Source organism: Cibotium barometz, chromosome 15, assembly GCF_041138505.1.
Source record: "Cibotium barometz isolate CiBa-2024 chromosome 15, ASM4113850v1, whole genome shotgun sequence".
Classification (NCBI taxonomy): domain Eukaryota; kingdom Viridiplantae; phylum Streptophyta; class Polypodiopsida; order Cyatheales; family Cibotiaceae; genus Cibotium; species Cibotium barometz.
The window spans coordinates 41,284,995-41,357,083 of NC_141060.1; the positions used below are offsets into that span (position 1 = coordinate 41,284,995).

General features: G+C 37.4%; 1 pseudogene across 1 annotated transcript; it reads right to left on the reverse strand.

Annotated features, from left to right (window-relative positions):
* Positions 1-27,010: 27,010 nt before the first annotated feature.
* Positions 27,011-28,968, reverse strand: LOC147631311 (3-ketoacyl-CoA synthase 11 pseudogene; annotated as a pseudogene). Its single transcript, XR_015267561.1, has one exon. The product of XR_015267561.1 is annotated as a 3-ketoacyl-CoA synthase 11 pseudogene (transcript).
* Positions 28,969-72,089: the final 43,121 nt, after the last annotated feature.

Here is a 72,089-nt window from a genome sequence, read left to right on the forward strand (position 1 = left end):
ACGGATATCCAGATAAGAGACTAATCCCTCAGTTCTTCGAAAACCGAACCCGGAAAGCTTCCCTCGCCCGAAAAGCACGGGCTATTCCTACAAGATATTTTTACTCTAACGTAGTCAAGGTCATCACTAACCAAAATGATCCGACCGAACCTGTAAGTCACTTGGTCAGATCAAGGAAGAAACTTGCACTTGGATCATAGAGAGCAACGCTTTTTTCCTCATCGAGAGGCAGAGTTGTTGATTCTTTTCCATAGAACAAGACTATCCAGGATTTACTTCATCTATCGTACCATAACAGAATTGACTCTCATTTTAGGGATCCATCAGTCCAGCCTAACCCCATCCAATCCTGTGGGTTAGCCAACCGCCCACCCTTGTAGTGATGGGATCTAATTGGGAATTTGGTTAGGTTTTTGTCCCGGTGGGTACCAAGGAAAGGAGTTCCTAGGCCCCCTAGCCGGCGCTTCATGCGAACTTCAAGATAGTCACACCACTTACCCACCTAATATGAACTTTTTTGTTTCACAGATTCAACTAACTTTAAAACAATCTTTTAACAAAATCATAGTATCACTGATCATAATCCTCCAAAATATCCGGTTGAATTCTAATTTCCAATCACTCCTTCATCGGTGTATCTATGGCATCATTGGCCAACCAGGACGCTCACCACCTGTCCACTTAGGGGCCTTTTCAATAGTTCCTAGCTCATAGTACTCGACAATATATTCACTTAAAAAAATCCAGATAGAATCTCCGTTGAAGATTAGCAAGATCAACCAACAGATCCATATAAAAGAGCCATGGACTCATCCGTTGAGGACCAGCAAGGTCAATCAACCAGATCCATACCCGAATTCAGAAACAACTCTTACTCCTTGTTCCAGTATCTTCCTCGATGCACATGTGGGTATCTTCGGCTACCTAGAGGCCGAGCACCATATGGTCAGCACCCTCTAGGATCCTTCACACCTAGTGCTTCACTCATAGGCTGCTTTCTTAGTCCCTCATCCACCGTACCAAAAGCTCACCATTTAAATCGAGGCTGGTCAAGACCTCAGCCGACCTTGCTACACGAGACGTCCTCCGTTGACTCTCCGTTAGCTATTGTAACTTTATCAGTTAGGTCTCCCACGACCTCATTCACAAGATGGTCAAAATGCTTCCCCAGCATTCTTGACATAAAACAATCATTTAAAAACAGGTCATAAATACAGTTTCTATAACGAACTCTCGTCTTTCCACATTGTTCCACATTACTTAATCCACATCCAATTCATATGTATTCCCATTCTCATCCAATCACATTATTTTCCATCTCATAAAATCTTTCCTCATTTATCCTCATCACATCTCATCCACTCCCATCTACCCATATCCACATCACATTCATTCACATCTCATCCATTCATATCTACCCCGATTCACATCACATCACATCTCATTCATTCACATCCCGATTCACATCACATTACATCTCATCCATTCACATCTCATTCATTCACATCCCGATTCACATCACATTACATCTCATCCATTCACATCCCATATCATTCATTCACATTCATTTACATCACATCCATCACATCATATTCATTCATATCCATCCCATCACATACATTCTATCCACATTACAGCACATCCACATCATATCTCATTCATACACATCTCATCTCATTCATCCACATCCATCCAATCATTTACATGTACGATTACCCACATCTATTCATACATTCATATCTGTCACTTCACATCCACATATATTCACGTCACATCACATCTCTTTACATCTCATCCACATCCACATCACATTCACATCTACATCCCTTTTCATCATATCACATCTCATCCTCAACTACATCACATTCACATCCACATCCCTTTTCATTACATCACATCTCATCCTAATCTACATCACATTCACATCCACTTCCCTTTACATCACATCACATCTTATCCACATTCACATCCATTTACATCACATCCCTTCACTTTACATCACATCACATCGCATCCCTTCACTCCACTTCCACATTCACATCTATTTACATCACATCACATCCTTTCACATATCCACATCCACATTCACATCCATTTGTATCACATCACATCCTTTCACATCCACATCCACATTCATTTATATCACTTCTTTCACATACATATCCACGTCCATTTACATCACATTCTTTCACATGCACATCTACATCCATTTACATCACATTCTTTCACATGCACATCTACATCCATTTACATCATATTATTTCACATGCACATCCACATCCATTTACATCATATTCTTTCACATACACATCCACATCCATTTACTTCCCATCTCATCCTTTCACATATCCTCTCATCTCATCATTCACATCCACATCCATTTACTTTACATCTCATCCTCATTCAGTTTCATCATACCACATCCTATCACATCTCATTCACATCTTATCGCATTCTATTTACATCTTATCACATCCATTCACATCTTATCACATCCCATTTACATTTTATCACATCCATTCACATGCTATTCCCATTTAGTAACTTTTTCTAATTTGATACCGATAATGGGACTTTTTCTAAATTTCTGCCAATTGCTTGGCCTAGATAAAGGTTCTTTTTTTCGACAACTATTTCCTCAAATCAATTATATTCAAAATTCCTCTTTTGAATAAAATAATTCATTGGATTTACAAAAATCAATTTTACCCATATTTTCACTTTTTGATAAATAATCATAAATTGAATTATACTGAAAATTCCTCTTCTTGCCATTTAATTTCTTGGATCTCAAATACCATGGGAATTCCTCTTTTTGCATTTAATTATTTGCATTCCAATGTCATGGGAATTTCTCTTTTATCATCAAATATTTCTCATAAAATAAATTCATCCAAAATACAATACCCATTAATTCAATATGCTAGGAATTTCTCTTTTTCCATTTAAATAATTAAATTACAAAGGTCATGGGAATCCCTCTTTTATCATTTAAATATTTCTCATAGATAAAATAAATTTATCTGAAATTTATCTTTGAATTTAACTAAAATATCCATTAATTCCAATATGCTGGGAATTTCTCTTTTTCCATCTAAATGATTTAATTCCAAATGTCATAGGAATTCCTCTTTTATCATTTAAATATTTCTCATAGATAAAATAAATTTATCTAAAATTCATCTTTGAATATATTTAAAATATCCATTAATTCCAATATGTTAGGAATTTCTCTTTTCTCATTTAAATGATTGAATTCCAAATGTCATAGGAATTCCTCTTTTATCATTTAAATATAATTACCATAATTTTCTCATTTCTTAATTATTTAATTACACATAAACTTAAAAAATAGTTTTCCATTGATTGTGACAAAAACCATTCATTTAGCCTAGGATATTCAATCCTAGAATATGGTAGGAAGTCCTCTTTTCACGTTATGCATAGGAATGAATTATGTATCAATTTTCACAAAAAATTACCATAGCTCCACTGTTATTAATGGCAATTTTTAATTTTTATGAAAAGATTAAGACACAATAAAGTAATTATGATAGTATAACTATCTTTTAGCCTCAAATCCAATTTATGGATTTATCTCATAATATTACCATATTTTTCAAGCATACAAGTATAAGAACCATTTTTTTAAACCTCTAGCTTCACAAGCCTATAGTTTGATTTGTGAATTCATTAGAGAGCTTCATTTGCATTAAAGAACCATTCAATTGAATACTTCTCAAGCTTGAGAGGGGTTGAGAAGTGAGAAACATTTAGAAGATTAAGAAAAAGACCATAAAATCACACTTTACCTCTTGTTTTGCTTGATTCCTTAGTCATTGGAGAGGCCCCAGGCAATCAATTGGTTAGTATGTTGAGGAAGGCTCCAAGGAAGATTGAAGAGAGAGAGAAGCTCCAATATCTCCAAATTGTAGAGGATAATAGAAAATATCATTATTTTAGTATAATACTGGCATGGTATAGTTCATAGATTTTTTTACCAAGGACTAAGGTTGAAGAGAAGCTCCAATCTCTCCAAATTGTATAGGATTTCTAGAGGATAATAGAAAATATCATTATTTTAGTATAATATTGGCATGGTATAGTTCACAGATTTTTTTACGAAGGACTAAGGATCTATTTGTGAGGGAGGTCTCTAAGCAAGTCCAACTAGGTTCTAGAATTGTCCACATTTAGCTTGGCTGACTTTGGACAAGATTTGGACCTAGTTTGGCTCCCTTTTGATTTGATTTGATCCAAGAGAGAGGAGAGATAAAAATATCACAATATTGTTGAGTTAAAAACTCCACCACATGTGTGAAATAAGCACCTCCTTGAAGTGCCCCCTTCTCCTTACCAAGGTGTCAAAAATGTATCATTATACCCTAAATATCTCATGTTTTTAGTAATATTCGTAGTTTTTTACTAATAAACCTTGTTCTCAGTCAACTCTTCATCTTATGTGGGCATTTACTCATTTTTGTGTAAGATCCCCATCCCCACTGCGCAACGGATTCGGGGTGCTAGCAGCGGAAATAGCACATTTTGCGCAGGGCAAGGTCCCACACTCGGGGCCTCGCCCATGGATATCCGGACAGGTGACTAATTCCTTGATTCTTCCAAACCGAACTCGGAAAAACTTCTCTTGCCCGAAAAGCACGGGCGATTCCACCAAGATAACTTTTCCCTAACATAGTCAAAAACCTTAACTAACTGAGCTCATCTGACCGAACCCGTAAGTCCCATAGTCAGATCAGGGAAAAAGACTGTACTTGGATCATAGAGATCAACGCTTTTTTCCTCATTGAGAGGCACAGCCGTTGATTCTTTTCCATAGAACAATTTTTATCTGGGAGTTACTTCATCTATCGAACTAAACAGAAATTGAGTCTCGATTTACGGATCCATCAGTCCAGCCTAACCCCATCCAGTCCCATGGGTTAGCCAACCACCCAACCACTGTAGTGATGGGATCCAATTTAGAATTTGGTTAGGTTTTGTCGTTCAACTTATCGCTTTTCAACCAAAATTCAGGAATCATCATTTTTCAATCAGAATCCAAATCAACTCATCAATTCTCAACTACAATTTTAAAATCATATCAAACACATTCGAATTCATCATCTGGATAGCATTTTTGCTTATAATTTCAAGGTCTTAGATTTACTCGTATATACCTGCCAGTAAAGATCTACAGTTATACCCTCGGTATATACGGGTACTCACGATCCTTGGAACTATAAGGTAATACCATCATGTTTGAATCTCAAGCAAGTCAGGGATTCCCTACAATCGCGTTACTCCCATCTGAAGACCCAATTACAACTTTATGAATCTTCATTTTGAATATCAATTTGTATGAATTTCATCACACAATTACAATCTTTTCACTGGTACTTCATAAATTTTTGACATTTCTAGCTTCACACGGTTGATCCACTTTAGCCAATTCGCTCTGATACCAGCTGAAAGATCCCTTCCCCCTCTGCACTACAAATTTGGGAGTGCTAGTAGCGGAAGTAGCACTTCTTGCACGGGCCAGGGTCCCTCACTCGGGGCCTCGTCCAAGGATATCCAGACACAAGAGACTAATCCCTCAGTTCTTCCAAAACCGAACTGGGAAATAGAACTTTCACTGGGATATGTCCCATTCATCCTCATTATGGCTTTGTTCAACTTATTGCTTTTCAACCAAAATTCAAGAATCATCATTTTTCAATCAGAATCCAAATCAACTCATCAATTCTCAACCAGAATTTTAAAATCATATCAAACACATTTGAATTCATCATCTTGATAGCATTTTTGCTTATAATTTCAAGGTCTTAGATTTACTCGTATATACTGCCAGTAAAGAGCTGCAGTTATACCCTCGGTATATACAGGTAGTCACGGTCCTGGGAACTATAAGGTAAATACCATCATGTCTAAACCTCAAGCAAGTCAAGGATTCCCTACAATTGCAGTACTCCCATGTGAAGACCCAATTACAAATTTATGAATCTTCATTCTGAATATCAATTTGTATGAATTTCATCACACAATTGCAATCTTTTACTGGTACTTCATAAATTTTTGACATTTTTGGCTTCACGGTTGATCCACTTTAGTCAATTCGCTTTGATACCAGCTGAAAGATCCCTGCCCCCTCTGCATAACTAATTTGAGAGTGCTACCAGCAGAAGTAGCACTTCTTGTGCGGGCCAGGGTCCCTCACTCGGGGGGCCTCTCCCACGGATATCCAAACAAGAGACTAATCCCTCGGTTCTTCCAAAATCGAACCCAGAAAAATTCCCTCGCCCAGAAAGCACGGGCGATTCCTCCAAGATATTTTTACTCTAACGTAGTAGAGGTCATCACTAACCGAACTGATCCAACCAAACCTATAAGTCACTTGGTCAGATCAAGGAAGAAACTTGCACTTGGATCATTGAGAGCAACGCTTTTTTCCTCATCAAGAGGCACAGCCGTTGATTCTTTTCCATAGAACAAGACTATCCGGGATTTACTTCATCTATTGTACCATAACAGAATTGAGTCTCATTTTAGGGATCCATCAGTCCACACCCTCCAGTCCCATGGGTTAGCCAACAATCCAACCACTATATTGATGGGATCCAATTGGGAATTTGGTTAGGTTTTTGTCCCGGGTACCAGGGAAAAGAGTTCCTAGGCCCCCTAGTCGCCGCTTCATGCGAACTTCAAGATAGTCACACCACTTACACTCCTAATATGAAATTGCCTGTTTCACAGATTCAATTGACTTTAAAACAATATTTCAATGAAATCATAGTATCAGTGATCATAATCCTCCAAAATATCCGGTTGAATTCTAATTTCCAATCACTCCTTCATAGGTGTACCTATGCATCATTGGCCAACTAGAACGCTTACCACCTGTCCACTCACTGGCCTTTTCAATAGTTCCTAGCTCATAGTACCCGGCAATATATTCACTTATAAAAATCCAGATGGAATCTCCATTGAAGATTAGCAAGATCAACCAACAGATCCATATAAAAGAGCCATGGACTCATCCGTTGAGGACTAGCAAGGTCAATCAACTAGATCCATGCTCGAATTCAGAAAACAACTCTTACTCCTTGTTCCAGTATCTTCCTTGACGCACGTGTGGGTATCTTCGGCGACCCAGAGCCCGAGCACCATATGGTCAGCACCCTCTAGGATCCTTCATAGGTCACCTAGCGCTTCACTCATAGGCCGCTTCGTTAGTCCCTCATCCAGCGTACGGAAAGCTCACCATTTAAATGGAACCGAGGCTGGTCAAGACCTCGGCCGACCTTCCTACGTGACATGTCCTCCATTGACTCTCCATGAGCTGTTGTAACTTTATCAGTTAGGTCTCCACGACCTCATTCACAAGACGGTCAAAATGCTTCCCCAGCATTCTTGACATAAAACAGTCATTTAAAAACAGGTCATAAATACAGTTTCTATAACGAACTCTCGTCTTTCCACATTGTTCCATATCAATCCACATTACTTAATCCACATCCAATTCATATGTATTCTCATTCTCATCCAATCACATCATTTTTCATCTCATCACATCTTTCCTCATCCAATCACATCATTTTCCATCTCATCACATCTTTCCTCATTTATCCTTATCACATCTCATCCACTCGCATCTACCCATCATCACATGTATCACATTCATTCACATCTCATCCATTCATATCTACCCCGATTCACATGACATCACATCTCATTCATTCACATCCCGATTCGCATCACATTACATCTCATCCATTCATATCCCATATCATTCATTCACATCCATCACATTCATTTACATCACATTCATTTACATCACATCCATCACATCACATTCATTCATATCCATCACATTCATTCTCATCGCCATCCCATCACATACATTCTATCCACATTACATCATATCTCATTCATACACATCTCATCTCATTCATCCACATCCATTCAATCATGCACATGTACGATTACCCACATCTATTCATGCATTCACATCTATCACTTCACATCCATATATATTCACGTCACATCACATCTCTTTACATTTCATCCACATCTACATCCCTTTTCATCACATCACATCTCATCCTCATCTACATCACATTCATATCCACATCCCTTTTCATTACATCACATCTCATCCTCATCTACATCACATTCACATCCACTTCCCTTTACAACGCATCACATCTTATCCACATTCACATCCATTTACATCCCTTCACTCCACATCCACATTCACACCTATTTACATCACATCACCTCCTTTCACATCCACATCCACATTCACATCCATTTGTATCACATCACATTCTTTCACATCCACATCCACATTCATTTATATCACTTCTTTCACATACATATCCACGTCCATTTACATAGCATTCTTTCACATGCACATCCACATCCATTTACATCATATTCTTTCACATACACATCCACATCCATTTACTTCCCATCTCATCCTTTCACATATCCTCTCATCTCATCATTCTCATCCACATCCATTTACTTTACATCTCATCCTCATTCATTTTCATCACACCACATCCTATCACATCCCATTCACATCTTATCGCATCCTATTTACATCTTATCACATCCATTCACATCTTATCGCATCCTATTTACATCTTATCACATCCATTCACATCTTATCGCATCCCATTCACATCTTATCACATCCATTCACATGCTATTCCCATTTAGTAACTTTTTCTAATTTGATACCGATAATGGAACTTTTTCTAAATTTTTGCCAATTGCTTGGCCTAGCTAAAGGTTCTTTTTCTCGACGACTATTTCCATATTCCTTCTCAATTCCTCAATTGAATTATATTCAATATTCCTCTTTTGAATAAAAGAATTCATGGGATTTACAAAAATCAATTCTACCCATATTTTCACTTTGATAAATAATCATAAATTGAATTATACTAAAAATTCCTCTTCTTCCCATTTAATTTCTTAGATCTCAAATACCATGAGAATTCCTCTCTTTGAATTTAATTATTTGCATTCCAATGTCATGGAAATTCCTCTTTTATCATCAAATATTTCTCATAAAATAAATTCATCTGAAATAAAATAAATTCGTCTGAAATAAAATACCCATTCATTTAATATGCTAGGAATTTCTCTTTTTCCATTTAAATGATTGAATTCCAAAGGTCATAGGAATTCCTCTTTTATCATTTAAATATTTCTCATAGATAAAATAAATTTATCTAAAATTCATCTTTGAATATAACTAAAATATCCATTAATTCCAATATATTGGGAATTTCTCTTTTTCCATCTAAATGATTGAATTCCAAATGTCATAGAAATTCCTCTTTTATCATTTAAATATTTCTCATCGATTAAAAAAAATCTATCTAAAATTCATCTTTAAATTTAACTAAAATATCGATTAATTCCAACATGTTAGGAATTTCTCTTTTTCCATTTAAATGATTGAATTCCAAATGCCAGAGAAATTTCTCTTTTATCATTTAAATATAATTACCATAATTTTCTCATTTCTTAATTATTCAATTACACATAAACTTAAAAATTAGTTTTCCATTGAATGTGACAAAAACCATTCATTTAGCCTAGGATATTCAATCCTAGAATATAGTAGGAAGTCCTCTTTTCACGTTATGCATAAGAATGAATTATGTATCAATTTTCTTAAAACGTTTGCCATAGCTCCGCTACTATTTTACTGGCAATTTTTAATTTTTATGAAAAGATTAAGACACAGTAAAGTAATTATGATAGTATAACTATCTTTTAGCCTCAAATCCAATTTATGGATTTATCTCATAATATTACCATATTTTTCAAGCATATAAGTATAAAAACCATTTTCTTAAACCTCTAGCTTCACAATCCTAGAGTTTGATTTGTGAATTGAGAATTTCTCCATGAGAAGCACTAATTGAATAGAGAATTGGTCATAGGAATGACCATTCTTTGGGGGAGAGAGAGATAAACATAAAAGCGTTCTAATTTAAGCATAAATGTAAAATTTATGTGATTTATCACTAAAATTCATTAGAGAGCTTCATTTGCATTAAAGAACCATTCAATTGAATACTTCTCAAGCTTGAGAGGGGTTGAGAAGTGAGAAACATTTAGAAGATTAAGGAAAAGACCATAAAATCACACTTTACCTCTTGTTTTGCTTGATTCCTTAGTCATTGGAGAGGCCCCCAGGCAATCAATTGGTTAGTATCTTGAGGAGGCTCCAAGGAAGGTTGAAGAGAGAGAGAAGCTCCAATCTCTCCAAATTGTAGAGGAATTTTAGAGTATAATACTGGCATGGTATAGTTCATAGATTTTTTTACAAAGGAGTAAGGATCTATTTATAGGTGACGAGGTCTCTAACCAAGTCCAACTAGGTTCTAGAATTTTCCACGTTCAGTTTGGCTGAATTTGGACAAGATTTGGACCTAATTTGGCTCCCTTTTGATTTGGTTTGATCCAGGAGAGAGGAGAGTTAAAAATATCACAATATTTTTGAGTTAAAAACTCCACCACATGTGTGAAATAGGCGCCTCCTTGAAGTGTCCCCTTCTCCTACCAAGGTGTTAAAAATGTATCATTATACCCAAAATATCTCATTTTTTTAGTAATATTCATAGTTTTTTACTAATAAACCTTGTACTCAGTCAACTCTTCATCTTATGTGGGCATTTACTCATTTTTGCATATTTTTCTTTTATAAATTGGATTTATCTCCTCCCCACACTTGGATTGATCCTATTGGCCCATAGGAACCTTAATTGGACCATAATCCAAAAATAAATAAAAATCTAGACCCTTAGGCTAAGGTCCTTTATACCTATTTTCAATTAATTTCAATTGCACATTGGAAAGTTCTTTTTGAATTTGTGTTTTAGGGGAAACCTTTTTAGACACTAGGAGGATTTTTATATCCAAAAATATCTCAATTCTTCTGGACTACCTCCCTCTAGACTCTCCAGGTCAAAACAAGGTAAAACGGGATCTTTCTTTTATTTCAGAGTGCGGAATAATTATAAGATCTGAAGGGGAGGTTCTTACACCTGTACACCTCAAAAGCTAGAGGGAGGAATCTTACATCCTATCCCACTTAAAAAACGCGAGATGTCCTCATCTCCCAGCTAGAGGACAACTCTTTCCCTTAAGATCCAATTGATTATGGGGTTCCTTATAGTCTAGTCAACCCCAATGGAATCCTAGGATAAAGATCCCTTCATATAGAACTCATTATCAGATAACAATTCATTCATAATGTATCATTTATATCCTTAACACAATAATGGTCCATTAGACCGAAGATTCCATCTGAACATTCCTCCATGGGAATTTTAGTGATATAAGTTCTCAATTTGTCATCCCTTAACTTGATCCACCGGGTCAAGTGTTAACAGTAGCAATCTGTTAGCACAATCCACTAATCTCATAGGGATTTGCTGAAGTCATAATCATCATTCCAATTATTATCATCATCACTGGGATATGTCCCATTCATTGCGGTGCTCCCATCTGAAGACCCAATTACAAATTTGAATTTCATCACACAATAACAATCTTTTACTGGTACTTCATAAATTTTTGACATTTTTGGCTTCACGGTTGATCCACTTTAGCCAATTCGCTTTGATACCAAAGCTGAAGGATCCCCGCCCCCTCTGCGCAATAAATTCGGGAGTGCTAGTAGCAGCGAAAGTAGCACTTTTCTTCTTGCGCGAGTCAGGGTCCCTCACTCGGGGCCTTGCCCATGGATATCCGGACAAGAGACTAATCCCTCGGTTCTTTTAAAACCCAACCCGGAAAACTTCCCTCGCCCGAAAAGCACGGACGATTTCTCCAGGATATTTTTACTCTAAGATAGTCAAGGTCATCACTAACCAAACTAATCTGACCGAACCTGTAAGTCACTTGGTCAGATCAAGGAAGAAACTTACACTTGGATCATACAGAGCAACGCTTTTTTCCTCATAGAGAGGCACAGCCGTTGATTCTTCTCCATAGTACAAGACTATCCGGGATTTACTTCATCTATCGTACCATAACAAAATCTATCTTCAACAGAGATTCCATATGAATTGGATGTGGATTAAGTAATGTTGGAATCTTTCCACATTGTTCCACATCAATCCACATTACTTAATCCACATCCAATTCATATGTATTCCCATTCTCATCCAATCGCATCATTTTCCCAATCACATCATTTTCCATCTCATCACATCTTTCCTCATTTATCCTTATCACATCTCATCCACTTGCATCTATCCATATCCACATCTCATCACATCACATTCATCACATCACATCACATCTTTCCTTATTTATCCTTATCACATCTCATCCACTCGCATCTACCGATATCCACATCTCATCACATCGCATTCATTCACATCTCATCCATTCATATCTATCCCGATTCACATGACATCACATCTCATTCATTCACATCTCATCCATTCACATCCCATATCATTCAATCACATCCATCACATTCATTTACATCACATCCATCACATCACATTCACTCATATCCATCACATTCATTCTCATCGCCATCCCATCACATACATTCTATCCACATTACGTCACATCCACATCATATCTCATTCATACACATCTAATCTCATTCATCCACGTCCACACAATCATTCACATGTACGATTACCCACATCTATTCATGCATTCACATCTATCACTTCACATCCACATATATTCACGTCACATCACATCTCTTTCATCCACATCCACATCACATTCACATCTACATCTCTTTTCATCACATCACATATCATCCTCATCTACATCACATTCACATCCACATCCCTTTTCATCACATCACATCTTACCCTTTTCATCACATCACATTCACATCCACTTCCCTTTACAACGCATCACATCTTATCCACATTCACATCCATTTACATCACATCACATCCCTTCACTCCACATCCACATTCACATCTATTTACATCACATCACATCCTTTCACATCCACATCCACATTCACATCCATTTGTATCACATCACATTCTTTCACATCCACATCCACATTAATTTATATCACTTCTTTCATACATATCCACGTCCATTTACATCACATTCTTTCACATGCACATCCACATCCATTTACATCATATTCTTTCACATACACATCCACATCCATTTACTTCCCATCTCATCCTTTCACATATCCTCTCATCTCGTCATTCACATCCACATCCATTTACTTTACATCTCATCCTCATTCATTTTCATCACACCATATCCTATCACATCCCATTCACATCTTATCGCATCCTATTTAAATCTTATCACATCCCATTCACATCTTATCGCATCCTATTTAAATCTTATCACATCCATTCACATCTTATTGCATCCCATTTACATATTATCACATCCAATCACATGCTATTCCCATTTAGTAACTTTTTCTAATTTGATACCAATAATGGGACTTTTTCTAAATTTTTACCAATTGTTTGGCCTAGATAAAGGTTCTTTTTCTCGATGATTATTTCCATATTCCTTCTCAATTTCTCAATTGAATTATATCCAATATTCCTCTTTTGAATAAAAGAATTCATGGGATTTACAAAAATCAATTATATCCATATTTTCACTTTTGATAAATAATCATAAATTGAATTATACTAAAAATTCCTCTTCTTCCCGTTTAATTTTTTAAATCTCAAATACCATGGGAATTCCTCTTTTGCATTTAATTATTTGCATTCCAATGTCATGGGAATTCCTCTTTTATCATCAAATATTTCTCATAAAATAAATTCATCTGAAAATAAAACTTCTCTTTTATCATTTAAATATTTCTCATAGATAAAATAAATTTATCTAAAATTTATCTTTAAATTTAACTAAAATATCCATTAATTTCAATATGTTAAGAATTTCTCTTTTCCCATTTAAATGATTGGATTCCAAATATCAAAGGCATTCCTCTTTTATCATTTAAATATAATTACCATAATTTTCTTATTTCTTAATTATTTAATTACACATAAACTTAAAAATTAGTTTTCCATTGAATGTGACAAAAACCATTCATTTAGCCTAGGATATTCAATCCTAGAATATGGTAGGAAGTCCTCTTTTCACGTTATATGCATAAGAATGAATTATGTATCAATTTTCTTAAAAAATTTATCATAGCTCTCCTGCTATTACTGGCAATTTTTAATTTTTATAAAAAGATTAAGACATAGTAAAGTAATTATGATAGTATAACTATCTTTTAGCCTTAAATCTAATTTATGGATTTATCTCATAATATTACCATATTTTTCAAGCATATAAGTATGAAAACCATTTTCTTAGACCTCTAGCTTCACAAGCCTAGAGTTTGATTTATGAATTGAGAATTTCTCCCACTAGTTAAATAGAGAATCAATCATAGGAATGACCATTCTTTGGGGGAGAGTGATAAACATAAAAGCATTCTAATTTAAGCATAAATGTAAAATTTATGTGATTTATCACTAAAATTAATTAGAGAGCTCATTTGCATTAAAGAACCATTTAATTGAATACTTCTCAAGCTTGAGAGGGGTTGAGAAGTGAGAAACATTTAGAAGATTAAGGAAAAGACCATAAAATCACACTTTACCTCTTGTCTTGCTTGATTCTTTAGTCATTCGAGAGGCCCCCAACCAATCAATTGGTTAGTATGTTGAGGAAGGCTCCAAGGAAGGTTGAAGAGATAGAGAAGCTCCAATCTCTCCAAATTGTAGAGGAAGGCTCCAAGGAAGGTTGAAGAGATAGAGAAGCTCCAATCTCTCCAAATTGTAGAGGATTTTTAGAGGATAATAGAAAATATCATTATTTTAGTATAATACTGGCATGGAGTTCACAGGTTTTTTTACAAAGGACTAAGGATCTATTTATAGGTGAGGGAGGTCTCTAACCAAGTCCAACTAGGTTCTAGAATTTTCCAGGCTCAGTTTGACTGAATTTGGACAAGATTTGGACCTAGTTTGGCTCCCTTTTGATTTGGTTATGATCCAGGAGAGAGGAGAGACAAAAGTATCACAATATTTTTGAGTTAAAAACTCCACCACATGTGTGAAATAGGTGCCTCCTTGAAGTGCCCCCTTCTCCTTACCAAGGTGTCAATAATGTATCATTATACCCAAAATATCTCATTTTTTAGTAATATTCATAGTTTTTTACTAATAAACCTTGTACTTAGTCAACTCTTCAACTTATGTGGGCATTTACTCATTTTTAGGTATTTTTCTTTTATAAATTGGATTTATCTCCTCCCCACACTTGGATTGATCCTATTGGCCCTATAGGAACCTTAATTGGACCATAATCCAAAAATTTCTAAAATTCTAGACCCTTAGGCTAAGGTCCTTTATACCTATTTTCAATTAATTCCAATTGCACATTGGAAAGTTCTTTTTGAATTTGTGTTTCAGGGGAAACCATTTTAGATACTAGGAGGATTTTTATATCCAAAAATATCTCAATTCTGGACTACCTCCCTCTAGACATTTTCTCTCTCCGGGCCAAAACAAGGTAAAACAGGATCTTTCTTTTATTTCAGAGAGGGGAATAATTATAAGATCAGAAGGAGAGGTTCTTACACCTATACACCTCAAAAGCTGGAGGGAGGAATCTTACATGGCTGAAGCCGTACGTATGGCGAAGGATTTCGCCAAGGCCTTTGTTGTCAAGGTCAGCACCATCATCTTTCAAAAGATTTCTAGCTCTGGAAGGTGATTCCAACTTTCCACCACCTAAGAGACAACAAGATCAATCACAAGATATGGGAAGTTCCAGAATAGAAGAAAAGTCCTTTTCCTGGAACTCAATCCCCTGGAATTCAACTTCAGAAGTTCCACCCTTGAACAAAGAAGTTAAATACTATAATTGTCAAGGATTTGGACATTGCAGTATGGATTGCCCAACTCCTTTTAGATCAAGGTTTTCAGGAGGGCAAGGAAGTTAGGGACCGAAATTCCAGACTCCAGCTCCTTCCTTCTAGAGTAATCAGGTTCTTTGCCGTCAAAATCAGGGAAATCCCAGAGGAAGACCCTCTAGCCAATCCTCAGCTCTTCAGTGCAAAGTAATGCAAGACCACCTCAGAATAGGGGAAAAAGAGAGATGTTCCTAGATTGACCATCCACTTCCAAGGCAAAAATGCTGGAAGTGAAAGAAGAAGAAGATGATGAAAGAGATTATCCTCCACCTATGAGATGAGGACATCTCGCGTTTTTTAAGTGGGTTTGGTCCCCATCGGAGCATGTTTGGGTGTATGATGGTATGGGGAAGGCCCGGATTTTCCATGGCCTCTTAACCAAGAGACTTGAAAAATCCGCACTGGGTGGTGCTAATTACCAACCCAAACATGCTCCAATCATGACCACACTTTACAAGCATGTGGGGGTGCCCCCCCCCACATGCTTGCAAAGTTTGGTCCCCATCGGCGGAACATGTTTGGGTTCGATGGTATGGGGAAGGCCCGGATTTTCCATGGCCTCTTAAGCACCAAGAAACTTAAAAAATCTGCACTGAGCGCTAATTACTAATCCAAACATACTCCGATGGTGACCAAACTTTGCAAGCATGTGGGGATAGGTCCCCCCCCCACATTCTTGCAAAGTTTGGTCACCATCGGAGCATGTTTGGGTACGATGGTATGGGGAAGGCCTGGATTTTCCATGGCCTCTTAAGCACCAAGAGACTTGAAAAATCTGCATTGGGCGCTAATTACCAATCCAAATATGCTCGGACTATGACCAAACTTTGCAAGCATGTGGGAATGCCCCCCCCCACATGCTTACAAAGTTTGGTCCCAATCGGAGCATGCTTGGGTTGGTAATTATCGCCGAGTGTGGATTTTTCAAGTCTCTTGGTGCTTAAGAGGCCATGGAAAATTTGCAGTGGGTGCCAATTACCAACCCAAACATGCTCCGATCATGACCAAACTTTGCAAGTATGTGGAGGTGGGCCCCTCCCCCCTCCCACATGCTTGCAAAGTTTGGTCCCCATCGGAGCATGTTTGGGTACGATGGTATGGGGAAGGTCCAGATTTTCCATGGCCTCTTAAGCACCAAGAGACTTGAAAAATCCACACTAGGCGCTAATTACCAACCCAAACATGCGCCAATCATGACTAAACTTTGCAAGAATGTGGGAGTGGGGCCCCCCCACATGCTTGCAAAGTTTGGTCCCCATCGGAGCATGTTTGGGTACGATGGTATGGGGAAGGTCTGGATTTTCCATGGCCTCTTAAGCACCAAGAGACTTGAAAAATCCGCACTGGGCGCTAATTACCAACCCAAAAATGCTCCAATCATGACCAAAATTTACAAGCATGTGGGGGTGGGCCCCCCCACATGCTTGCAAAGTTTTCTCCCCATCAGAGCATGTTTGGGTACGTGGTATGGGGAGGGCCTGGATTTTCCATGGCCTCTTAAGCACCAAGAGACTTGAAAAATCCACACTAGGCGCTAATTACCAACCCAAACATGCTCCGATCATGTCGAAACTTCGCAAGCATGTGGGGATGGGACCCCCTTACATGCTTGCAAAGTTTGGTCCCCACATCGGAGCATGTTTGGGTACGATGGTATGGGGAAGGCCCGGATTTTCCATGGCCTCTTAAGCACCAAGAGACTTGAAAAATCCGCACTTGGCGCTAATTACCAACCCAAAAATGCTCTGATCTCATGACCAAACTTTGCAAGTATGTGGAGGTGGGCCCCTCCCCCCTCCCACATGCTTGCAAAGTTTGATCCCCATCGAAGCATGTTTGGGTACGATGGTATGGGAAAGGCGCGGATTTTCCATGGCCTCTTAAGCACCAAGAGTCTTGAAAAATCCACACTAGGCGCTAATTACCAACCCAAACATGCGCCAATCATGACTAAACTTTGCAAGAATGTGGGAGTGGGGCTCCCCCACATGCTTGCAAAGTTTGGTCCCCATCGGAGCATGTTTGGGTACGATGGTATGGGGAAGGCCTGGATTTTCCATGGCCTCTTAAGCACCAAGAGACTTGAAAAATCCGCACTGGGCGCTAATTACCAACCCAAAAATGCTCCAATCATGATCAAAATTTGCAAGCATGTGGGGGTGGGCCCCCCCACATGCTTGCAAAGTTTGGTCCCCATCAAAGCATGTTTGGGTACGTGGTATGGGGAGGGCCTGGATTTTCCATGGCCTCTTAAGCACCAAGAGACTTGAAAAATCCACATTAGGGGCTAATTACCAACCCAAACATGCTTCGATCATGTCGAAACTTTGCAAGCGTGTGGGGATGGGACCCCCTTATATGCTTGCAAAGTTTGGTCCCCACATCGGAGCATGTTTGGGTACGATGATATGGGGAAGACCCGGATTTTCCATGGCCTCTTAAGCACCAAGAGACTTGAAAAATCCGCACTTGGCGCTAATTACCAACCCAAACATGCTCTGATCTCATGACCAAAATTTGCAAGCATGTGGGGGTGGGTCCCCCCCACATGCTTGCAAAGTTTGGTCCCTATCGGAGCATGTTTGGGTACGATGGTATGGGAAAGGAGCGGATTTTCCATGGCCTCTTAAGCACCAAGAGACTTGAAAAATCCACACTGGGCGCTAATTACCAACCCAAACATGCTCCGATCATGACCAAACTTTGCAAGCATGTAGGGGTGGGCCCCCCACATGCTTGCAAAGTTTGGTCCCCATCAAAGCATGTTTGGGTTCGATGGTATGGGGAAGGTCCGGATTTTCCATGGCCTCTTAAGCACCAAGAGACTTGAAAAATCCACACTGGGCACTAATTACTAATCCAAACATGCTTTGATTGTGACCAAACTTTGCAAGAATGTGGGGGTGGGCCCCCCCCACATGCTTGCAAAGTTTGGTCCCCACCATCAGAGCATGTTTGGGTACAATGGCATGTGGATTTTCAACAAACAATATGATAGCCAGTGTTAAAAATTTAAAAAAACCAAGAACATCAACTAAAATGTAATGATAATAATGAAAAAACTCATAATGATATAAACATCAAATAAGTACATTAGAATGTGAGCTAACCCAGCTACTCTAGATTTAGCCACTAATTTAAAAGATCAAGGCATAATGAAATTGAGCTACCCCAGCTAGTCTGAGGTTAGTCACTGCCCATAAATCTAAGTACAATGTAAGTGAGCTGATCCAGCTAGTCTGAGTTTAGTCACTATCAACGGCAACCCAATCAAAATCGTCATCTGTGACTGTTGATCAACGTGCACATCGAGGCTGTTGTGCACATCGAGGAGGCTATGCCGGCTGCGGGGGTCATCGAATATCTGTGGGGAGATCTGCCTCAAAGGCAGGATCATGAGCTGGTGCCGGTATACTCAGGAGCTCACGAGTACGATAAGCTGCTATAGCCCTCTCCCTCTCTCTACGTTGTGCTACTGCAAGACGTCTATGTCTATAATCAGCAATGGTACATGTCTGCCACTCTGCGCGTGTAAGCTCCTCTACTACTGTAAGGACATGCTGCTCTCATGAGAAGCAGCACTACTGCTAACACCATCACCCGAGGTGCCACTAGGACCAGCACCACACCCACACGCTCGTATGCTGTGATCTGGCTCTCATGAAGGACTCTCTGGTATGCATCAAACTCATGTGCACTCCTTTCAATCTTTGGAGGCACCTCACGCTCCTGATCTCTGTCTCGGCGGCGTCGAGTCCCAACAAGTCAGTAGTAGCTGAGGTAAAATCAAGTAGCCCACTAATGCTAATCCAAATCAAGAGAGCAAGGAGAGTGAAAACGACTTCTAACAATGAGGAAAAAAAACTTTTCCAATTTTATAACCTCGAACGAGGTTCGGTGACATCATGCACTTTAGGGTTAGTGAGACAACGGCCAAGATACGCACTTAATTTTAGGGTTGGTGAAGGATCGACGACTGAGATTTGAATTCATTATCTCATTCGAGGTACATGGACGGCTTAGATTTTAAGTCATTACCACAACCGAGGTATGTTTGACGGTCGAGATTCATTTAATACCTCGATCGAGATATTTAAATAGCTGGGATCGCATCTTCAGATGTGCGTGAATGGATGGGTTGAATTTTGTAGATGAACCTCGTTCGAGGTTTTTAAACGGTCTTGATTTCATATCTATACCTCGAACGAGATATGTGGACAGATGAGATTGCATCTCTATACCTCGAATGAGGTATTTCAATGGTCGAGATTTTATTTCAATATCTCGTTCGAGATATGTCGACGGTGGAGATGGGCTAGTTAAATATGATGAATGTATATTTGAGCGGTATGTCTAGGAGGATACACCGTGGCATTGATGTGGATCCGAGTGGCATGAATATCTCAATCGAGATACTGTGGTGGCGGCGGTGACCTGTACTGGTGACATGGATGATGGGAAACCCGGACCTGCTAGCATGGCATTAGTTGGTATCTCGTTGTAAATGAATGATGATGATCCTGTTCAATAGGCTGTGAGAGGACTAACTTGCGAACTTAGTTCTAACATTACTAACAACTCTCTGGAAATCACTTCACTTATAACCTAATTAGATTCTCCACCATGATTCTACACACCGTGATTCATGGCTATGATTTTTGATCCCTAAAATCACGTCACACAACATTTTCCCAAATTCACCTTGAAAGTTGAAAATGACTCCTACAATGCATCATCATGATACACTCTAGACTCTAACATGCCCATAAACTTGTTGAGATATTAAGCTCAACTAGTGTTGTGGTGGACATTGATGACCCACTTGGGTGATGGCTTCACGCTTATGCCACCAGCTGGCATGGTTGGTGAGATTATGGTTAATATGCCGCCAGTGGGGGGACAACAAGTTGTGTGATAGCCACTTTAGAGCACCAGAGTTATAGCATAGTTATAATGCCAGCTCATATAATTGAGTTCACACTATGGACCGACCATTGTATTTTATTATAGGAGACTACTTTCCCTTATAGTATATACTTTTATCTTTTAGTTATATAGTTGTAGAGAAGAGAAGAAGATAAAATAAAACTTAGCCATCCATCTCTCTCTTGTGTTTGCTCTCTCTTGTGTCTTGCTCTCTCTTGTGTATGTGTGTATTTGCTTACTGGGCAAAAGCATGGGAAGCTGGACTACAGTTTCAATTTTTAAGTACTAATTTATACTATATTTGAGTCTCTTTAATAGAGAAACCAAGTGCTTTTCATATATATCGCCTTAAACTACTATAGAACACTTCAATTTTTCTCTTGTGATGTATGGAGATATGATAAAACCTATCAACAAAAACCTATGTCTAGGACGACACAAGTTTTTGTACCACCTTCCCATGCTTCTACCCTAGTACTAGTACTAGTACAAGCAACTTAAGCTCTTCCTCTCCCCCGCATTCTCTTTATGGTATGAGAGCTCCGGATTGTGTAAGAGCTAAGAAGGCAAGCAAGAGGTAAGAACAAAGCAAGCAAGAAAGCGGTGCATGGGAAAGAGAATTATCATCTCTTCCCCACACCCCTTGGGTAGCTTTGAGATAGTACACATCTCTGATTAAGGAGCTATCTTTGCAAAGCGTGGAGATGCTTATGAAATGCACAATACTTTGTACTAGAATTTTACAACCAAAATCGCATTTTGAGCATATTTTGATCTCTGTTTAGTCACTTCTATGAGGTGTTTTGGCAATTTTGGAAAGTTTTAGTTGAGAAATATCTTTGGTTAAAATCTGGTTATTGTAGTGTAGCAGTGCATTTTGGGAGTGCAGATAGTGTTTGCACATGTATTGCTGACCTTTGATGTATTTACATATACTCTAGTCTCATCTGGTGACATACAGGTCACATCTGGTGTATTTACATATGCTCTAGTCACATCTGGTGACATACAGGTCATGTGAAGTACCACAGCCATCACAAAAGATACTGTTGTGTTACAATTGCATGCAAAAATTATCTGTTTATAGGTTTGTGGTTCTTGTAAGAAAACATATCTGACAGACTCAATCAAATTATCAGTGAGAAGCTGGACAAAAATAGCTTCCATGCTTAGAAAAATTGACAGGTTTTATCATATCTCCAATTTCCTAATGGGTAAAGGATTTTAGGACTATGTCAAGGAGACGATGAGATGCCTCCAAAGTTGTCTAAAGAGAATGCCACTCTGGCACATATAAAGGCATTCAAGGACTAGAACCAGGGTGCAAGGAAAGTCATGTATTGGCTTTTAATCAATGTTACAGGCACAATGATAGGACACATACGGGATGCCAACACTCCAATAGTTGCATGGCAAAAAGAGCTACATACTGTGGAGAAGAAAAAAATGTCTATCAATGAGTATGATTTAAAGATCAAGGGAATTTTTGAATCCCTTGGGTCTATCAATGTATCAATGGAAGATAATGATTTAGTGAGCGTATGTCTAAATGGGCTTAGCAAAGAGTACAAGCCATTCAACGGCTCCATTGTAGTCAGAGAGAATGTTTCCAACTTTCGAGACTTAGTGTCTATGTTGATTATAGAAGAAAAGTCTCTTGGTGAGGATTCTTCTTCACAAAGAAAAACACATCAGAATAGGCCTTCTACTCCGATTTAAGTAGAGGTCATGGTCAAGGCCAAGGTGGCTGACATAGAAACAAGAATTATGGACAACAATAGTCCAATGATTCGCAAAGCAACAACAACACAACAATCATACATAGGTGGAAGAGGCCAATCTAGAGGCAGGGGGAGCCAAAAGGGCCGAGGTGGTTGTGGAAAAGAAATCAAAGTGAAAATAGAATATAGTGCTATTATTATGGCAAACTAGGACACATGGCAAAGGACTACTTTAAAAAGCAGAATGAAATTAAAAGTGAAAGGTTATAGCAAGGCAACTATGCATCATAAGAGGGTGGTGAGATGATAGAAGAGAGCAGTTGTTTGTGATGCAGGACATGCTCAGTTCCACAAGGAGATGTGTCGGGATCTAAAGATAATGGTATGTGGATTCTGGCACCTCTAACCACATGACCAGTCATGGTGGTGAGTGGTTTAGAAACATGCAAAAAATGAAAAAACCAAGTTATGTAGAAACGGGCGTTGACACTACACATCCCTTTGCGCATGTTGATAAAGTGACATTGTCTATGCAGGATGGCAAAACTAGGTTATGTAGAAACGGGTAATGATACTACACATCCCTTTGTGCATGTTGATAAAGTGGCATTATCTATGTAGGATGGCAAAATGAAGTACTTGGCAAATGTACTTCATGTTCCAAATATTACAAAGAACCTAGTTTCTATTGGATAGATGGTTGAGCAGGGTCTGCGGGTTTAATCCTCAAGGATGTTTTGTAGAAGACTTCAAAAATCAATGTCGCTTGGTAAATGACATGATGTTTACTTTAAATGTGAACATACCTGAGTTAAATGTAACCATATTTACACATGCAACCATACCTGAGTTAAATGCAACCATATTTACACATGGAACAAGTATCATTGCAGATATTAACATATGGCATAAGAAAATTGGTCATGTGAATATATAGTTGTTGTTGAAGTCTATGCAGGCCCAAAATATTATTGTTGTAGGTTTGCCAAAGTGTAAGGTTGATGGTATGCATAAAGTATGTGAAGCATGCCAACTTGGTAAGTAGGCCAAACATGCTTTCCCACATGAAAATCATGTCAATGCAAGGCCATTAGATATTATACATTCAGATGTATGGGGACTGACCAAGACTGCAACAATTGCACCTCGTAGGTATTATGTTACATTCATTGATAATAACACTAGGAAAGTGTGGGTTTATTTCATGAAGGAAAAAAGTGATGTGTTTGCTCACTTTTAGAGATTTAAAGTCTTGGTCAAGAAGGAAAAAGGCATATAAATAAAATGCCTAAGATTAGATGGTGGGGGAGAGTATTTCTCCAATGAGTTCAATGATTTTTCTTGAGAAAGCAGAGAATCAAGAGACAGTTTACATGTGTAGGTACACTCCACAACAGAATGGGGATTGCAAAAAGAAAAAATAGGCACATTGTAAAAGTGGCATATGCCTTGATGTCTAAAAAGAATATGCCACATTATTTTTGGGTACACATTTCATTTTATGCCTCTAAACTTATGTTCCTGAGATGAAATGAAAACAAAGTTGGATCCAAAGGTAGAGAAATGCATCTTCATTGGTTATGCTTTGGAGCAAAAAGATTATAGATGTTATAACCCTGCCATGCATGAGATGCAAGTAAGCTAAGATGTTGTCTTTGATGAGATGAGTAGCTAGTATGCACCAGCAGTGAAGGCAACAAAAGATGCAGATGTAAGAAGTATTGATCCTACACCACATGTAGAGCAGCAATCACAAGTGCTTAGTGGACCTAGAGAGTCCTCTAGTAGTGGATCTAGTGTTAGTCCATGGTCACGTAGGTTGTGAGAAAAAATGTAGGTACACATGTCACATAAAGGGAAGGAAAAGCTAGATCAACCTTTTGTGCTTGATCTATCAACGTCACTAATATGTGGATGGAGTGACTCTAGTGGCTCTAAGCAGAGCCTTGATAAGGAGCTTGGCATTTTGTTTGTGGTGGTTACTCGTGAACATGGGATTAAGAAGCCTTGTTTTTCTAGGCACAATGGATGATGTTGTCAAAGTTGACAACGCGGAAGCAGTATTGCGTTAGTGAGAAAACGCTAAGGGAGAGAGGATGAGAGAAAACGCAGGCAGAGAAAAGGGAGAGAGAGGGTACACAAACGCTAGAGAGAGGCAGAGAGAGAGAGTATTTGAACCAACACAACAACAATGAATTAGATGAATTTTTACAATGGAGCTAGGGTGCTTATATATCCACAAATGGACTTGGCCGACCTCACTTGAGATGCATGCAAAAAATTTGAACACCCTCTCTGCAGCTCATAGTGGTCATAAGTAGGAATACCAAGTCGATGAAGAAGCTACCATGGACACCCCAGCAGTGGCCAACCACTAGGTACACCTCGGATTAGCAACCCCCAGCTTGTCACCACCAAAAATGCCATCCTGAGTACCAATTGCCTCAAAGAACATTGAACTGTAGACCACACTACGTCCAAGAATCCCCATTCATGAACTGTGAACACATCACGTCCAAAAAACTCCACAAGATAATGAACTTTGGTACACACCCTGTCCATAATCCCGAAAACAACAATGAATGACTACAGCACATCCATAGTGTTTTATATGCCATGTTGGTTCCTTGCCAGATGCCTAGTGCTTTGAATTCCGACACACGGATCCAAACACCCAGAAATTGAACTCCGACACACGGGTCCAAGTCGTCAAAACAGGAGCACAGACTGCCCCTGTGCCACTCACATGCCTCTCTAGCTGAAGCACGTGGTAGCATCCATCCACCAAGCTAGAATGCTGGAGCATGTGCCAGTGTAGTCCTCGCCACACCGGCACAAGCCGTATCATCCCTGGTAGTATCACTGTCACTGTCATGCTCGTCAACTTTACCTTTGCCTTTATCATTCGTCAAGCCCTTGAGCTTTAGCTTTGGATTTGCAATCCCTAGCCAAATGCCCTTGCTTTCCCCACTTATAAAAACGGCTCCTAGACTTCTTATTGGATTTCAATGCAACATGTGCCGATTCTACATCCTTCCGAACTCGAATCTTGCCTTGGGAAATGAGCACTGCTTCCTCCTCAATGAGAAAAGAGCTGAGATCATCAAATTCTAGCTTTTCCTTCGTGACTTGTAAGCATAATGACCTCGAGACCATCTCGTACTCCTCAAGCAACTTCGTAAGAACCAAGGCAACGCACTAGGTACTAGTTAACGCTATTCATAGTCGATAACTGATCATGGATAACCTTTGCCTTCATTAGGATTGACTGCATAGAGGTCCAGGCTTCAAACTTGATGGAAAGCAATTGGCCGAGAAGGGTTACTGCTCGCATTGTTGAGTCTCGATCATCAAACATTCCTGCAAGCTTTGTATGGCAAGGGACATTCCCTTGGTGAGAGATTCTACAATCGCCAACATCACCTTCGCATTGTGAGCATCCCAATCCACAAGAGATTTGAAAACTCCTCTTGAAGACGTGTGAACCGATTGCTATCCCTTCGGGACGTTCCTCCAAGCCATCAACACTGTCCCATATGCCTTTTCTACTACACCATAACCTCATGATCAAGTTCCAATGCGCATAATTGTCGCAATTCAATTGGTCGTCCTTGCTCGAACACAAGACCTTCACCATTCCGATCCACCTCTCCAAAAAAAACGCAACCCAAATCTTGTCCAACTTCACCCTGGAAGTCAGCAACACTTCTCCAACTGAAAAATGCAAATTTGAAGGGGTTCTCCCAATGAAAACGCTGCTAGATCCGATCAACCCCCCTCTTTTAGCAAAAACGCTGGTCCAAGGATGCTTCTCGCGATGAAGACGCAACAAATCAATCGTCGGCTGAGAAATACAGCCAAGATCTGCCTTCTCCTCGCACTCCGGTCCCCTAAGCATTGACATGCCTTGGCTCTGATACCATGTCATAGTTGACAATGCGGAAGCAATATTGCGTTAGTGAGAAAACGCTAAGGGAGAGGATGAGAGAAAACACAGGCAAAGAAAAGGGGGAGAGAGAGAGAGAGAGAGAGAGAGAGAGAGAGAGAGAGGGTACACAATCACTAGAGAGAGGTAAGAGAGAGAAAGAGAATTCAAACCAACACAACAACAATGAATTAGATGGATTTTTACAATGGAGCTAGGGTGCTTATAAATCCTCAAATGGACTTGGCCAACCTCACTTGAGATGCATGCAAAAAATTTTAACAGATGTAGACTCACTAAACCAATTCTTTTGGAGCTAGAAAGTTTTTGTCCAGACACCCAAGGCCATTTTCAATTTTCAAGTTGAAGGACCCACTTGCATGCAGATACAAAACGGCATTCACTGAAACATCCAAAAAAATGAATTGTTCACCAATGACTTTGCAAATTTAGAGAATATTGGTATAACAGTGAAAAGGCATAAAAGAGATACTTAAAATTAATTACCTGGATTGTGTGTCCAGCAAGTTTCATATTACCTTACATCCTTTAATTTAAAGAAACCTTACTATATTATCTTAAACCTAACATAAACCTTACAAACACCAAACATCCATCCATAACTTAAACGAGCAAGACTCAGCTTTAAACTCCATCCAGAAACTTTGAAAATGCTTTCCAGGTAATCATAGGAGGAGCTTTAGCCAGAGGTTCTAGATCTTCTGAAAGTCCGGGGTTTCCACTGGGTAGCTGTCAATCCTGTCTAACCAAGGATTAATTTTGGGCTTCTTAACAGTTCTGAGGGCCTTCCAAACTGCGCTATTGCACTTGAAGCCAGAGCCAAAGGCAATTTGCCAAACCCTGTCTCCTCTTTTCACCCTCTGCTTGGCCTCCAAGTAGGCCAGTTCATACCACATGGAGCTGCTAGAGGTGTTGCCAAACCTGTGGAGAGTCATTCTGGAAGGCTCCAAGTGCTTATCAGACAGTTCTAGATTCTTCTGCAACTCATCCAGCACTTGTCTGCCCCCTGCATGGATGCAGAAGTGCTCAAAGGCCAGCTTGAAATCAGGGATGTATGGCTTCATTTCCTTCATGTTGAGGACCTTCTTGCAGAACAAGGTGGCCAGAAACAGTAATTGCTCAGAGAGAGGAAGCACAAGGGGCCCCAGTGTGGTGATGTTGGTCTTCAGTGCATCACCTGCAACTTCAATAAGGTCAGGAGAGAGTGACAACCCTTTCTGCATGTTTTCGTCTTCCTCCTGGTAGATGGATTTAAAGCTTCGATCGTCAGCACCTTTGTGGGTTCTCACGATGTCAGTCAGCTGATACTTAGCCCTTCTCCTCTCTGATCTTTTGTTAGAGAGCAGCACAGCAGCAGCACCGAGCCTAAACAAGCAGTTTGGCAGAAGCATGGACTTCCTGTTCCCCATGTACCAGCTCATAGTGATGTTCTCAGTGCTCACAACCACGGCGTAAGACCCTCCATGAGCTTGCAGCATATCATTGGCGAGATCAAGAGAAATAATACCAGCACTACACCCCATACCACCTATGTTAAAGCTCAGAATATTCCCCCTCATCTTATAATGGTTGATAATCATGGCAGATAGAGAGGGAGTTGGGTTAAACAAACTGCAGTTAACTACAAGAATGCCCACATCTTTGGGTCTCACTTTAGTCTTCTCAAAGAGCTCATCTAGGGCACCAAACATAACCATTTCAGCCTCAGCTCTGCCTTCTTTCATGCTAGGGCAAGGTGGGTTGGCAAGCACGGACTTGGACATGTAGGTCTCTTCACCTAGCCCTGATCTCTCCATGAATTTCTTCATATAGTCTAAGCTCTGATCATTGAATTTCCCTATGTTCTTAGCATGCTGCAGGAATTCACCTCTGCTTACCTTGAGCTCATCAGACGGCTTGAAGCAGGCGAAGTCCACAAGGTAGACAGGCCTAGGGCAGGACATGAAGTAGAGAGTGGCTATGAAGACAACAGCCCCTGAGCAGGCCACGATGCTAAAGAGGTTGAACTCAAAATGCTCCCAAAGCTGCCACAGGTCTTGCTGGGAGAGGGTACCCACCTCTGCGCTGAAGGCCACAAGCAAGGCAGGGATGGTGAAGAGGTAGATGGCATGGCTGATGAGGTAATGGTAGCCAAGCTTCACATACTTGAGGTTGACAGACTGCAGGAAGTCAGGGAGGCGGCGGCGAACTCTTACAGAGAAGCTCATCGAGCCATTGGGGACGATCTCGGTAGCGAGAAGGGACTCCTCCTTCACCATGGCGGGTGCGGAAGCAGGAGGTGGAAGAAGCTAAGGGGTAACTTGCAAGGTACGTCGAAGCACCTCGATGAGAGCAAGCGTGACTGCGAGCACAGCTTGCTTATGAGCAGCAGGAGGCGCACAGGCACAGCATGGGAGAGAGAGACGGCTGCCACAGGCAATAATAAAGACCAGGTTGGCAACATTAAATGTTAGGAAGCTGTAAACAGCACCACCCCCTTCGCTCTCCCAACCGTTTGTATTTACTGCTACCTACATAGTTTCTTCAAAACCATGGTTTTCCGAAAACCACCCCACCCCCCCTTTTAATTTTAAAAAGTCAAAACTGCTTGTTTTCGGGAGGGCTCATAAATAAAGGGCCACCAAAACGCCGGTCAATAACCACCCACATCAATTTGGTGACAGACAACACAATTGACTCCGATAAAGCCGTCCCAACCTACCACCATCCAAGTTAATGCACACCAAATCTCTTTGCCTCTTCAGTCTTATCATTCATTTCTCGGAATCCCCACCCCCTTCCATAATTTCTTTTTCAACCAATCAAAATAAATACAACTCCTCAATCTATTATCTACTCCCCCAACATGCCGGTTTTATAACTAAAATATATAATCCATGAATTTTTAAAAAAGAATTGGCAAGAAACACCGGTTTTATATACACTAGAGAGCACAAATCGAACCCGCACCACCGTACTCACACACCCAACTCCGGTTACATGGACGCACAACACCGTAGAGAGCACAAATCGAACCCGCACCACCGTACTCACACACCCAACTCCGGTTACATGGACGCGCAACACCGTCGAGAGCACAAATCGAACCCGCACCACCGGCTAGGACTCCATCCGCTTTAACCACTCCACTACAACCGTGTTCGTATACTCCATGAATTTTTAAAATAAAGGCAATAAAAATCCTTTTGGGTTTTTATAATAGGGGCCTAACATTTGTACAAAATAGCAATCAATTAATTAGTTTGGATGGATTTTGGGAATATTAGAAAGTGAAGGTTTTTTCAACCTTATTTGGGCATGGTTTTGAAACGGTTTCTTTTGTACCCGCCTCTCTCTCTCTCTCTCTCTCTCTCTCTCTCTCTCTCTCTCTCTCTCTCTCTCTCTCTATATATATATATATATATATATATATATATATATATATAGATGCAAGGCACCTTCAGGCAAGACTAATTTCTTCAATTTTCCTTTGGTGCTAGGGGTCTCCACCCTATCATCGAGTAGTTCACCGAGCAAGGGGTCTCCACCCTATCATCGAGTAGTTCACCGAGCAAGGCCTCCCACCTATCATCGAGTAGTTCACCGAGCAAGGCCTCCCACCTATTTTGTAATTGGGTGATAGGACCCTATCATCGAGTAGTTCACCGAGCAAGGCCTCCCACCTATTTTGTAATTTTCACTATGCATGAGGCGACTGAACACTTCTTCGGATGCGTATTAAGTAATATTAGTGAACAACCAGTGCTGCGCACGGCTTTTAAGACTCCAAATTCAAATTCTACCCAAACCTCCTTCTCTCCTTCCAGAACCTCCAAATTCTTGCCATGTGGAAGCTTTGTGGAAGCTTTGTGGAAGCCGGCTACTCGCGGTCGGCTACTCTCATCTCATTTTTCCAATTAGTTTAGGAATATGATTCTTGAAAAGAATATGGTATCTCTAAGCTATAATTGTAAGAGCCCCCTCCTGCCAAGTGGGACTCGGGGTGTTGTAATTTTAGGGCTAAAATAACCATACCCATGTCCCACATCGCCAAGCAAAGGAAGAAAACTGCAAAAGGTATGTAATCTACAAGGAGAATATGATTATATTGGCTGAGCTTTGGAATGTAAGAAAAACATTTGGTAATCTCCCTATTTTTTTGTTGTTACCCTCATTTTTCACAGGGGCAACATGGGGGTCGGGGTTTTCCAAAACCCCACTACCCCTTGTCTCATTTCGATAGAATGGTTGCATTGGGGGTTTAATAAGCCCCCATAAAGCCCGCTCCCCCTTGGAGGGAGGGCTCTAAGTTGTGGCCCAAGTTGTGGGAGACCATTAATTGTGTACTAAATGTGTTCTCCTTAACACCAAACATGTTCTTTCTTTCTCTATACACTGCCATGGCCAAGGGTTTTTTCACACTACTTGCACTGCATTCAACTATTGGGCAACCAATTTATTGGTGGTTGCTTATTACAAGCCTAGAATTTGAACCACGTGGGAGAGAGAGAGAGAGGAAGAATTAATGAAGATTATCCCTAATTCACAAGAAAGGACATCTCAGTTCTATAAGTGGGGGAGAATGTAAGATACCTTTTACCATATGTGATAAATTAATAGGGGGTATTGCTTTTTATGGTGCATATTCTAGAGAGAAAGTATAAATGTAGAGAACGAGGTGTCGAATTAATGAGGAAAGTTGAAGACCTTGAGAAAATAAAATTAGATAAATAATAAGGGTTAATTTTATTAGGACCCTCCTATGTGCACATGCACACATGTGCACATGTGTACCCTCGACACATTAATTGGGTTAAAGAGGGAAACTACCTTTAGAAAATGTTGTCCAAAAAATTATAAGTAAGTTAAAAATAAAATGATAAATAAAATATTCCCCATGCACGTTAAAAACAAAACCTATGCTTGGGTGTAAAATATTGGTCTTGGCAATTATACCTTCTAAGGGGGGTTTATCATAAGATATATGTTTATGCTTCTACATGCTGGTTAAACCTACATTTTGCTTCAAGTCCACTGTTAGAGTTGGGTTTTGCTATAGGGCACATAGGTGGAACAAAAATTGGCCTTCTCCCCCTTAGCTTAGCGGCTGTAGGCTTAAGTAATGTACTTGCACTTTGCTTCCCTAGAGGACTACCCTACTATGTTTAAGGCTGATAGGCCACCATGAAGGTCATTTTGTTACACGAAAGATGGGCTGTGTTTTTTTTCTATTGGCTACCTTGATGATGCATTATCTAATTGTTTCTAGGAGAACACCCCCCCTAGCCTTGCATTTAGGACTGGATGATGTAGATTAGGCCACCCTTTGATGGTGTGTTTTTTGCTCTATAAGCTGCCCTATGGTGTGTAGAAACGATGAGACATGGTTACGAACTATGTGGTAGGCATCTCATAAAGAGGTGCACATTGCAACACATAGCTTTACAAAAGAAAATGTAGCATAGGCTGATAAAAAGCAGAGCTTCATATGGAGAAGGAAAATGCAGTATAGCATAGTGATGATGGTGGAAGCTCTGGTGAAAAAGACATATGGAGAAGGAAAATGCAGTATAGCATAGTGATGATGGTGGAAGCTCTGGTGAAAAAGACATATGTGAAACATAGACAAAGGTGACTAAGGTGGCTCTAATACCATGTAGAAGTCCATGGTGCAAGGATGGAGCATGTGCAAAGAGAGGGATGAAGGATCAAGCCTAGAGGATATCCATGGTGAGTGTGTGAGTGTGGGTGTGTGTGTGTGTGTGTGGAGAGAGAGAGAGAGAGAGAGAGAGAGAGAGAGATGTGATAGCAAGCACAACAGAAATATGTTGCACAACTCTTATGATACTCTTATAATTAAAGAACCTCCCAAGCACATGTTTTTATAGGCATCAAGCCTTACGTTGCACAACTCAAATGATACTCTTATAATTACAGAACCTACCAAGTACATGCTTTTATAGGCATTAAGCCTTATCTTCTAACCTAGACTTTAATAAGGGATGCTCACACCCATAGGGGGTGTTCACACCAACTAACTCCAAAATAGCCAATAGCCAAAATGAAGGTGGACCATAAATTTAGTATAGCACTTTGATTTTTTATGGTGTTAAGCTAGTAAATTATAACTCTTTGAAATTAACGAGGGAAACATGGAAAAGCATAAGATTTACTTTGATTAGTCATCTTCATTACTCTAATACCCTACTAAGGTCATAACCAGAGGGAGCCACATAATCTTTGACCCATCACTATTTTAGGTGTATTCTTTGATATTTTGATACATAGGTTTATAGACAAGGCTTGAACACCCTCCATACATTATTTGTGCAAATGGGAACACAAAATGTATGAAAGGACCCTATAATTAATTCAAAGAAGATAGGTCAAAGGGATGGTGTTGTACTATTTAGTAATGCCCTACAACATTTTAAAAGGAGAGAGGTTAAAGGGGTGGGTGGTGTCCTATTTATTAATGCCTTAACAACATTCAAAAAGAGTGTTAAGAGCTCCATTGAATCTACTTTTTTTTCCCTCTTTGACATTACTATCTATTTCACAAGATTCTAACTAGCGGAGCTTCACATGTTTTGGATGACCAATCCACAAAGAGGATAGTGGCATTATCACATGAGGTTGGTGGAAACACAAGTCATCACTCCGAAAGGACTTCACATATAAAAGGTGGCCACGTAGGTAAAGAATGACTCATCATGCCAAGTCATCATAAGGCTTATGATTTTAATGTCCAATATTGTACTCAACTAACTTTGTGGGTATCTTGAACCACACCAAAGAAATGCATTGCTCTTTTAGTTGTTTATTATGTGATAGGGAGAAACCCTCCCTCTATGAGAAGAATATCAATTGCCCAACATTGAAGGCATGCTTCCAAGCACCTAACCAACCACTTCTACATGTTGTTGGGCTTGGGTTATGAAGTGATCTAATTCATAATGTATGTTGCATACTAGGCACCATTTGAGTTTCGTGTGTGTGTGTGTGTGTGTGTGTGTGTGTGTGTGTGTGTGTGTGTGCACGTGCATGCATGCATGCGAGTGCATGTGCATATGTGTATGTGTGTGTACGTGTGTCAGTGTGTGCATGTGCTATGATTGTAAGGGTAAGTAATAGATAAATCTTAAGTCATTAGTTAGTCTAGTCATCATCATGCAAGGAAGGGGAGAAAAAAAAAGATTATTTTAGGGGTTACAAATGAGTCAAACATTTTGTGACTTATTGATGAGGTGGTAGTTGTGGTCATTAAGGAAGTGATAGAAAAGTCTATTTTGTGGAACAAAGACCCATGATATTGAAAAGCTATTTATGAAAGCACATGATGTAACTTATAATGTCAGTATATAACCTTGGAACTTATGAATAAGAGGTAGAATTAGTAGTGATTTACCATTTGGATTTCTATTATTTGGAAATTCATAAAAAACACTTGTTTGAATGAAACCTATTTGATTGTGTAGATCGCACATATAAAGAATGGTGCTCCTATTTTCTACTTAATCCATGTACCAAAGCATCAAATAAAGGGTTAAAAATAACAAGCTATAAGTTTTGATTTTGAACATGAGAAATATAGTGCAAGAGTTAAACAAATTCTATTCTAAAAATATAAGTATGTACTTCTTGTATATTTTTTGGTAGCTTCTAGAACTACTATCGTAAGAGAAGTAAAAATAACATCACAAAAGCAATACCATGGGTTTGCAAAACCCACCATCATCAATGCCTTGAATTTTAGTGGCTAAAAGAGTTAAAAAATGCTTCTAGAGAGGCCTCAAAATTGATCCACAAAATGCCAATTTCAAAGGGGCTTATAACCACCCACTTAAATTTGGTGAAGGGAATTTGACTCCATTCTCACCACCAATAAGAGTCTCCACCTACCCCCCCTACATCCAAGTCATCAGTGCAATGCCTCTTTCATTCATTTCCCCACTCACCCATGTCAGTTCCAATTATTGTAAAAGAAGAAAATTGACTTTTGAAAAGGATAAGCTATCTCTAAGGCTGAGTCTAAGCTATACATGTGCATGTTGTTTTAGTTATGTTCTTGAAAATTTTGATAAATACATTTATGGACAAGACTTGAACACCCTCTATTCATGATTTATGCAAACTGTAACACAAAATATATAAATTCAAAGGAGATAGATTAGCGGGGTGGGTGTCATATTTATTAATGCCATTAAAAGGAGCATTGAGAGCTCCATTGAATCATCTTCCTCCCTCTCTTTGACATTACTATCTGTCTCCCCAAGATTTTCACTAGATAGGTTAGGGGGGTGGGTGTCATATTTAGTAATGCCATTCAAAAGAGTGTTGAGAGCTTCATTGAATCATCTTTCCCCCCTCTTTGACATCAGTATCTATTTCCAAGATTTTTACTGGAGTTTCACATGTTTTGGATATTTAAACCACAAAGATGATGGTGGCATTATCGTATGAGGGTTAGTGGAAACATAAGTTAACACTTTAAAAGAAGTCCACATGCAAGGGTGGCCCATACATGTAAAAGGGTGGCTTATGCCGTCATGACTAGGCTTATGCCTCAGATTTTGGTGTCCAATATTCCAAAAGTGTACTCAAAATAAATCTTTTGAGTATCTTGAACCACATCAAAGAAATGCATGGGTGTCATTATTTGTTGTTAAATTGTTTGCATCTCATTGAGCCTTGGTTGTGAAGAAGTGGTTTGATTCATAATGTATATTTTCTTTTGCTCTCAATTTAGTTGCATGGTAGGCACCCATGTAACAAAAAGTTATGGGTTTCATGTGCAAGTATGTGTTAAAGTGAAAACAAAAATACAACCCATTAGTGGCATGTATGTGTGTGTGTTGAAGTGAAAACAAAAAATACAACCCCCGAGAAGCCACATAAGGTTACTAAGATAAAGGAAAAGAAGATGAACACTATATCATTTTAGAGATACATTGTTCATGAGAAAAAAATAAATATTTACTTATAGAAAAGTGTTTGTAAGACGACAAATTAGATGCATTAAGTAGGGAAGCCCCGTGCATCAACGTTAGAGGTAGAGTCACTATACCTACTATCACCAAGAATAGTAGTATTGGGAAGACATGTGTCAACAAAAATCTATAATGTTATTGATATCAACAAAGTTTTATAATTTGGAGTTAGAAAGAAAAAAAATTCATGGTGGTTAGAAGTAAAATCATAGAAAGTAAACAATTAGGCATTAATTTTAATGATTTAGAGCAAAAAAATTAATAGGAAAAAAGGGAACTTTGCTCCTTGGAAAACCTATAATCCATATTGATACTTCTCTATGTATCATCATGGCTTCTTACAAAGGAGGAGAAAGTGTGTCTTGTGTGTGTGTGTAAGAGAGAGAGAGAGAGAGAGAGAGAGAGAGAGAGAGAGAGAGAGTATTAATTAATCGTATGTGTGTGTGTGTGTTTTTAGTCTTCTTCCTTAGCAGTCAGAAAATTCCAAGAACCTTATTCAACTTGACTAATAAAAATGTTTAAACATGATTATATAACAACAGATTTGTATACAATAATCACGTTACAACTAAGTGGAGCCAGTGACTCCATTATTTGAAAACATTTGGCATAGAACATAAACCCAAAGATATTTTGAGAGAATAGATCCTGTTTGTTACCTGCATCCATCCAAACAGACAAACAAAGAGTTAGCCCATGTGTGTCTTGTAGGTGTCATAGGATCTACCACGTGTTATAGATGTCACCCAAAATAGCTTATGATTTATGCAGTGATGGGATCAACTCCCTTGATATGTCTAAGGTATGTAGCCATAGTATCATCCCAAAGTAAACGGATCAATCATTATAAGTGTGAAAGATAATTCCTATAAAGAGATCAATCACTGTTTCCTTTTTTAAGTATGAAAGATAGTTAGCTTCTGAGTAATTCCAAATAACCCAGCAGATATCTCCTATCATATCAGCAAAAGCTAGAAAATATTGAATTTATATGTTTAAACTTATCAAGGTATAAACACTCGGGTATCTCAACATATATTCCTTAGAAATATCATAACTATACACATATGGTTCAAACAATTAGTAGTCGTGTCAGTATCATAATCGGAGATCTCCTGCAAAAATTCAGAAAGCAACCGAGATGCACCCAAGAATGCATGCTCTTATATCATTGTCAATAGATTGCACAGCTCTGTATCCTCGATGTGTGTATAGGGGTCATAAGTCAAAATTTCCATAAGAAATCTGAAGCATACGCAATATGGACATAGCACAATATGGGTTTCAACCTAGTCATTAACCCATAATTTTGTACAAAGCAAAGACAGCCATCATGGGACTCAATAGTCTATCACTAGTATATCAGAGGTAAATCCATATGAGTTACATGAGAGGAAGAACTCCGGGCTGATACAAGCACAAGAGACAATATGAAAGAACCCCAAGACATGGGCTAAGGGAGTGTATAAGCACTCACCTTGCCCAAGTTTATATAGGTAGAGCCCTATGAAGCTGCCAGTCGTTACCATGAAAGCTCCTCACCAGCGCGCTTGCCATACACAGAGTCATAAACCACAAACAACCATAGCCGGCTCAACAAGAATGAATACCAAGTGAGGCGAGTAGATCCCACATGCAGTAGGTTTGGATTTGTTTATTATTAGGAAGTCACCCTTATGTGAATAGACCCAAAATATAAGGTGGTTATGTGAATCCGATCCTAAATCTTTCACATCCCTAATAAGAGATTTACCAAAATGAGAACTGTGTATGTGAGTGTGTATGTGGATGTGGATGTGGATGTGATAGGATGTGATGTGATGTAAATGGATGTGGATGTGGATGTGATAAGATGTGATGTGATGTAAATGGATGTGGATGTGGATGTGATAAGATGTGATGTGATGTAAATGGATGAGATGTGATGTGAAATGGATGTGATGTGAATCGGGATAGATGTGAATGGAGGAGATGTGATGTGAAATGGATGTGATGTGATGTGATGTGAATGGATAAGATGTGATGTGAAATGGATGTGATGTAGATCGGGGTAGATATGAATGGATGAGATGTGAATGAATGTAATGTGATGAGATGTGGACATGGGTAGATGCGAATGGATGAGATGTGATAATGATAAATGTGGATAGATGTGATGAGATGGAATATGATGTGTTGGATGAAGGATGATGGGAAGTGGGTGTGTGTGTGTGTGTGTGTGTGTGTGAGAGAGAGAGAGAGAGAGAGAGAGAGAGAGAGAGAAAATGTGATAGCATTTGTAATAGTATGTGTGTGCAGGTATATGAGAGGGAAGGATTATAGTAGTGTGTTATTGATTAAATTTGGGAAGTATTAGTAAAAAGTAAGTGAATGCATATGTGTGTGTTTATAATTAAGAGAATATGTATGTGGATGCATATTTGTAGTTAAGAGAATACATATGTGGATGCATGTGTTGTTGAAATTAGAGGAATGTGATGAGCTATGGTGGATTAAACACTAGAATCAACATCATTAACAAAGTGATTAGCAAATAATTAAGATATAATTAGTGGGTAATTAACAAATAGATTAATGTAGGCATGGATACTCAAAAACCAGCAAATTCTCAGCAATGCCTCAATTTATAGAGTTTACATCCAAGCATCTAATCCCACTGATTTTTCCATGATTCACTCCACCTCTTTTCCCTGATTCTCTCCACCTCTTCACTTTTCCTAGAATATCTCCCAGAATATCTCCACAATAGAAATATGGAAGCAAGAGCTAGAAACTAGAAGACTAGAAATGAAATAAGAACAAGATTGAAGGACAAAGAGTTACCTTGAGACGAGTGTAGACAAGACACAAGCTGGATACTTCTTATGATGTGACACCCACAATATATAGGTGTGTAGTACAAGAGATAGTAGCCACGCTGATATGTGGGACAAATAAGATGCCACATAGTAGACACACAAGACTCAAGACAAAAGTTTATACTAGACTAGGAAAAGAGTGCACCTATTATTTCCAACACCCTCCTTAAGTGGACACTAGGAGGAAGACAAAAGACAAGACTGAAAGACAGACAAGACAAGAGCAAGACTGAAAGACAAGATAGAAAAGATCCTGAGACACCCCTCCTCAAGTGATATCCTCATATGGGTCCACAAGGGTAGGGACAAGATGGATCTAAAACAAGACATAGTCAGATTGATAGCCAAATAGACAGACAGACAAGACTAGATAGACAGAAGATAGACAAACAGATGGACCTTGAAGACATCCTCTCCTCAAGGGCAATCTCTATCTCTTGGGTAGGGACAAGAGAGAGATCCAAAAGCAGAATGAGTAAGACACTAGAACCCCTTGACCTACATCATCGGTGGTCAAAGTGGTAGACAAGAAAGATGAAGTAATCAGAAAGCCCACTTTTCATCATATGAGGATTGAACATCAAGATTTGCTGATGGAGATGCTGCAGCAACATGGGCTGAGGTAGATGCAGGGGCTGATGTAGAGGGTTTAGAGTAGCAGTCCTTCTCCCGGTGATTATCACGACCACAATGGTGCATGGATGAGCCTTGAAGCAGTCCTTCTCCATATGATTAGTTTTGCCACAATGGGTGCAAGGCTTTCTTACTTTAGAACTTCCTTTCTTTGCTAAAAATGCAGTGTCGGTTACCTTTTGTTGTTGAGTTCTTTCCTCTTCTTGGAGAGCATTGATGATACCTTCAAGAGTAGGTTTATTGTGATACTTGAAGGTAGTGACAAGAGTAGCATAGGTGTCAGGTAAGCTCTTGAGAAGCACAGCAATAGCAATATCTTCGGAGATGGGGGACTTCACTGATGCAAGCTGAACCATAAGACTGCGAAGATAATTGACATGAGAGGCTATAATAGTAGCTCCCTCCTGCATATGTAGATCAAAGAATGAGATCATAAGTGCATTCTTAGAGTTTTTAGAGTGGGGTCCAAAAAGGGTATCCAAAGTGATCCATGCTTGAGAAGCAGAATGTATGTCGGAGATGTGATGAATGTAATCATCTCCAAGACCGAGCAAGATGATAGCATAGGCTTTGTCATTCTCGGTAGTGGGAATGTAAGTGATAACTTGCTCAATGTCAGAATCTTCAGGAGCAGCATGGTGAACAACGTCCCAAAGACCTTCTTTCATAAGATGGCACTTGATTTTGATTTGCCAAGTATGAAAGTTGGACCCATTGAATTTGTTGATAGACATGAGAGAATGAGTAGAAGAGGCCATGTGGGAAGGTCTTACCTCTTGCTAAGATGCAAGGGCAGTGTCTATTCCCTTACAAGATTGCAGAAATGAATGAAAGAATAGATCCAAATTGCAAAAGTACTGGCCAGCAAACTGAAGGAGACAATGCACAGTACCTTGTAAACTCTTCGAGCGCAATAAATCCCAGGTAGAGACAGCCCCTTGAGTCGATGAAGAAGGCAGCAAAAGGAAAGCATCAGGGTAGTACGATGAACGCCCAAAGCTGAGGCGGCTCCAAAAAAAAACGGCAAAAATTTGTCGAGCTGTTGCAGCAGCAAGTCGGTAGCAAATAGATGCTGGTCAGCTGCTGCTCTAGCTCTCTCTCCACGAATAACAGCGTGCAGTAAGAAGTTCAGGCTTGCGAGGCTAAGTGGTGGCTGAGAATAAGAGCAAAACTGAGCAAGATAATGGTGGCAGATTTCTGTTCTGAGAAGAGTGGCTGTAGGGGGCAGAAGTGACGTGCAAATCTTCAGCAGTAGAGACAGCTTGAACAGGAATGGTAGCAGCTAAAGGTGACGGCCTGAATAGCAGCAATCGTGGAGAAGACGGGCAGAAGATGGAGATGCCTCCTCTTCAAGATGTCGCTTCTCCAAGTAGGTAGTAGAGGTCCTCAAGAGGAAAGAGAGCATACTCTCTTGCACTTAGAGAAAGAGAGAGAGGGCATGGCTTCTCTTTTTGGCCTCCCTCTCCTCAATCTCTAGGAGCAAGGAAACCTGGCTCTGATACCATGTAGAAATATGGAAGCAAGAGCTAGAAACTAGAAGACTAGATATGAAATAAGAACAAGATTGAAGGACAAAGAGTTACCTTGAGACAAGTGTAGACAAGACACAAGCTGGATACTTCTTATGATGTGACACCCACAATATATAGGTGTGTAGTACAAGAGATAGTAGCCACGCTGATATGTGGGACAAATAAGATGCCACATGGCAGACACACAAGACTCAAGACAAAAGTTTATACTAGACTAGGAAAAGAGTACATCCACACTTCCTAAATCTTCTCTTGCTACCCTTTATTCTCTCCCAGTAGATTCTTCTCACATTTACACATTCTCTTTTACAGCCTCTAACCAAGGGCTTGTTCTCGCACACACCCTATTCACTTGTATATTTCAACACCTCCCCTCAAGTGAATACTCTCTAGCACACCTGGACCCTATACCAAGTTTCTCTCTTACTTGATAGCCCGCGACCAGTGCCTCAAGTCCCTAAACTCCATAGTCCTTGACACTCTCTCTCTCTATGTGTCCAAGGCTACTATAAGTGCCCGCGACCTTGACTAAAGTGCTCACACATACATCTATCTACCACGTGGCCTACATCATCAGTGGCTCAGAGGTGGTTTTACTTTGTTGGGGCAGGTTACATTGGGTTGTGGGGTCTCTCTCTCTCTCTCTCTCTCTCAGAGATTTTCACATGGCTCCTCACTCTTTGGAGCCTCACATCTTTCTTCAGTCTTCTTGTCGTGGCAGCTTCTCTCCATGAGTCCATGTCTTCTTTCAGTCTTCTTGGGGCAGCTTCTCTTCTCGTGTCAATGTCTTCCTTCAATTCTTCCTTTAGATCTTCTTCTCGGTGTGGATCCTCTTCTTGGAAAGAGATATTCTTCTTCTTTCATGGCTGGGGCCATGAGCTTGTTCATCAGGTCTTTTTGCTCCATGTGAGCAACATGTTTCAATGTTTTGCTGACAGTTCTTTTAGGCTTTTTGATGTTTATCTTGTGTCATTATGCAATGCAAACCCAAATTTATGCGGGAGGTCTTACCTCTTCCCTTAATTTGGACAAGGGCAGTGTCTGATCCCATATTTACACTGATGTAATGTGCCCAATACATAATGCGTATAGCATTCATTCTTATGCACATTCCCAAATGCAACTCTGGCTGTGAATAATCTTGATTTTGAGTGAGATTTACATGCATTAACCAAGGGCTTAAATGCAAAATGATGATTATCACAAATTTATCAGCACAATTTTCCTAGAAATTACATTAAATCAAGGGTAACCAATTTGTACGGAATGGTTGGAGTATCAAACCAACTCCGAATTGCAATCTGAAGTTATAGGGATCTGTATATCAGATACCTAATGGTTAATTTGAACCCTCAATTGCACCAAAATACATTGATTAGCACTGATTAATCACTGATTAGCAAATTAATCCACTGTTTTGTGTGCAAAAAACAGAGTATGCGGGGAGTCCAGATCTGGTGCCTTAGACTTCAAATGAGCTCAAATGCTTTCAAAGCCATCAATAGCAATGAGTCTAGTAGAGGATTAAGCCAATAAACACAAGATTTGACCAAATATTGAAAGCGTAATCTCTGTTTTACCAAAGTCACCTGCAGATTTGATAAAGAGCTTGGATCTCACTGTAGACTTGATGAAATTAAATTCTGTCTTCACCAGCTTGTAGAGCATGCTTGAAAACCCCTGAGGCTAAGAGGAATTAGACATATTTGATTTGATGAAGTGGAAATTACTAATTTGCTGCTGCTGCAAAAAAACGGAGCTTGATAAAAACACGATTTCTCTTCATCCGGTTGGTGGTTTGCACTTCTGATTTGACTGGCTGGAGTAGCAATGAGTTGGCTATCTATGGCTAGAAGGGTTTGGGCTAATTTTATGTGTGCAAGGAGAGGGAGCTCCTCCACTGGCTGGGGGTACAGAGGCTAGTTGAAAAATAACTAAAAATTTGATTAATTTTTAATTATCTACTAATCTTGATTAATTAGATAATGGGCTCATAAACCCGATGGATTCTAGGCATGGCTCTGATACCATGTTGAAATTAGAGGAATGTGATGAGCTATGGTGGATCAAACACTAGAATCAACATCATTACCAAAGTGATTAGCAAATAATTAAGACGTAATTATGGGTAATTAACAAATAGATTAATGTAGGCATGGATACTCAAAAATCAACAAATTCTCATTAGGGCAATGCCTCAATTTATTGAGTTTACATCCAAGCATCTAATCCCACTGATTTCTCCATGATTCACTCCACCTCTTTTCCCTGATTCTCTCCACCTCTTCACTTTTCCCAGAATATCTCCTAGAATATCTCCACACTTCCTAAATCTTCTCTTGCTACCCTTCATTCTCTCCCAGTAGATTCTTCTCACCTTTTCACAGGTTCTTTCACATTTACACATTCTCTTTTATAGCCTCTAACCAAGGGCTTGTTCCCGCACACACCCTATTCACTTGTATATTTCAACATGTGTGTGTGTGTGTGTGTGTGTGTGTTTGATTTATACTTATAACATATCCACAACTGAACAATAAATTCGAGAACCCTCAACATATGCTCATGAATCTTTATGTATGTTGGATTTTTTGTCCCACTTGAGAAATCCCTCCCAATAGCAATGTAGTCTCAACCAATAGCAAGACACTTAGGCTCATCACCAAGACAAACATCCTAAGTGCATAGTGTGGCTGATACATGTAATTGGTTGTTCTCTTTGCAAAAAGTACCTTCCCACTATATCGACAACACTCCCTTCATTGTCGTAGTAATCCACAATAAATATTTCAAATAAGAAAATTAGAAAAGAGCCAGAGATGGCACTTACCATGTAGGGATGCTGTATCCTTTGACACCTTAGTGTCATCATCATCAGTGTGACCGTCTCTGTCTGCTACTCTCCACATCGGCCACCACCACCTTAGAACCACAAATATTGAGTCCATAGACACATGTAAAGTTTATTAAATAACAAATGTGCAAAAGACAAGTGAGTTTTCATACCTCTCCCTCATGTAGTCTTTTCCCTCTCAACTACCCTCTCAACTACCTTGGGCTAGTCTCGCATAACTTGTGTATGAATCTCCTTATCTCTCTCCAATACCTGACCCTTCTCTAGATCTATCCACCATGGATAGTTTTCCAATTCCCACTTTGAGCATTCATGAATAGGTGAGGGAAAACATACTAGTGGCCTTGTTTGGTAATCACCAACAACCACCACTTCTTTGCTCTTATTGGATAGTGGGTATTTGACCCTTTTCTCTTAAATGAACAAAAAGCCTACATATATATACAAGGCATACCCATTGCACCAATTTTTGGTAATGAAAGAAGATGGTAAGATTTTATGCTTCACTTTCCAAAATAAATATCCACATAAGTTGCTACCTAATAGACCACTCTTTGATCTGTCATCTAGGTCAAGTCAAGCTTCTTAATAGACTTGACTCATCACCCCTTTTTTCCTTTGACTCTCCATGGGCCTCTAGTGGAAACAAGTATTTCCTTTTCTCAACCTTCACCTTTTCATAGCGGTCAAACAAGGAGTAATCTTTTGAGACCACAACACCACCAAGAACATCCACAAAATCTTTAAGCACAACCAATTCTCTATGCAATATTTTATTGAAATGTGCAATGTAAAATGTGTGAGAGTGATTCTTGGGCTTGAGTATGTGAACGCACTATACCCTAGAGGTGCTAGATATTATCTTGAGTGTGGATGGATAAGAGTGCCACATAGGTGCTAGATATTATCTTGAGTGTGGATGGATAAGAGTGCCACATAGGTGGACACATGTATCGATATTTGGGCTTGAGGCTATCTATATTAGAAGCCTCTCATTTGTATGGTTCATATAACATATTAGAAGCCTCTCATTTGTATGGTTCATATAACATATTCATAGAGTATTGTTGAGTGTGTTACTCTCTCTCTCTCTCTCTCTCTCTTTCTCTCTCTCTCTCTAGCAATGGCTTTCTTGGTGTGGTTTAACCCACCTTAATCTTATGCTTAATCTTTTTCTACCACCATGGTCAATCCCTTATTAGGATTTTTAATATGGTGTCAGAGCTAGGATGGGGTCTTAATCATGGTTTAATAATATGTACATTAGATTGTGGTTTGTTGATTAAGCATATGTTATATTTTTTGCATTTTCTTATGAGAAAATTTAAGCACACTCTATTATCATTAAGATTGCATTAGAGAGAGTTTATGAAGTTGCTCATGGAGATTAGAGTTGAGGATTTTCAACCATTTGAAGATTTTGAAGTTGCCATTGAAGTTCAAGTGGAGGTTTATACATCAAGGAGGGTGTAAATGGAGTTATCATCACCAAAGAAGCTGCCAATAAGAAGATTAAGCAATGTATGTTGGTTTTGTGAGTTCTGCCTCATGAAAATTTGGAAAAGGGTGGCTATTTTAAGATGCGTGAATCCCTTGGTACCTTGTAATTCTGCAAAGATATGAGTTGCATGCTTGTTTGTGTGAGGACAAGCAAGTTTGTTGGCTCAATTTGGAGTCCATGTGTGCATCAAGAAGAGAATGCACTTGTGATGTTGCTCAAGAAGATGAGAAACTTGGTGGAAGTCTTCAAGCTCTCACAATGCTTATACACCTTGGTTTCTTGAGAGAAACTTGTGAAGAAGCACCCTTGAAGGTTCAACATGCAAAGAGGAGAGCATGCAAGGTTATGGAGTCAATTTGGGAGCTCAAGGTAGTCATGATAATGGCTATGTAAAACTCAAGAGGGAGGGTAAATGGATAAGGCAAAGAGAGGAGATCGCTTGGGAGCTCATTACAACCATATAGATGGTTGTGTCAACCTCAAGTAAGAGTTTATAGAAGTGTGGAGAAATCACTTGGAGCATACAAATTATGGCTGTGATGGGAATATTGATGCAGTGACAACAAGAAGGTGCTATAAGAAATAGAGAAGAGCTTGAGAGAGGTCAAGCTGCTAAAGCATGAGCTACTCTAGGTAGCTGGGAGAGATGGCAAGTGAATCCAAATCAGCAGGTTGTGGTGGCAAAGAGTTGTGATTGCACAAAAGTTGGCAAGGTAAGAGAGGTGCAGTGGCTATGTTGACAGTTGATAGATCAACTTATCAAATTAAAGCAGTAGAGAAAAAAATCAAAGGGACAGCATCATGTAGGCCACAAGAAGCAAGCTTTGGTGAAGGTGTTCACAGAGCTCAGAGGAGTGCAAGGAAGGGCATGACACTCAAGATGAAGAGTAGAAGATAGCAGTAGAAGTGTACAGAAGCTTTGCTATGGTGTATGGCACATTAAAAGAGCTCCTTAAGAGTAAGCAAAAAAAGAAAGATTAGTTGTGAGCTACAAGTAGAAGAAAGTGATGGAGTTGTGAGGTGTTTAGCTATGGCAATAGGGTTTTCATGAGAGCTACAAGATAGGGCTGTGGCAAATGCTATAGATAGGCAAAATAGCTAAACGATGGCAGAGGTCATGGCATCCCATATGTTAAGATTACCATGGAATCTTGTTGCCATGGTTGAGCTCCAGCTATGGCATCCTCAGAGTGATCAAGAAGAAGATGACCTACAAAAGTAGAGGTGGCAAGTCCCAGATCTGTTCGAGCATGTAGTAAATGAGCCAGTTGTATATGCAGGTGCTAGCACAAAATTGCAAATTGGGAAGCCACGTTCATTTTGTAGAGAAAAGAAAAGATGTTTTTTAATAAGATTTGACTCTTATTGAAGTTGAGGGTAGCTTCACACACCTTGGTTTCATGAGCTTGCACACATTTAAAACTGTGATCATGCACATAGGTTCGCTTCTCGGATTTGGCCAAAAGATTTTATATTTTCCACCCATGTTTATGAGGGTAACCATACTTGAGCTACAAGGGAGCTCAAAACAATAAATGTATGCATGTGCTAATCTCAATGAGTTTGGGATAGATGTGAAAGCATTACAGCTTATTACAAGTGGGTGCTCTAGTCGAGCATTGCAATGCTCAAGGTGGTATCTAGTGGGTTTTAGATATGATGTGATCTAGCATTGTCTAGTCGGCAACAAGTGTCGTAAATTAGTGTGTACAAGATACATACATGGGTTTGGGTCATCATCGTGGACATTCATGTACAAAAATGAGGGTAGGTCCACCCAAGCTTTATGCTTAAATGGACTTGGTTCATGCACATGAGCTATATAGTTACACATGCATGGGCAAGGTAGATATAGCTAGCTACAGTTGGTTTACACTCCAATTTATCATTGAGGGGGAGTGTTGAGAGTGGCAATGCCAAATTGTCGGGGGTGAGAATTTAATGGTAATTTGGTTGGAAATATAGTATGCAGACACCCAAGTTTACATTGAGGAGGGGTGTTAAAATGTGCAATGTAAAATGTGAGAGAGTGAATCTTGGGCTTGAGTATGTGAATGCACCCTAGAGGTGCTAGATATTATCTTGAGTGTGTGGATGGATAAGAGTGGACACATGTATGGATATTTGAGCTTGAGGTTATCTATATTAGAAGCTCTCATTTGTATGGTTCATACAACATATGAAATAGAGTATTGTTGAGTGTGATACTCTCTCTCTCTCTCTCTCTCTCTCTCTCTAGCAATGCCTTTCTTGGTGTGATTTAACCCACCATAATCTTATGCTTAATCTTTTGTCTGCCACCACAATGGTCAGTCCCATATTAGGATTTTTAATATATTTTTTCTAGCATTGCTTCTCATCGAATCCAAGTACAAAACCAAAACATAGTTGTATAGTGTGTAGTAGGAGACATGTCAAACATACAATTTAAAGAAGGCATAAGCAAAGGATTTATATAATGAGCAAAATGCAAAAGAAGATGGCAACTTACTATCTATAAGTATGGTCCCCCAACGAGCAAGGTTGAACATGGTCTTTGTGGCCTTGTTGGCTTCTAGCAAAGACAACCAATAGATTTTTGACTCAATGGTGGGGAACATCATAGAGGGTAGATAGATTTAATTTCTCCAAAGTAGCATAGCTATCTGCTCCCCATTTAAGTGCCCATACTCTGGGACCACCAATCATCACTAGGTTTTGGATTAGTGATGTTGAGAATCTACACCAAAACAACAAGATGATATACACATACATAAATAAAAAAGTATCCATACTACTTTAGGAACCTTAATACCACATAATACACCATGCTATGAACAGAAAAATTCTAACATCTTAATCAAGAAATACTATGAAATGAGTAAAAAGGTAGAGAAAACATCTCTTTTATTTTATCATGCATACTAGTGAGCCCTAAATATAGTAAAGATGAGAATCTTGCAATTGCTAATAGAATGCAATAGAGCAACAACTTACATTGTAGATTAGCTTTCCAAGCTATCTGTGTGTAAGAGGGTTTTAATGAGAATGACATTTTTGAAATAAAAATAAATCCTTTATGCGTCTTTCTATGCATAAAATCAATTTTAATGAAAATAACACTTTTGAAATAAAAATAAATCCTTTATGCATCTTTCTATGCATAAAATCAATTTTAATGAAAATGACACTTTTGAAATAAAAATAAATCTTTTATGCATCTTTCTATGCATAAATCAATTTTAATGAGAATAAAAAAAAAATCTTTTATGCATAAATCAATTTTAATGAGAATAACACTTTTGAAATAAAAATAAATCTTTTATGCATCTTTCTATGCATAAATCAATTTTAATGAGAATGACACTTTTGAATTAAAAATAAATCTTTTATGCATCTTTCTATGCATAAAATCAATTTTAATGAGGATGACACTTTTGAAATAAAAATAAATCTTTTATGCATCTTTCTATGCATAATATCAATTTTCATGAGAATAACACTTTTGAATTAAAAAAATATTTTATGCATCTTTCTATGCATAAAATCAATTTTAATGAGAATAACACTTTTGGAATAAAAATAAATATTTTATGCATCTTTCTATGCATAAATCAATTTAAATGAGAATGACACTTTTGAAATAAAATAAATCTTTTATTCATCTTTCTATGCATAAAATCAATTTTAATGAAAATAACACTTTTGAAATAAAAATAAATCCTTTATGCATCTTTCTATGCATAAAATCAATTTCAATGAAAATACACTTTTGAAATAAAAATAAATCTTTTATGCATCTTTCTATGCATAAATCAATTTTAATGAGAATAAAAATAGATCTTTTATGTATTTTTCTATGCATAAATCAATTTTAATGAGAATAACACTTTTGAAATAAAAATAAATCTTTTATGCTTCTTTTATGCAAAAAAATCTATTTTAATGAGAATGACACTTTTGAAATAAAAATAAATCTTTTATGCATCTTTCTATGCATGAATCAATTTTAATGAGAATAACACTTTTGAAATAAAAATAAATCTTTTATACATCTTTCTATGCATAAATCAATTTTAATGAGCATGACACTTTTGAATTAAAAATAAATCTTTTATGCATCTTTCTATGCATAAAATATGTTTTAATGAGAATCACACTTTTGAAATAAAAATAAATCTTTTATGCATCTTTCTATGCATAAATCAATTTTAATGAGAATGAAACTTTTGAATTAAAAATAAATTATTTATGCATCTTTCTATGCATAAAATCAAGTTTAATGAGATTAACACTTTTAAAATAAAAATAAATCTTTTATGCATCTTTCTATGCATAAAATTAGTTTTAATGGAAAAAATACTTTTATAATAAAAATTTCCATTATGCATCTTTCTATGCATATAAATTAAATTCAATGAAAATAACACTTTTATAATAAAAAGATTTCCAATAATATGCATCTTTCTATGCATAGAAATCAATTTCAATAATTGATATCAATGATATCCATGCATATTCATAGGTGAATATGTACATGGAGTAAATAAAAATATTTCTTTTAGAATGCACAAACGGTGAAAATTACTCTTTTAGAATAACATAAAAATAAACTTTATTTTCCACAAATTTCAAGAAAATTTTATCATAACCTCCTTTGTATGGCTGACTATTTCTCAATTTTTACATTCTAATATCAATTTAAAATTAATCCCAATTTGAAGTAAAGTACTCTAATCTACTCAATTTTCACTTTCTAAAGAGTAAACAATAAGAAAAGTTTAAATCAATTTATTTGTTACTCATTTTAGGATAAAGAAAGGCTAAATTCTTAAGGAAGAGAAGGGGGTGGCCTTTTCATCAAGGCATAACATCACGATTCACTTTAATCAACTAAAAAAAGAAAGAAATCAAAAAACCATAGAGTAGAATTTAAAAAGTAGAATTTTTAGATTACATGGAGTTTTGTGAGCTTTCCTTTGGCTTGAGGGATTCAGGGTTCTACTCTTGTTTGGATCAAGAGTGGCCACCAGTTCTTTTGGAGAGGATTTAGACAAAAACAATTGAATTATCAAGTGAATTCAATGTATTTGGCTCTGGGAAGGAGTAAAGTAACAGTGTATAAACACTATTAACCTTTTACAAAGGGGGAGGCTTCTATTTATAGGAAACAATGAGCCTCTAACCAAGCAAACTGATTCTAGAATTTTTCAGATCAATCTGGTCCATTTTTGACCATTTTTGGGTCAGTTTAGCTTACTTTTTGGATCTAGTTGAAACAAGAGAGAGGAGAGATAAAAATATCTCATTATTTATGAGTTTAAAACTCTTCCACACATGTGAAATAGGTGCCTCCTTCATGAGGGAATATCCCCACACTGAGGTGTCAAAAATGTATCATTTCCTCTAAATGTCTCTTCTTTTTTAACGAATAAACCTTATCCTTAGTCAACTCTTCATCTTATGTGAGTATTTACTCATTTTTGGGGGATTTTCTTTTATTCTTAAATTTATCTCATCCCTACATTTGGATTAATCTTATTGGTCCATAGGAACCTTAATTGGAGCATAATTCAAAAATTTCTGAAAATCTGGACACTTAGGCTAAGGTTCTTTTTACCTATGTTCAATTAATTCCAATTGCACATTGGAAAGTTCTTTTTGAATTTTTGTTTCAAGGGAAACCCTTTTAGACACTAGGAGGATTTTTATATCCAAAAATATCTCAATTTTGAATTACCTCCCTCTAGACATTTTCTCTCTCTAGGCCAAAACAGGGTAAAACATGATCTTTCTTTTATTTCAGAGAGGGGAATAATTATAAGATCAGAAGGGAAGGTTCTTACACCTACACACCTCAAAAGCCGGAGGACATAATCTTACATCCTACCCCACTTAAAAGATGCGAGATGTTCTCATCTCGCAAAATTAGAGGAGAACTCTTTCCCTTAAGATTCTGGGGTAGACTTGTGAACCCAACAGAATCCTGGGATAAAGATTCCTTATCATTTCATTCAAATCCTTATCACACAACAATAATGGTCAATTAGACCTAAATTTCTATCTGAATAGTCCTCCATGGGAATTTTCAATTATACAGATTTTTAATTTGATATCCCTTAACTTGATCCACTGGGTCAAGTGTTAACAGTAGTAATCAACACAATCCACTAATCTCATAGTGATTTGCTGAAGTCATTAACGTCATTCCAGTTATGAACATCATCACAAGGACTCATCCCATTCATCCTCATTGTGGTTTTGCTCAGCCTATTACATTTCAACCAAAATTTAGGAATCATCGTTTTTCAATCAGAATCCAAATCAACTCATTAGTTCTTAACCAGAATCTAAAAATCATATCAACCACATTTGAATTCATCATCTGGATAGCATTTATGCTTATAATTTCAAGTCTTAGATTTACTCGTATATAGTAAAGAGCTGCCATTATACCCTCAGTATATACGGGTAGTCACGGTCCTTGGAATTATAAGGTAAATACCATCATGTTTAGGCCTCAAGCAAGTCAGGGATTCCATGCAATTGCGGTACTTCCATTTGAAGACCTAATTAATAATTTATGAATTTCAGTCTGAAGATCAATTTGTATGAATTTCATCACACAATTACAACCTTTTACTGCTACCTCATAAAATTTTGACAGTTTTGGCTTCTCGGTTGATCCACATTAACCAATTTGCTCTGGTACCAGCTATGAGATCCCTGTCCCCCACCGCGCAACGAATTCAGGGATTTTTGCAACAGAAGTAGCACTTCTTGCGCGGGGTAGGGTCCCTCACTCGAGGCCTCCCCCATGGATATCTGGACAAGAGACTAATCCATCGGTTCTTTCAAAATCGAGCCCGGAAAAACTTCCCTTGCCCGAAAAGCACGGGCGATTCCTCCAATATAATTTTTCTCTAACGTAGTCAAAAGCCTGAACTAACTGAAGTGATCCGACCAAACCCGTAAGTCCCATAGTTAGATCAAGGAAAAGATTGCACTAGGATCATAGAGACCAACGCTTTTTTCCTCATTTAGAGGCACAACAATGGATTCTTTTCCATAGAATAATTTTTGTTCGGGATTTACATCATCTATCATACCATAACAGAATTGAGTCTCAATTTAGGAATCCATCAGTCCAGCTTGTCCCGTGGGTTAGGCAACCGTCCAACCACTGTAGTGATGGGATCGAATTAAGAATTTGGTTAGGTTTTGCCCCGGGTACCAGGGAAAAGAGTTCCGAGGCCCGCTAGGCAGGTATTCATGCAAACTTAAAATTAGTCACACCACTTACACACCCAATATTAAAATACCTTTTTTACAGAATCAGCTATCTTTAAAACAATCATTTAATGAAATTATAGAGTCACTGATCATAATCCTTAAACTCTCTGGTTGAATCCTTAATTCTAATCATTCCTTCATCGGTGTACCTATGGTATCATTGGCAACCAGAACGCTCACCACGTGTCCACTCAAGCACCCGGGGCAAAACCTAACCAAATTCGTAATTGGATCCCATCACTACAGTGGTTGGGCGGTTGGCTAACCCACGGGACTAGATGGGGTTAGGCTGGACTGATGGATCCCTAAATTGAGACTCAATTCTGTTATGGTACGATAGATGAAGTAAATCCCGGATAAAAATTGTTCTATGGAAAAGAATCAAGGCTGTGCCTCTCAATGAGGAAAAAAGCGTTGGTCTTTATGATCCAAGTGCAATCTTTTCCTTGATCTGACTATGGGACTTACGGGTTCGATCAGATCAGTTCAGTTAGTTAAGGCTTTTGACTACGTTAGAGAAAAATTATCTTGTAAGAATCGCCCGTGCTTTTCGGGCAAGGGAAATTTTTTCGGGCTCGATTTTGGAAGAACCGATGGATTAGTCTCTTGTCTGTCTAGATATCCGTGGTGGGGGAGGCCTCGAGTGAGGGACCCTGCCCCGTGTAAGAAGTGCTACTTCTACTACTAGAACCCCTGAATTCGTTGCGTGGTGGGGATAGGGATCTTACAGCTGGTATTAGAGCAAATTGGTTAATATGGATCAACCGAGAAGCCAAAACTGTTAAAAATTTATGAAGTAGTAGTAAAAGGTTGTAATTGTGTGATGAAATTCATATAAATTGATATTCAGACTGAAATTCATAAATTAATAATTGGGTCTTCAGATGGAAGTACCGCAATTGCATGGAATCCCTGACTTGCCTGAGGCCTAGACATGATGGTATTTACCTTATAATTCTAAGGACCATGACTACCCGTATATACCAAGGGTATAACTGCAGCTCTTTACTCACAGTATATACGAGTAAATCTAAGACTTGAAATTATAAGCATAAATGCTCTGCGGATGATGAATTCGAATGTGGTTGATATGATTTTTAAATTCTGGTTGAGAACTGATGAGTTGATTTGGATTCTGATTGAAAAACGATGATTCCTGAATTTTGGTTGAAATGTAATAAGCTGAGCAAAACCACAATGAGGATGAATGGGACGAGTCCCTGTGATGATGTTCATAACTGGAATGACCTTAATGACTTTAGAAAATCACTATGAGATTAGTGGATTGTGCTGATAGATTGCTGCTGTTAACACTTGACCCAGTGGATCAAGTTAAGGGATGCCAAATTAAAAATCTGTATAATTGAAAATTCCCATGGAGGACTGTTCAGATAGAAATTTCAGTCTAATGGACCATTATTGTGATAAGGATTTGAATGGTATGATCTGAGTGAATTGTTACCTGTTGATGAGTTCTATATAAGGGATCTTTATCCCAGGATTCTGTTGGGTTCACAAGTCTATAAGGAACCCCAGAATCAGTTGGATCTTAAGGGAAAGAGTTCTCCTCTAATTTTGCGAGATGAGAACATCTCGCGTTTTTTAAGTGGGGTAGGATGTAAGATTTTGCCCTCCGGCTTTTGAGGTGTGCAGGTGTAAGAACCTTCCCTTCTGATCTTATAATTATTCCCCTCTCTGAAATAAAAGAAAGATCCTGTTTTGCCTTGTTTTGGCCTAGAGAGAGAAAATGTCTAGAGGGAGGTAATTCAAAATTGAGATATTTTTGGATATAAAAATCCTCCTAGTGTCTAAAAGGGTTTCCCTTGAAACAAAAATTCAAAAAGAACTTTCCAATGTGCAATTGGAATTAATTGAACATAGGTAAAAAGGACCTTAGCCTAAGTGTCCAGATTTTCAGAAATTTTTGAATTATGCTCCAATTAAGGTTCCTATAGACCAATAAGATTAATCCAAATGTAGGGAGGAGATTAATTTAAGAATAAAAGAAAATACCCCAAAAATGAGTAAATACTCACATAAGATGAAGAGTTGACTAAGGACAAGGTTTATTAGTTAAAAAAGAAGAGATATTTAGAGGAAATGATGCATTTTTGACACCTCAGTGTGGGGATCTTCCCTCATGAATGAGGCACCTATTTCACATGTGTGGAGGAGTTTTAAACTCATAAATAATGAGATATTTTCATCTCTCTTCTCTCTTGTTTCAACTAGATCCAAAAGTAAGCTAAACTAACCCAAAAATGATCAAAAATTGACCAAACTGATCTGGAAAATTCTAGAATCAGTTTGCTTGGTTAGATGCTCATTTTTGTTAGAATTCGTGGTGCTCATGCTAGATCAAGTATGTGGAGGAGAGGGACTCACAAAATACAAGAAAATATCTTTCTAATTAAGTTGCTCAAATACAACTAGGCTTCTTGCTCCATACCCAAAAAAGCCTCCTAGCTCCACCTTTAAATAGATGAGCTAGTGGACCTTAAGTCCCTTCACACACACACCCTTCTCTTCCCCTTTTACATAACCTTAGTCTCTTAATACCCCCCCTAAATACCAACTATGAAAGAGATTGAAATAGGTGGTATTGGACATAGGATGCCTTTATAACATTAGGCATACAAGGTTAGGAATATAGGTGGTGTGGTTTATCTAGGACTTACAACTATGTTCCTAGAGCCTTAGAGGCTAAAACAATGATGCCATCTAAGTCTTTATTTAATGTCGATGAAGATGTATACCTTAATGATGGTGCACCCCACTCTTTGTGCTTGCTTGACCTCTTGTAGTTGACATGCTTTGGACATACATGCCATTGCTTCCACATGCTTTCCACCTTGACCATTCTCACACAATGATCAAAACAAGGTTGCCACCCTTGCTTAATGGTTTGCACATAGATGTTCCTTCAATATACTTGATGCTTCTCTACATACCATACCTCCTCCATGGGCAATGAGGGCCTTCCTTCTTAGAGTAATGGTTATGAGGTAGATTTATATGGGAAAGGAAAAGGGAGGGTCTTACCACTTGCCCTATAGATTGGTCAAGGCCAGTATCTACTCCTTGATTACAACAAAAGCTTTTGTGCATGTTAGTTACATGATACCCATTAGGGTTTGAAGGTACAAGCTTAATGAAAGTGAGTAAGTGGTTGAGGTAAATGCTCAAACCAATAAGGTACATCATTCTTGGCTCAAGAAGGTGAGGGCATGGCTTATAATGTTGCCTATGCCTCTTACAAAGACAATGCCCCAAGAGATGCTTAAAAACATGACAACCAACAAGGTAGAGCACTTAGTGATGCTATGCTCAACCTTACAACTCATCTTAGAAGATGAAAATGTTGAATATGCAGCGGAATAACATGCCTTGGGCTTGGGAAATGAGAGCATATGGCTTATGACATGCCTATGCCTCTTACAAACAAGAGCCTCAAGGGTGATACACGAAAACATTAAAGATGAGCACTTAGTGTACATGTGCCCAACTTTAAACCACTCAAAAAATGAGTTTGTTGATGAAAAAACCAAAAATCTTCAACCTCTTTGGCTTATGGGATGAAGACAATGGCTTATGGTAGCACCATTTCTCCTTGAAAGATTGCCAAGGTAAGCATAGAAGCGGGTCGATGATGAAGACTAATAATGTGGCACTTATGGTGTGTGCCCAGCCTCCAATGTTGATGAAGAAGAGCCTCCTTAGTGTTAAAGACCTCCTCCTTTGATGGTTAAGACCACATTAATGTTAAGCAACACTTTGTTTGGTGATTAAGATCACCATTAGTGTTTAAAAACATGATTAGTGCTTAAGAGCATATTTTTAACGTCTAATGACACTTGTATTGGTGATTAGATTCACCATTAGTGTTTAAGAACACTCTTAGTGTTTAAAAACACAATGGAATAACTCCCCTTTGCTAGATTAGAAGCCTCATTAGTGTTAATCAACACTATTAGTGCTCATAAGCACACTTTAAAAAACTTTGTGAACTTGAAGATGGTGTTGATGATGGAGCTTGATGAGAATGAGGCTCATGAATACCTCATGGTGTATGGCCACTGCCTCAAACTCAGAAATAAGATTAGCAACAAGCTCTCACAAGATCACTTAGGTGATTAGAGCAAAGAGGGGAGGATTAGAGCAAGAAAAAGCTTAATTTTGAAGCTTTAATGGTGAGCTTCAATGGCTTGAAAGAGGCAGCCCTGGTTTTTTTGCTGTAGCGCACGCGAGGATGTACCATTCGGAGTGAAATTCGAGCTAGATGCTCCTAAGACTATGGGCTTCAAAAGCCCTAAAGCAATGCAGGCAGCAATCGCCTACACACGGCGTATTGCTGTACGGCATCCTGCGTAGCAGAAAACTGACGCCAGCACACTCAGGTGGCAATGCCGCAGCAGCAAAGTAGCATTTCCTTCAATTGACCGTACGAGTATGAGCGCCCAGACCTCCTCTATGTTTTCTTAGATGAAAACTTGTTGAGATATTGCCTCCACGAGGTGCTGGAAGGCCTCCACTGCCAGGAGGTTCAGCTCCACAAGTGAAAAGATAAGGAAAAATGACCTATTCTACACCAAAAAGGGGCCTAATCAACCAAAGCTCTAGATACCATGTTATAATTCGTGGTGCTCATGCTAGATCAAGTATGTGGAGGAGAGGGACTCAGAAAATACAAGAAAATATCTTGCTTATTAAGTTGCTTAAATACAACTAGGCTTCTTGCTCCATACCCAAAAAAGCCTCCTAGCTCCACCTTTAAATAGATGAGCTAGTGGACCTTAAGTCCCTTCACACACACACCCTTCTCTTCCCCTTTTACATAACCTTAGTCTCTTAATAAATTTTTCTTATAAATAGAAGCCTCCCCCTTTGTAAAAGGTTAATAGTGTTTATGCACTGTTACTCTACTCCTTTCCAGAACAAAATACATTGAATTCACTTGATAATTCAATTGTTTTTGTCTAAATCCTCTCCAAAAGAATTGGTGGCCACTCTTGATCCAAACAAGAGTACAACCCTCAACCCCTCAAGCCAAAGGAAAGCTCACAAAACTCCATGTAAGCTAAAAATTTTACTTTTTAAATTCTAATCTATGGTTTTCTGATTTCTTTGCTTTTTTAGTTGATTAAAGTGAATCTTGATGTTATGCCTTGGTGAAAAGGCTACCCCCTTCTCTTCCTTAAGAATTAAGCCTTTCTTTATCCTAAAATGAGTAACAAATAAATTGATTTAAACTTTTCTTATTGTTTACTCTTTATAGGTAAAATTTGAGTAGATTAGAGTACTTTACTTCAAATTGCGATTAATTTTAAATTGATATTAGAATGTAAAAATTGAGAAATGGTCAGCCATACAAAGGAGGCTATTGTAAAATTTTCTTGAATTTTATGGAAAATAAAGTTTATTTTTATGTTATTCTAAAAGAGTAATTCCCACCATTTGTGCATTCTAAAAGAAATATTTTTATTTACTCCATGTACATATTCACCTATGAATATGCATGGATATCATTGATATTAATTATTGAAATTAATTTCTATGTAAAGAAAGATGCATATTGGAAATCTTTTTATTAAGTGTTGTTTTCATTGAATTTAATTTATATGCATAGAAAGATGCATAATGGAAATTTTTATTATAAAAGTATTATTTTCATTAAAATTGATTTTATGCATAAAAAGATGTATAAAATATTTATTTTTATTTCAACAGTGTTATTCTCATTAAAATTGATTTTATGTATAGAAATATGCATAAAAGATTTTTTTAAATTCAAAAGTGTCATTCTCATTAAAATTGATTTATGCATAGAAAGATGCATAAAAGATTTATTTTTATTTCAAAAGTGTGATTCTCATTAAAATTGATTTTATGCATAGAAAGATGCATAAAAGATTTATTTTTAATTCAAAAGTGTCATTCTCATTAAAATTGATTTATACATAGAAAGATGCATAAAAGATTTATTTTTATTTCAAAAGTGTTATTCTCCTCAAAATTGATTTATGCATAAAAAGATGCATAAAAGATTTATTTTTATTTTAAAAGTGTCATTCTCATTAAAATTAAGTTTTTTGCATAAAAAGATGCATAAAAGATTTATTTTTATTTCAAAAGTGTTATTCTCATTAAAATTGATTTATGCATAGAAAGATGCAATTTTTTTTAATTCGCATTAAAATTGATTTATGCATAGAAAGATGCATAAAAGATTTATTTTTATTTCAAAAGTGTAATTTTCATTAAAATTGATTTTATGCATAGAAAGATACATAAAGGATTTATTTTTATTTCAAAAGTGTTATTTTCATTAAAATTGATTTTACGCATAGAAAGATCCATAAAGGATTTATTTCTATTTCAAAAGTGTTATTCTCATTAAAATTTGATTTTATGCATAGAAAGATGCATAAAGGATTTATTTTTATTTCAGAAGTATCATTCTCATTAAAATTGATTTTATGCATAGAAAGTTGCATAAAAGATTTATTTTATTTCGAAAGTGTCATTCTCATTAAAATTGATTTATGCATAGAAAGATGCATAAAAGATTTATTTCTATTTCAAAAGTGTTATTCTCATTAAAATTGAATTATGCATAGAAAGATGCATAAAAGATTTTTTTAATTTCAAAAACGGCATTCTCATTAAAATTGATTTATGCATAGAAAGATGCATAAAAGATATATTTTTATTTCAAAAGTGTTATTCTCATTAAAATTGATTTTATGCATAGAAAGATACATTAAAGATTTATTTCTAGATCAAAAGTGTCATTCTCATTAAAATTGATTTATGCATAGAAAGATGCATAAAAGATTTATTTCTATTTCAAAAGTGTTATTCTCATTAAAATTGATTTATGCATAAAATGATGCATAAAAGATATTTTTTATTTCAAAAGTTTCATTCTCATTTAAATTGATTTTTTTGCATAAGAAGATGCATAAAAGATTTATTTTATTTCAAAAGTGTCATTCTCATTAAAATTGATTTTATGCATAGAAAGATGCATAAAGGATTTATTTTTATTTCAAAAGTGTTATTTTCATTAAAATTGATTTTATGCATAGAAAGATGCATAAAGGATTAATTTTTATTTCAAAAGTGTCATTTTCATTAAAATTGATTTTATGCATAAAGGATTAATTTTTATTTCAAAAGTATCATTCTCATTAAAATTGATTTTATGCATAGAAAGACGCATAAAAGATTTATTTTATTTCAAAAGTGTCATTCTCATTAAAATTGATTTTATGCATAGAAAGATGCATAAAGGATTTATTTTTATTTCAAAAGTGTTATTTTCATTAAAATTGAATTTATGCATAGAAAGATGCATCAAAGATTTATTTTATTTCAAAAGTGTCATTCTCATTAAAATTGATTTTATGCATAGAAAGATGCATAAAAGGTTTATTTTTATTTCAAAAGTATTATTCTCATTAAAATTGATTTTTTGCATAGAAAGATGCATAAAGGATTTATTTTTATTTCAAAAGTGTTTTTCTCATTAAAATTGATTTTTTGCATAGAAAGATGCATAAAGGATTTATTTTTATTTCAAAAGTGTTATTTTCATTAAAATTAATTTTATGCCTAGAAAGATGCATAAAAGGATTTTTATAAAAGTGTTATTCCCACTGAAGTGATTTTTATGCATAAATAGATGCATAAAGAATCTTTATATAGAAAATTAGAATTCTCTTAAATTCTATGTATGAATAATTGTAACGAGATGTGTTGAGAATCAGATAGATGTGAATGGATGGATGGATGTGATGTGAATAGAGGTGATGAGATGTAAGGTGAATAGATGTGATGAGATGTGATGTGAATCAGATAGATGTGAATGGAGGTGATGAGATGTAAGGTGAATAGATGTGATGAGATGTGATGTGAATCAGATAGATGTGAATGGATGGATGGATGTGATGTGAATAGAGGTGACGAGATGTGAGGTGAATAGATGTGATAAGAGGTGATGTGAATCTGATAGATGTGAATGGATAGATGAGATGTGATGTGAATTTGATAGATGTGAATGGATGGATGGATGTGATGTAAATAGAGGTGACGAGATGTGAGGTGAATAGATGTGATGAGATGTGATGTAAATTAGATAGATGTGATGAGATGTGATGTAAATCAGATAGATGTGAATGGATGGATGTGAATAGAGGTGACGAGATGTGAGGTGAATAGATGTGATGAGATTCGATGTGAATGGATATATGGATTTGATGTGAATAGAGGTGACGAGATGTGAGGTGAATAGATGTGATGAGATGTGATGTAAATGAGATAGATGTGAATGGATGGATGGATGTGATGTGAATAGAGGTGACGAGATGTGAGATGAATAGATGTGATGAGATGTGAGATGAATAGATGTGATGAGATGTGATGTGAATCAGATAGACATGAATGGATATATGGATTTGATGTGAATAGAGGTGACGAGATATGAGGTGAATAGATGTGAGAGATGTGATGTGAATCAGATAGATGTGAATGGATATATGGATTTGATGTGAATAGAGGTGACGAGATGTGAGGTGAATAGATGTGATGAGATGTGATGTGAATCAGATAGATGTGAATGGATATATGGATTTGATGTGAATAGAGGTGACGAGATGTGAGGTGAATAGATGTGAGAGATGTGATGTGAATCAGATAGATGTGAATCAGATAGATGTGAATGGATGGATGTGAGAGATGTGAGGTGAATAGATGTGAGAGATGTGAATGGATGGATGTGAGAGATGTGAGGTGAATAGATGTGAGAGATGTGAATGGATGGATGTGAGGTGAATAGATGTGAGAGATGTGAATGGATGGATGTGAGAGATGTGAGGTGAATAGATGTGAGAGATGTGATGTGAATCAGATAGATGTGAATGGATGGATGGATGTGATGTGAATAGAGGTGATGAGATGTGAGGTGAATAGATGTGATAAGAGGTGATAAGAATCAAATAGATGTGAATGGATGGATGAATGTGATGTGAATAGAGGTGACGAGATGTGAGGTGAATAGATGTGATGAGATGTGATGTGAATCAGATAGATGTGAATGGATGGATGGATGTGATGTGAATAGAGGTGATGAGATGTGAGGTGAATAGATGTGATGAGATGTGATGTGAATCAGATAGATGTGAATGGATGGATGGATGTGATGCGAATAGAGGTGACGAGATGTGAGGTGAATAGATGTGATGAGATGTGATGTAAATCAGATAGATGTGAATGGATGGATGGATCTGATGTGAATAGAGGTGATGAGATGTGAGGTTAATAGATGTGATAAGATGTGATGTTAATCAGATAGATGTGAATGAATGGATGAGATGTGATGTCATGTGAATCAGGTTGTAAATGAATGATATGGGATATGAGTGGATGATATGTGATGAAAATGAATGTAAGTGTATAAGTGAAGAATGGATGTGAATGTATATGTGAAAGAATTGATGTGAATGAGTATGTGAAAGAATGGATATAGACGTGTATGTGATGGATATGAATGAATGTGAATATGATGGATATAGATGTGTATGTGATGGATATGAATGAATGTGATGTGAATCGGGATAGATGTGAATGAATGAGATGTGAGGAAAAATGAATGAGATGTGATGTGAGTGAATGTGATGTGGTCCGAATGGATGAGATGTGAATGAATGTGATCTGATGAGATGTGGATATGGGTAGATGGGAGTGGATGAGATTTGATGTGGTCCGAATGGATGAGATGTGAATGAATGTGATGTGATGAGATGTGGATATGGGTAGATGCGAGTGGATGAGATCTGATGTGGATAAATGAGAAAAGATGTGATGAAATGGAAAATGATGTGATTGGAATGGGAATACGAGAGTTTGTTATAGAAACTGTATTTTTGATGCGGATAAATGAGAAAAGATGTGATGAAATGGAAAATGATGTGATGAGAATGGAAATACATATGAAATAAATGAGAATTGATGTGGAACAATGTGGAAAGACGAGAGTTTGTTATACAAACTGTATTTTTGACCTATTTTTAAATGACTGTTTATTGTCAAGAATGCTGGGGAAGCATTTTGACCATCTTGTGAATGAGGTCGTGGAGACCTAATCTGATAAATTTGTAATAGCTGATGGAGAGTCAATGGAGGACGTCTCACATAGCAAGGTCGTCGGCCGAGGTCTTGACCAGCCTCAGTTCGATTAAAATGGTGAGCTTCCGATACGGTGGATGAGGGACCAAGGAAGCGGCCTATGAGTGAAGCGCGTCACCTGCCAAAGATCCTAGAGGGTGCTAACCATACGGTGCTCAGGCTCTGGGTCGCGGAAGATACCCACACGTGCGTCGAGGAAGATATTGGAACAAGGAGTAAGAGTTGTTTTCTGAATTCAAGCATGGATTTGGTTGATTGACCTTACTGGTCCTCAAAATGGATGAGTCCATGGCTCTTTTATATGGATCTGTTGGTTGACCTTGCTGATCTTCAACGGACATTCCATTTTGATATGTGAATATATTGCTAGTTACTATGAGGTAGGAACTATCGAAAAGGCCCCCTGAGTGGATAGGTGGTGAGCGTTCTGGTTGCCAATGATGCCATAGGTACACCGATGAAGGAATGATTGGAATTAAGGATTCAACCGGAGAGTTTGAGAATTATGATTAGCGACTCTATAATTTCATTCAATGATTGTTTTAAAGACAGCTGATTCTGTGAAAAAGGTAATTTCATATTGGGTGTGTAAGTGGTGTGACCAATTTTAAGTTTGCATGGATACACGGCTAGGGGGCGTGGGAACTCTTTTTCTAACCAAATTCTTAATTGGATCCCATCACTACAGTGGTTGGGCGGTTGGCTAACCCACGAGACTGATGGATCCCTAAATTGAGACTCAATTCTATTATGGTACAATAGATGAAGTAAATCCCAGACAAAAATTGTTCTATGGAAAAGAATCAACGACTATGCCTCTCAATGAGAAAAAAAGTGATGGTCTCTATGATCCAAGTGCAATCTTTTCCCTGATCTCACTATGGGACTTACGGGTTCGGTCAGATCAGTTCAGTTAGTTAAGGCTTTTGACTAGGTTAGAGAAAAATTATCTTGGAGGAATCGCCCGTGCTTTTCGGGCAAGGAAAGTTTTTCTGGGCTCGGTTGTGGAAGAACCGATGTATTAGTCTCTTGTTTGTCCAAATATCCGTGGGGGAGGCCCCAAGTGAGGGACCCTACCCCCCGCGTGTAGGAAGTTCTACTTCTACTGCTATAACACTTGAATTCATTGCGCGGTGGGGATAGGGATCTCATAGCTAGTGTCAGAGCAAATTGGTTAATGTGGATCAATTGAGAAGCCAAAACTGTCAAAAATTTATGTAGCAGTAAAAGATTGTAATTGTGTGATGAAATTCATACAAATTGATATTCAGACTGAAATTCATAAATTATTAATTGGGTCTTCAGATGGAAGTACCGCAATTGCATGGAATCCCTGACTTGGTTGAGGTCTAGATATGATGGTATTTACCTTATAATTCCAAGGACTGTGACTACCTGTATATACCAAGGATATAATCGCAGCTCTTTACTGGCAGTATGATATGATGGTATTTACCTTATAATTCCAAGGACTGTGACTACCTGTATATACCAAGGATATAATCGCAGCTCTTTACTAGCAGTATATACGAGTAAATCTAAGACTTGAAATTATAAGCATAAATGCTATCCAGATGATGAATTCGAATATGGTTGATATGATTTTTAAATTCTGGTTGAGAACTGATGAGTTGATTTGGATTCTGATTGAAAAACGATGATTCGTGAATTTTGGTCAGAAATTTTTGAATTATGCTCCAATTAAGGTTTCTATGGACCAATAAGATTAATCCAAATGTAGGGAGGAGATAAATTGAAGAATAAAAGAAAATCTCCCAAAAATGAGTTAATAGTCACATAAGATGAAGAGTTGACTAAGGACAAGGTTTATTAGTTAAAAAAGAAGAGATATTTAGAGGAAATGATGCATTTTTGACACCTCAGTGTGGGAATCTCCCCTCATGAAGGAGGTGCCTTTTTCACATGTGTGGAGGAGTTTTAAACTCATAAACAATGAGATATTTTCATCTCTTCTCTCTCTTGTTTTAACTAGATCAAAAAAGTAAGCTAAACTGACCCAAAATGGTCAAAAATTGACCAAGCTGATCTGGAAAATTCTAGAATCAGCTTGCTTGGTTAGAGGCTCATTTTTCCTATAAATAGAAGCCTCCCCCTTTGTAAAAGGTTAATAGTGTTTTTGCACTATTACTCTACTCCTTCCCAGAGCCAAATACATTGAATTCGTTGTTACTCTACTCCTTCCCAGAGCCAAATACATTGAATTCACTGTTACTCTACTCCTTCCCAGAGCCAAATACATTGAATTCACTTGATAATTCAATTGTTTTTGTCTAAATCCTCTTCAAAAGAATTGGTGGCCACTCTTGATATCCAAACAAGAGTAGAAACCTCAATCCCTCAAGCCAAAGGAAAGCTCACAAAACTCCATGTAAGCTAAAAATTCTACTTTTTAAATTCTAATCTATGGTTTTCTGATTTCTTTGCTTTTTTAGTTGATTAAAGTGAATCTTAATGTTATGCCTTGGTGAAAAGACCACCCCCTTCTCTTCCTTAGGAATTCAGCCTTTCTTTATCTTAAAATGAGTAACAAATAAATTGATTTAAACTTTTCTTATTGTTTACTATTTAGAAAGTAAAAACTGAGTAGATTAGAGTACTTTACTTCAAATTGCGATTAATTTTAAATTGACATTAGAATGTAACAATTGAGAAATGGTCAGCCATACAAAGGAGGTTATGGCCAAATTTTCTTGAATTTTGTGGAAAATAAAGTTTTTTTATGTTATTCTAAAAGAGTAATTCCCACCATTTGTGCATTCTAAAGAAAATATTTTTGTTTACTCCATGTACATATTCACCTATGAATATGCATGGATATCATTGATATTAATTATTGAAATTAATTTCTATGCATAGAAAGATGCATATTGAAAATCTTATTATAAAAGTGTTGTTCTCATTGAATTTAATTTATATGCATAGAAAGATGCATAATGGAAATTTTTATTATAAAAGTATTGTTTTCATTAAAATTGATTTTATGCACGAAAAGATGTATAAAAGATTTATTTTTATTTCAAAAGTGTTATTCTCATTAAAATTGATTTTATGCATAGAAATATGCATAAAAGAATTATTTTTAATTCAAAAGTTTCATTCTCATTAAAATTGATTTATGCAAAGAAAGATGCATAAAAGATTTATTTTTATTTCAAAAGTGTGATCCTCATTAAAAATGATTTTATGCATAGAAAGATGCATAAAAGATTTATTTTTAATTCAAAAGTATCATTCTCATTAAAATTGATTTATGCATAGAAAGATGCATAAAAGATTTATTTTTAGTTCAAAAGTGTCATTCGCATTAAAATTGATTTATGCATAGAAAGATGCATCAAAGATTTATTTTTAATTCAAAAGTGTCATTCTCATTAAAACTGATTTATGCATAGAAAGATGCATAAAAGATTTATTTTTATTTCAAAAGTGTCATTCTCATTAAAATTGATTTTATGCATAGAAAGATGCATTAAAGATTTATTTCTAAATCAAAAGTGTCATTCTCATTAAAACTGATTTATGCATAGAAAGATGCATAAAAGATTTATTTCTATTTCAAAAGTGTTATTCTCATTAAAATTGATTTATGCATCGAAAGATGCATCAAAGATTTATTTTTATTCCAAAAGTGTCATTCTCATTCAAATTGATTTTTTTTGCATAAGAAGATGCATAAAAGATTTATTTTATTTCAAAAGTGTCATTCTCATTAAAATTGATTTTATGCATAGAAAGATGCATAAAGGACTTATTTTTATTTCAAAAGTGTCATTCTTATTAAAATGGATTTTATGCATAGAAAGATGCATAAAAGATTTATTTTATTTCAAAAGTGTCATTCTCATTAAAATTGATTTATGCATAGAAAGATGCATAAAGGATTTTTTTAATTTCAAAAGTGTTATTCTCATTAAAATTGCTTTTATGCATAGAAAGATGCATAAAGGATTTATTTTATTTCAAAAGTGTCATTCTCATTTTAAATTGACTTTTTGCATAGAAAGATGCATAAAGGATTTATTTTTATTTCAAAAGTGTTATTCTCATTAAAATTGATTTTTTTGCATAGAAAGATGCATAAAGGATTTATTTTTATTTCAAAAGTGTTATTTTCATTAAAATTGATTTTATGCCTAGAAAGATGCATAAAAGGATTTTTATAAAAGTGTTATTCCAACTGAAGTGACTTTTATGCATAAATAGATGCGTAAAGAATCTTTATATAAAAAATTAGAATTCTCTTAAATTCTATGAATAGATGTAACGAGATGTGATGAGAATCAGATAGATGTGAATGGATGGATGGATGTAATGTGAATAGAGTTGATGGATGTGAGGTGAATAGATGTGATGAGATGTGATGTGAATCAGATAGATGTGAATGGATGGATGGATGTGATATGAATAGAGGTGACGAGATGTGAGGTGAATAGATGTGATGAGATGAGATGTGATGTGAAGCTAATAGATGTGATGAGATGTGATGTGAATCAGATAGATGTGAATGGATGGATGGATGTGATGTGAATAGAGGTGACAAGATGTGAGGTGAATAGATGTGATGTAAATCAGATAGATGTGAATGGATGGATGTGATGTGGATAGAGGTGACGAGATGTGAGGTGAATAGATGTGGATGGATGTGATGTGGATAGAGGTGACGAGATGGGAGGTGAATAGACGTGATGTGGATAGAGGTGACGAGATGTGAGGTGAATAGATGTGATTAGATGTGATGTGAATCAGATAGATGTGAATGGATATATGGATTTGATGTGAATAGAGGTGACGAGTGTGAGGTGAATAGATGTGATGAGATGTGATGTAAATCAGATAGATGTGAATGGATGGATGGATGTGATGTGAATAGAGGTGACGAGATGTGAGGTGAATAGATGTGATGAGATGTGATGTGAATCAGATAGATGTGAATGGATATATGGATTTAATGTGAATAGAGGTGGCGAGATGTGAGGTGAATAGATGTTATGTGAATCAGATAGATGTGAATGGATGGATGGATGTGATGTGAATAAAGGTGAAAATATGTGAGGTGAATAGATGTGATGAGAGGTGATGTGAATGGATGGATGGATGTGATGTGAATAGAGGTGACAAGATGTGAGATGAATAGATGTGATGAGATGTGACGTGAATCAGATAGATGTGAATGGATGGATGGATGTGATGTGAATAGAGGTGATGAGATGTGAGGTGAATAGATGTGATGTGAATCAGAGAGATGCGAATGGATGGATGGATGTGATGTGAATAGAGGTGATGAGATGTGAGGTGAATAGACGTGGATGATGTGAATCAGAGAGATGTGAATGGATGGATGGATGTGATGTGAATAGAGGTGATGAGATGTGAGGTGAATAGATGTGGATGAGAATCAGATAAGTGTGAATGAATGGATGGGTGGTTATGATGTGAATAGAGGTGATGAGATATGAGGTGAGTAGATGTGATAAGATGTGATGTGAATTAGATAGATGTGAATGAATGGATGAGATGTGATGTCATGTGAATCAGGTTGTCAATGAATGATATGGGATATGAGTGGATGATATGTGATGAAAATGAATGTAAATGTATAAGTGAAGAATGGATGTGAATGTAAATGTGAAAGAATTGATATAGATGTGTATGTGAATGTAAAAGTGAAGAATTGATGTGAATGAGTATGTGAAAGAATGGATATAGATGTGTATGTGAATGAGAATGTGAATGTGATGGATATGAATGAATGTGAATATGATGGATATGAATGAATGTGATGTGATGGGATGTGAATCGGGATAGATGTGAATGAATGAGATGTGAGGAAAAATGAATGAGATGTGATGTGAGTGAATATGATGTGGTCCGAATGGATGAGATGTGAATGAATGTGATGTGGATATGGGTAGATACGAGTGGATGATGCGGATAAATGAGAAAAGATGTGATGAAATGGAAAATGATGTGATGTGAATGTGATGTGGATATGGGTAGATACGAGTGGATGAGATCTGATGCGGATAAATGAGAAAAGATGTGATGAAATGGAAAATGATGTGATGAGAATGGGAATACATATGAAATAAATGAGAATTGATGTGGAACAATGTGGAAAGACGAGAGTTCGTTATAGAAACTGTATTTTTGACCTATTTTTAAATGACTGTTTTATGTCAAGAATGCTGGGGAAGCATTTTGACCGTCTTGTGAATGAGGTCATGGAGACCTAATCTGATAAATTTGCAACAACTGTTGATGGAGAGTCAATGGAGGACGTCTCGCATAGCAAGGTCGGCCGAGGTCTTGACCAGTCTCGGTTCGATTAAAATGGTGAGCTTCCGGTACGGTGGATGAGGGACCAAGGAAGCAGCCTATGAGTGAAGCGCTAGGTCACCTGCGGCGAAGGATCCTAGAGGGATGAGTCCATGCCTCTTTTATATGGATCTATTGGTTGACCTTGCTGATCACTCAAGGGGCCTTTTCGATAGTTCCTAGCTCATAGTAACCGGCAATATATTCACATATCAAAACGGAATGTCCATTGAAGATCAGCAAGGTCATTCATTCTCATCTATCTTATCTGATTCTTTTTACATCTCGTTATATCTATTCACCTCACATCTCATCACCCTATTCACATCACATCCATCCATCCATTCACATCTATATGATTCACATCACATCTCATCACATCTATTCACCTCACATCTCATCACCTCTATTCACATCACATCCATCCATTCACATCTATCTGATTCACATCCATCCATTCACATCTATCTGATTCACATCACATCTCATCACATCTATTCACCTCACATCTCGTCACCTCTATTCACATCACATCCATCCATCCATTCACATCTATCTGATTCACATCACCTCTCATCACATCTATTCACCTCACATCTCATCACCTCTATTCACATCCATCCATCCATTCTTATCTCTCTGATTCACATCCATCCATCCATTCTTATCTCTCTGATTCACATCACATCTAATCACATCTATTCACCTCACATCTCATCACCTCTATTCACATCAAATCCATATTTCCATTCACATCTATCTGATTCACATCACATCTCATAACATCTATTCACCTCACATCTCGTCACCTCTATTCACATCACATCCATCCATCCATTCACATATATCTGATTTACATCACATCTATTCACCTCACATCTCGTCACCTCTATTCACATCACATCCATCCATCCATTCACATCTATCAGATTCACATCACATCACATCCATCCATCCATTCACTCACATCACATCACATCCATCCATCCATTCACATCTATCAGATTCACATCACGTCTCATCACATCACATCCATCCATCCATTCACATCTATCAGATTCACATCACATTCATCCATCCATTCACATCTATCTCATTTACATCACATCTCATCACATCTATTTACCTCACATCTCGTCTCCTCTATTCACATCAAATCCATATATCCATTCACATCTATGTGATTCACATCACATCTCATCACATCTATTCACCTCACATCTCGTCACCTCTATTCACATCAAATCCATCCATCCATTCATATATATCTGATTTACATCACATCTATTCACCTCACATCTCGTCACCTCTATTCACCTCACATCTCGTCACCTCTATTCACATCACATCCATCCATCCATTCACATCTATTAGATTCACATCACATCCATCCATCCATTCACATCTATTAGATTCACATCACATCCATCCATCCATCCATCACATCCATCCATCCATCCATTCATATCTATCAGATTCACATCACATCTCATCACATCTTTTCACCTCACATCTCGTCACCTCTATTCACATCACATCCATCCATTCATTCACATCTATCTGATTCACATCACATCTCATCACATCTATTCACCTCACATCTCATCACCTCTATTCACATCACATCTCATCACCTCTATTCACATCACATCCATCCATCCATTCACATCTACCTAATTCTCATCACATCTTGTTACATCTATTCATAGAATTTAAGAGAATTCTAATTTTTTATATAAAGATTCTTTACGCATCAAATAAATCTTTTATGCATCTTCTTATGCAAAAAAATCAATTTTAATGAGAATGACACTTTTGAAAAAAAAATCTTTTATGCATAAATCAATTTTAATGAGAATAACACTTTTGAAATAGAAATAAATCTTTTATGCATCTTTCTATGCATAAATCAATTTTAATGAGAATGACATTTTTGATTTAGAAATAAATCTTTAATGCATCTTTCTATGCATAAATCAATTTTAATGAGAATAACACTTTTGAAATAAAAATAAATCTTTTATGCATCTTTCTATGCATAAATCAATTTTAATGAGAATGACACTTTTGAATTGAAAATAAATCTTTTATGCATCTTTCTAATATCTTTTATGCACTTTTGAAGAGAAGGGGTGGCCTTTTCACCAAGACATAACATCAGGATTCACTTTAATCAACTAAAAATGCAAAGAAATCAGAAAACCACAGATTAGAATTTAAAAAGTAAAATTTTTAGCTTACATGGAGTTTTGTGAGCTTTTCTTTGGCTTGAGGGATTGAGGGTTCTACTCTTGTTTGGATCAAGAGTGGCCACCAATTCTTTTGGAGAGGATTTAGACAAAAACAATTGAATTATCAAGTGAATTCAATGTATGTGGCTTTTCTTTGGCTTGAGGGATTGAGGGTTCTACTCTTGTTTGGATCAAGAGTGGCCACCAATTCTTTTGGAGAGGATTTAGACAAAAACAATTGAATTATCAAGTGAATTCAATGTATTTGGATCTGGGAAGGAGTAGAGTAACAGTGCATAAACACTGTTAACCTTTTACAAAGGGGGAGGATTCTATTTATAGGAAAAAATGAGCCTCTAACTAAGCAAACTGATTCTATAATTTTTCAGATCAGTTTGGTCAATTTTTGACCATTTTTGGGTCAGTTTAGCTTACTTTTTGGATCTAGTTGAAACAAGAGAGAGGAGAGATGAAAATATCTCATTATTTTTTAGTTTAAAACTCCTCCACACATGTGAAATAGGCGCCACCTTCATGAGGGGAGATCCCCACACCACTGAGGTGTCAAAAATGCATCATTTTCTCTAAATATCTCTTCTTTTTTAACTACCTTGTCCTTATTCAACTCTTCATCTTATGTGAGTATTTACTCATTTTTGGGGAATTTTCTTTTATTCTTAAATTTATCTCCTCCCTACATTTGGATTAATCTTATTGGTCCATAGGAACCTTAATTGGAGCATAATTCAAAAATTTCTAAAAGTCTAGACCCTTAGGCTAAGGTCCTTTTTACCTATTTTCAATTAATTCTAATTGCACATTGGAAAGTTCTTTTTGAATTTCTATTTCAGGGGAATCCCTTTTAGACACTAGGAGGATTTTTATATCCAAAAATATCTCAATTTTGAATTACCTCCCCTCTAGACATTTTCTCTCTTTAGGCCAAAACAAGGTAAAACAGGATCTTTCTTTTATTTCAGAGAGGGGAATAATTATAAGATCAGAAGGGGAGGTTCTTACACCTGCACACCTCAAACTCCGGAGGGAGGAATCTTACATTCTACCCCACTTAAAAAACGCGAGATATCCTCATCTCGCAAAATTAGAGGAGAACTCTTTCCCTCAAGGTCCAACTGATTCTGGGGTTCCTTATAGACTTGTGAA